This window comes from Ursus maritimus, unplaced genomic scaffold, assembly GCF_017311325.1.
Source record: "Ursus maritimus isolate PB19 unplaced genomic scaffold, ASM1731132v1 scaffold_11, whole genome shotgun sequence".
NCBI classification, from domain to species: Eukaryota; Metazoa; Chordata; class Mammalia; order Carnivora; family Ursidae; genus Ursus; species Ursus maritimus.
Genome location: NW_024423453.1, coordinates 50,402,473 through 50,474,561, shown reverse-complemented (window position 1 = coordinate 50,474,561; position 72,089 = coordinate 50,402,473). Strand labels below are relative to the sequence as shown.

General features: G+C 36.9%; 1 protein-coding gene across 1 annotated transcript; it reads right to left on the bottom strand.

Moving 5' to 3' along the window:
• Positions 1-57,263: 57,263 nt before the first annotated feature.
• NPY5R (neuropeptide Y receptor Y5) lies at positions 57,264-64,999 on the bottom strand. Its single transcript, XM_040626118.1, has 2 exons — positions 64,958-64,999; positions 57,264-58,923 (listed from the first exon to the last, which is right to left on the bottom strand). The coding sequence occupies exon 2, from the start codon at positions 58,912-58,914 to the stop codon at positions 57,574-57,576; it is 1,341 nt and encodes a 446-aa protein (XP_040482052.1). The 5' UTR covers positions 58,915-58,923; positions 64,958-64,999; the 3' UTR covers positions 57,264-57,573.
• Between the last annotated feature and the right edge of the window lie 7,090 nt (positions 65,000-72,089).

Below are 72,089 nucleotides of genomic sequence, written 5' to 3'. Positions count from 1 at the left end.
AATATTTTACTATTTTTTTACTTGAAGTATAATTGACATCCAACATAATATTAGTTTTGGGTGTACAACATAATGATTTGATATTTGTATATATTGTGAAATGATCACTGCAGCAAGTCTAGTTAACATCCATCATCACACATAGTTATAGGCTTTTTTTTTTCTTGTGATGAGAATTTTATCACAGCAACTTTCAAATATGCAATACGGTATTATTAATTGTAGTTGTCATGCTGTACATCACATCTCCTAGACTGATTTATTTTATAACTGAAAGTTGGTATCTTTGACTCCCTTCACCCATTTCACCCATTCACTTTCCCCCAGCAATCACCAATCTGTTCCCTATATCTACGAGGTTATTTTTTCTTTTTTAGATTCCACATGTAAGTGAGATCGTACAGTATTTGTCTTTCTTAGCCTAACTTCTTTTGCTTAGCATAATGTCCTCAAGGTCCATCCAAATCATTGTAAATGGCAAGATTTCATTCTTTTTTATGGCTGAATAGTATTCTATTGTACATATATACAACACATATTCTTAATCCATTTATCTACCTATGGACACTTAGATTATTTCCAGATCTTGGCTACTGTTAATGCTTCAGTGAACATGGGGGTGATAAATCTTTTTGAGTTAGTGTTTTTGTTTTCTTCAGATAAATACCCAGAAATGGAATTACTGGATCATATGGCAGTGCTATTTTTAATTTTTGAGGAACCTCCACCCTGGTTTCCATCCTGGCTGCACCAATTTACATTCCCACCAGCAGTGTACAAGGGTTCCCTTTTCTCCACATCCTCTCCAACACTTGTTATTTCCTGTCTTTTTGATAATAGCCAAGGAATTGATCGTTTTAACTTCATATTTTAATCAAGAAACAATTTTCTTTTTAAGTGTTCAGTGATTTCTCAAGTGCTAGAGGATATAAGCATGTCCATTTTGATTCCTGCCAAGAAGCACGGTCCTAAGTAATTAAAATGGCATTCCAAGCATCTAAAAACAAACCCAATGGCATAATGTGACAGAGGCTATTATTCTTCAGCTATATCCAGTTCTCTCCTTGAACACATGGGAGAAAACCATTTCCTAGTCACTTCAGTCACTCAGACCGTTGACTAATTCTAGCCAATGAAATCTGAGAGAAACGAAAGTGAGTTACTTTCAAGCTGAGCATGCAATTGCAGTCTTCAACCTTTACCCTCTCTCTTTTTCTGCAGAAGAGCCTTGGATGGCATGTCTTAAGATACCAGAGTTATCACAAGATGGAAAGATCCTGGATCCCCCAAAGTCTTTGTGCATGACTGAAAAAGAAACAGTATTGTTTCAAGCTACTGTAGCGTAACCAAACATTAATTATATTGACTAATACGTATAGTCAGAAAAAAACAAACATAAAGATAATACGACATATTGACTTTTCAGGGTAAAACGGTGCCCTAGAATCTTTTCAACCATATTTGTTTTCTGCCTCCTCTGAAATAGGACCTTCCTATACATAAAGACCTATGCTCACAACAAACCTTGAGTTGGGTATTACTAACCTCATTTCTTTATAGATGGGAACACTGTGACTTAGAGAGGTGCCGACTGACTCGTGTTTACACAGAGGCCAGAATCCAGCTTTCAAACTAAGCCCACTATCTTCACTTAGTCCACTTAGCTTGTTCTGAGAAAAAGAATTGAAGATTCTATCTACCTTTTATTACTTTTATGATTTTTCAGACAGGTAATTTGGTATCCAATTTCACATGAGAGACTATGAATTAATGTGTTGCTAGTTTTGATAATCCTTTATCTAAGAATTCAGATCACCTTTTGCAGGAGTATTTTCATTTAATAGCTTATTTTATCTGCCAATATTTTTCCAGGCTTAAGAATTTTCATCATTTTTCATACAGCAGTTATTAAGCTGGGTTGGTTTTTTGCTTTTCTTTCTTTCTTTCTTTCTTTCTTTCTTTCTTTCTTTCTTTCTTTCTTTCTTTCTTTCTTTCTTTTTTTTGCCTACCACATGTTCATTTCACGCCCTTTCAATATTTTGTGAAATCTATCTCCCTAAGTTGCATCATTCGGCTTCTTCCAGCATAACAGTACACAGCATTAAACTACAGGATTTTTCCTTCATGGTTTTTCAGCACTTGCTATACATCTCATGAAGCAGATGTGGCCTTTAAAGGAATATGGCCTTTAAATATGGCCTTTAAAGAAAACCAGCTTCAATGAGGTAGAATTGACATACAACAAGCTGTACATTTAAGTGCACCATTTGATAACTTTGACATACATATATACCCATGAAACCATCATCATATTGGATAAAAAACAATATATGGGTGGGGAAAGGAAAATGAAGAAATGTTGGCTAAAGGGTACAAGGCTTCAGCTATGCAAGATGAATAAGTTTTGGAGATCTAACATAAGGAATGTGACTATAGTTAGCAATACATTTGAGATCTGTATACTTGAGATTTGCCAAGAGGGTATATCTTAAGTATTCTTACCACACACACACACACACACACACACACACACACACACACACAAATTGAAAGAAAAAGGTACTATGTGAAGTGATGGATATGCCAATTATTTTGATTGTGGTGATTATTTCATAATGTACATGTCTATCAAAACATCAAGTTGTACACCTTAAATATATACAATTTTTATTTGTCAATTATATCTCAATAAAGATGGAAAACAAACAAGCAAAAAACCAAATATCTCTGAAAAAACTTCCCGTGTCCCTTTGTAATTCCACTACCCTAGCTGCTTCTCAATAGTCAACCAAAACCAAATCTGTTTTCTATGACTATAAATTCATTTTAGTTTTCTAAAGTTTTATATAAACGGAATCACACACTATATATGTATGTATGTAGACTTCCTTCTTTCATTTAGCATAATTAATTTAATATTACTTCATGTTATTATGTATATTGATAACTAATTGCTTTAAATGCTGAGTAGTAGTCCATTTTATGGATATACCATAATTTGCTTAACCATTTATATGGTCATTGATATTCGGGTTATTTCAAGCTTTTGGCTGTAAGAAATAAAAATGCTATGAATACACATGTAAGTGTTTATACAGACATATTTTCCCTTTGCCTTAAATAGGTACATAGAGTGAAATGGTTAGATTACATGCTAGGTGTATGTTTAACCTTTTAAGAAGCTGACAAACTGTTTTCCAAAGTGTTTGTAGTATTTTACATTTCCATCCGGAAGATATGCAAGTCTAGTTCCTCCAAATCCTCACCAACACTTGGTATGGTCACTCATTCTGAGTTTAACCATTTTAGTAAATGTGCAGTGATACATGTCATGAGAGTTTTATTTCCCCAGTGCTAATGATGTCTAACATTTTTATGTGCTTATTTGCCCTCCGTATATCTCTCATGAAATGCCTGTTCAGATTTTCTGCCCATTTTTTAGTTGTGTCCTTTGTTTTCTTATTATTGAGTTTCAGAGTTTTTGTGCACAATCTAGATACAAATACTCAGATATACACTTAGCAAAAAATTATTTTCCAGTCTGGGCTTGTTATTTCATTTTCTACAGTATCTTTTGAAGAGAAGAAATTTTAAAATTTAATGAAGCCCTATTTATTAATTTGCTTTTTATGCATTACACTTTTTTGGTGTTGTACCTAAGAAATATTTACCTAACTTGTGATCACAGATATTTTCTTCTAAAAGTTTTAGAACTTTAGATTTTAAATTTAGGTCTACAATCCATTTTCAATTATAAATATGGCATTTTCAATGTTTAAAATTATTAGCCATTCAAAGGCATGATATTTGGAAAATTTCACAGACATGATGAGACCTGTCTTAGGTCAGGTGTTCCAGGAAACAGACGACAATTCATATGTAGCAGATTTATTGGGGAGTGCTCTCAGAAACAACACCACAGAGGGTGGGACCGAGGCCAAAGAAATTAAACTGCAGTGCAGTGTCCATAAGGTCTTAATAAATCCCATAGGAAGTAATGATCCTTTAGATTTGTCTCTAGTTGAGGAAAGGGGGTGGGGATTTTGCACACTACATTACCTGACATTGAATGAGGGCTATCCTTGGGAAAGGGCATAAGCTTGGGTAAGGCAAGGGTAATTTCTGAGGAGGGACTCGGCTGTGAGCCCTCAGCAGTTAATATCCCCAGGGGCTGGGGACTGAGTGCCTTGGACCTGAGGAGGGGATATCTGGGGAGAAGGTGTATCAAAAAGTCTACTACAATGTCAAATTCTTCTGTCCTCAATATGACAGTGCATAAAATGAACCAAATAGCTTTAGTAAGTTGCTTAGAGTTACTCTTGCTTGTGATAGAGATGAAGGCAGAGCTTATTTTTGAAAAGTTTGTTAAGAGGAAACTTATTATAAATTGAGAGAGGCTTTCGCATTAGTATAATGAAAATCCATCAAGGTAAGTTTTTAAAATTACTCTTCACTCCTAAGACAGTGATTTATGCTTGACAGAACCAATTTATTTAATTTTTAAGTGAAAATCTGTGCTACTGAAAATTATTAAGCTGTGTATCTTAGTGGGAAAATATGTATTCATAGCCTTTTAAGAGAATCTTTATTCAAGCCAAAGTGAGTTTGATTAAGGTTACAGAGAGACTCTCAGGTTGACAATGATGGTTTCTAGAAGGAAGAAATCAGTGAGATAGACAAATTTAAAGAATGGCTAAATTAATCCAGCTAATTAAGGGTAGGATGGGGAAACAAATCCCTGTTGGTGAATATATTCAAAGCTGATGGTTGAACCTTGGAGACCCAATAAGCTACTTCCTGAGAGCAGATTTCAAAACTGGAAATAATACTCGTGTCTTTATCTAAGCTGAGCAAATGTTTGTATTAAATCGACTGTTAATAATTTGGCTATAAGAAATAGTCCTTATTTTCTGGGTTTAAAAATGATTTAAAAGTTAAATTTCCCCTACATAATTACTATTTGTGTTAAAACCTCAGAGACTAATTCTCAAAATTTTAAGTAGAATTAACTTGTGGCACTTTTAAAAAACACGTATTTTTTATTCTTCCTCTATCCCCAATCCCCCAGCTTGTGGAGTGGGACCCAAGAATATACATTTTTAAAATAACTATTTCTTGAAGTTTCTGAGAAAGGCATTGTAAGTGAAGAAATACTGTCAAAAGACTATTGTTCTCAGAATTACAAGCTAATCATTAACTACAAATAACCATCATCTGCTTAGAGTTGAAATTAATAAATCTTAGAGCTTAGGTAAAACACTTAACTTGAATCTTAGTGTGCTTTAGAGTTACTTCAACTGCCAATCACAATAATTACCAAATCCAGTGTTTTGGTTGTGACAACATAAAATTAACATTTTTTAAAAGAGAAATTCTTTCCTTGAAAAAATAATCCTCTCTCTCTCTCTCTCTCCATATATATGTATCTGTACATATACATTACCACCCCCTCCCAACCCAGGTATATTGTTCCTTCAGCCTCATTCTAGACTGTGCCTGAAGTTGGAGGAAATTTCACAGTGAGAACCTTATTTTCAGAGCATTAAAAGTGATCTATTTTTCCCTTCTCAAGACTGATTCTTCAGCTCCCTGCTGATGGTAAGACTGAGATCTTCTAAACTCCAGGTTACTGGCCAGATTAGTAAGAAGAAAACTGGAAAACTGACAAGAAAGGTTTCTACCAACGGAATCAAATTTGAATGGCTGTGAGAAAATGTGCTTTGATTCTATAAAACTCTCCTCTGTTCTCAGCTAGCAGCATTACGACTCACTGTGTAAAGTTGAGAGCAATCAAGTGTGCTACAAAATCTCACTCTTGAGCCCTAGCAAGGCCATTTCTCGTACTTAAAGTTGTTTTCATAATACCTCATACATGTTTTATGGAGGGGGGAGTGTATAAAAAGCAAATTTAACATTTGATAAAAATGCATTAGCATTGTTTGAAGCTTCACTTTGTTTTTGTTTTTTGTGTTTTTTGAAGCTTTACTCTGTTAGAAAATGATGATGTTTGCATTCTTTAGTATTTAGCAAGTGGCACAGAATGCCCTATCAGACTCATTAGTAAAAATTATATAAGGATGAAAATAATACAAGTGGCCAGATACACAGAGAGAGCAAATGAAATTATACAAATGGAATTCCAATAAAAGGAAATATCAGAGAGCTTACTCAAGATGTGAACACTCCAGAGCAGTATTTATAACTGAAGTAGAATAATATCATATAACAATGTCAAGTTAAAAATGAGTCATTCTTTCTTTATATAATGTGATATGAAGGAGGATTACTTTACTATATGGAATGGAAAACAGGCTTCTTTTCCTTTCAAAGGCTGAAACCCATAAAATTAGTTAACCAAGGGTCCAGCTGAATGTAAAAGAAATTGTTGCTAATGTTAAGTTTTAATTTTTTTCTTTTTTTAAAAGATTTATTTATTTTATTTTAGAGAGAGAGTGTGAACAGGAGGAGGGGCAAGGAGAAAGGGAGAGGGAGAAAGAAGCAGGCTCCCCACTGAGTAGGGAGCCCAAAGATGGGGCTCGATACCACAACTCTGAGATCATGACCTGAGCTAAAATCAAGAGTTGGCCGGCACTTAACTGACTCAGCCACCCAGGCACCCCTTGATTAAGTTTTTTAAAGAGAAATATCAAATATCAAAACTGTTGATTTAGAAATATAGAACATAAATGTTTATCAGTGATGTAATAAAAATATACTTAAAAATTTCCCAAGATGTACATGATATTAAATAGACTACCTTATTTAATTTGTTTCATGCACAGTTGAAGATAATCAGAGATGACCCATATATTATAGGGAAAGGAGTGGTTCAGGCCAAGTTGCAAAAGAGTAGCTATAGAAAAATCTGGTGTTTAGACAAGGACAAGTATGTATGTATAATGTCTACAATGGGAACTACATTATGGCATTATAGGAAGTTGTCCACAATAACACTGTTAAGGTATATTAAAGAAAAAATATAGCAAACTAGAAAAACTATGTTTGACCAAATAAAAGCATTTCTATTTCAGAATTACTTCTATATAGCACAATAATATTATATATGTGTGTGTGTAAAGTATTTACTTTGCAAATGAATTTTTAAAATTAGATTGCAAACATTAAGATGTCCATCTATGCACAATTTTCATAATTAAGTCCTAACGGTTAACAACTCATGTAATGTCATTAGCTGCAATCAACCTTAAAATAGTGATTTTTGTGCTTCTTTTGTTTATCATGTGGTGAATAAGAAAGAGCAAAAAAAGAAGGGGATAAAGAGTTGAGAATTGATGGGAAAGCAGGACAGAAAGATGTCCTACTTCCTTTGACAGTTGGAATGAGTAAGGCATAAAACACAATGGCTCCCATTGTAACAATGGAAGACATCAGACAAGGACAAAAATCATAATTAAAAAAAAATCTATGAGAGAATTTAGCTTCTGGAAATATGGAGTAGCAGTGACTGGATTTACCTTCCCATCTGAAATGACTAAAAAAAATCATACAAATTATATGAAATGATGATATTCATGATCAGGGACATCAGTCAAAGGAGGATAGTGTCCCAGAGAGACAGAAACAAATGAGACGAGTCCAATACTTGTGCCAGCTTGCTGTCTTGAGAGAGTATCTGGGCTGAGTCCCAGTGAAAGTGAAGCCAGGTGGAATATGTAAGACTCCCTGAGTTGAGAAGACAGAGTTGGGAATTCATGGACCCCAAGGAGGCTAGAGTTTGTAGGACAGAGTATGGGGGAGGAGACAACTGCACAGGGAGTGAAGTATAGCACTGTGCAGATTCCCCTCTCCTTGACTATTCAGCACAGTACTGATCACTGCCTGTATACGAGGAAATCAGCCATGACTGGGGAAAAGGACATCAGAAGACTGGAGGATGTTCAACACTCAGCATTCACATAGAAGTGGAAATGGCATCACCAGTCAGTTTAGTATCCTTCTAATTCATGGAACAGTGAGTAGATTATTCAGGAAGGTCTTGCCTCAATAGTGGGGAATAATTATCCCTCGATTAAATACTGCTCTGGGTCTCCCTAGTAGATAATAAAAGCAAGACCAAAACATGAAGAAAACTTCATCAGGACCCATTGTAAGTTACCCAAACATGGTGTAAAGAGAAAATGTTAAAGGCAGCCAGAGAAAAACAACATGCTACCTACAGAGAAACAAAGACAGGGATGAAAGCAGATTTGTCATCAGAAATTATGCCAGCAAGAAGACAATGGAGCAGCATTCTAAAGAACTAAAAGAAAAAAAATCCTGTCAATTTAGAATATTACACTCAAATATCTTTCAAAAATGAAAGTACAATAAAGATCTTTTCAGACATACAAAAATTAAAACAATCACCAGCAATAAGAAATGTTAAAGAAAATCTTTCAGGCAGAAAGAAAATGATATTAAGTGGAAATATGGATTTCCTGAAATGAATAAAGAACATAAAAAATGGTAACTTATAGAGATTTATCCTAAAAAAGCAATCAGAAATATTCAAACAGATTCACATATAAGGAGCACCACCATGGCATCATATTTTGAATATTAAAAAAAGGAAGAAACAATAAAATAACCTAAATGTCCAATGATAGATTAATCAGATAAATTAGGGAACTGTCATACAAAGTAATGTGTATGGCCATTAAAGATTTTGGGGGAAGTTTATTTCATGTTACAGAAAAATGTTCAGATTTATAAATGAAAAAGTTCATAAAGTAATTCTGCAGTACAATTCAAGTTCTTTTAAATTACAAATGTAAATTTATATACACTCAGAAAAAATTCTTATTCGTGATTTGTTTTACTGCATTTCAGTTATCTCAATCTATTTTTATATAATAAATTGGGGTTTAAATAATTAAATCATTAAAAAATATATTTTTTAAGTTAAAAATTGAGCTACTCTATGATTCAGCAATTGCACTACTGGGTATTTACCCCAGAGATACAGAGTCCAAGAAGTTTAGCTAACCCCATTCTTCTTGTCATATATCAAGCGCCCCCTGCCGTTCTAGTTTGCTATTACTCTGTCCCAGAGCACAACCCCCTGTGTGGTCCTGACTGGTAGTCTTTTTTCATTTCGAGGTGTAACAAAACATTCTGCCTTTTATCTATCCGAGTGTCATTGCGTCGTGTCACACCATCAGAAGAAACTTTAAATTTTATAAAACAGAAATATTACAATTACAGGGAATACAGTTCATGCCTTTTCTAGATCCCCCTTTTACCTTTGTTCACTTTGCTTAGTACCTAAGACACTGACTGATATGGATAGCATCAAGGGAATCTCTTGCCTTCTGGCTTCTAGTTGAATTCAGCCAATGGCACACACTGCAAAAGACTAGATTTGAAGCAATTAAAGTCTGTTCCTTGAGGCTCTTTCCCTGTAGGGCTGCTGCAGGTTGGTAGTGTTCTTCCACTGAAGGCTCCTTTTGGGTAGCTCTGTTCGTAATGGCATGCTCCCATTTCTACTCCCTCTCCTTGCATCTTTAAGCCTATAGTTGATAACAGCTCTTTGTTATTGCTAACTGTGGGATGTGGTATTATCCCTGATTCCTTTAAATCTTTTTCATGTCTTTGTAAAAACTCTACTTATTAAAATATCTTCATGTACCTTGTTTTAATCCACCATTCCTTTCCTTCCAAGAGTCTGTTACAATGATGCAGCAGGTGTGTAATTTAAATATGTATTAAGTGATTGAATATTTTTGTAATACTTGGCAAATAGAATTCCAGGTATTCTAAATTAAGTTTTCTGAAACTGTTTTTCTTGTTATTCTAACATTTCCATTGCTAAAAAGTGTTGCTTTTCAAATGGGGATTTTCTGGTGCACCTGGGTGGCTCAGTCGGTTGAGCATCTGACTCTTGGTTTTAGCTCAAGATATGATCTCAGAGTCATGATCTTAGGGTCGTGAGATTGAGCCCCCGCATTGGGCTCCGCACTTAGTAGAGAGTCTCCTTGAGTCCTCTCTCTCTCCCTCTGCCCCTTCCTGCCTGCACTTGCACTTTCATGCGCTCTCTCTCTTTCTCAAATAAATAAACACATACATACATATATACATACTTTTTAAAAATGAGGAATTTCTTTTGGAGATATACCTATTAATATTTCATAAAATGCTGTTAGCACACCTAACCAAAGAATTTGCACAAAAGGGCTCTAATTAATTTTCTGATGAGAGGTATACAATACTCCTCCCTCTTTGGCTTATTTTTTAAGTTTTTTGGAGTTTAGTTGCTTTAAAAATACCTAAAGCTTTCTCTCTATTAAAATACAGAAACATAATAGCTACCACATATGGTAGCAGCTAGCTTTAGAATGATGATATTAAGTAATTTTCTCCATATTAATCCACCCAACAATGAAATAAGGTATTAGCATCTCCTTTTGCAAATGAGATTCATTGAAAAGAAATAAATGTATAAATTTCCAGTGATTAAGTAGTGGAAAACGATGCAAATCTATTTCCATTTGATTCTAAAGCCTATGCTGTCGGTTTCAATTTTAAGAAAAATCTTTTGAATTTCCTTTGTGAATATGAAATTAACCCCTATTTCAAATATTGAAGTTCTTGGTAGATTTGTATCATCCCTAAGGTCTCTCCTTTTCACTAATTTCTTTTTTTTAATTGAAAATAAAAAAGAGAATGATATATTTAATAGAAAATATAAAAAACAAAACAATGAAATGTCCAAATTTGAACAACTGATTTTTATTAAATTGGTTCCCCAAGACTCATTGTTCAGGCTTCATTCTTTAGATAATTTAATTTTGGATGAAACTACCTATGATAAACAACTGTTTTAGTTTGTGATACTCATTTATTAATTGTTGATATTAGAGGCAGAAAAATTATTTTAAAAAGAATAATTTTAAAACACTAGTCTCAAACCAAATTTGTTAAAATTTACAATAGTCTATTTATCAAAATCAGGAAACGTGAAACTTTTTGCAGGTTCATCTGTTGGGGCAGTTGCTGATTCTGAAAGAGTTAAATGTCAGACAAGAGTCTGTCTTGCTTATGACTACTTAAGGTCCATAAATGTTTTGGTTTACTTCCATATCCGTTTGTCCTCTTGTAAGGTCATGGATAGCTTGCCATCACCTACTCCTATGAATGGAAAAGAACCAATGATCAAATTCACCACTACAGCTCTTCCAGACACCAGTGGTTGATTTATTTTCCCCCAGAAGTAATGTCCCAGCTTAAGCTCCTTACCTGCTACATCGGATATAACTCTCTCAGAAAATGTATTGTTTCTACTTTTCATTAAAGTTTATATTGAATCAATCCTAGCCTCATACATGCTCTTACCTACTTCTGTCTGTTTAAGGACCCTTTTCTACTACATTTGAGACAGAAGCCTACGATGCAACCCATTTCCAACACTCTTAATTAATTAACTTCCAGTTGACCTTCTCACTAAGCAGAAAAGATAAATTAAGATAAATTCAGTCTCCTGAGTGACCTGAATAAAGCATGTAGTCATGCTAATTCAATATTAGCCTGAATTAGGCTGCATTTGTCTTCAATAAAATTTGATGTAAGAGCAGTTCATGTCTAGAAGCATTGCTATAGTCACCATACACATACTGTATAATAGTTTTTGGAGTCGATGACAAAGTTTAGTATTTTTGCCAGCTTTATTGAAGAGATGAAGTAAGCTACTTAAAAATCGGTTGTGGATTTTAATTTCTGGATTTCACCATGTCCATATTTCCATTCAAGTTTTTAATAAGCTTAATTTGAAAATCGCCAAATCTGATTTCTCTTTTTTATTAAAGATTAGCGATTTTTTCCTCACCAGATGATTATTATACTGTCAAGGAATAAAAATTAAGAAAAAATTTCGTTGCTGATCATGCGATGTCATAAATGCTGGATTTAGAAGAGCACATTTAGAAGAACAATCCAAGATTGATCATTTTATTAAATTAAAGTGGAGATTCCATTAGAATTTTCCCAAGATTGTATTCAGAGATATAAATATGCCAAGAAAGGGTAGAACTCATTAATATATGCTTTCCACATGTTAGGATAAACCTACATGCATAGTGTTTTCATTCATTTATTCATTCATCAAGATTCTATTATATGCCTGGCATTTTTTTCACAAAATATTTATTATATACCCAAATGTTTGGGTATGATGTGTATGTTGTCACCTTTTTTTCTTGCCAAGTATTCACTTGTGCATTTTAGGTTCTGAAATACCAGAATGTGAGAAAAATTTAATGGGTAAAGGTAATTTCCATCTTACTATATTGGTAGACTTTTCACCTTTCTAATTATATTAACCTAGACTATCTCATTCTCCTTATTCTATTCTTATCTTGTTTAAAGCAAGAAACAAACCTAGGGATTTGGGGGGGAAATGATAAAGCCACATTTTGAAGAGGCTTAAGCTGGATATATAGGCCAGGGTAGAGTACTGTTGAGCCTCATCTGCAAAGTTTCATCCCTTCGTCTCTTGACTTGGGCTCCTCCTGCAACCAGACTCTCGTCTACTGTAAGAGAATCAATCTTTAAGGGGTCACTCTGATTCTGAACCTAGTTATGGGCTTTCACGTCATGAAATCATCAGGGAATTTTTTTATCATCAGGAGATACTATTTATCCACATTAAAAATTGTTAAACATGTTTTTGAAATAATCTTAAAAGCTCCCTGTGATATAAACCTAAAAGTATCCCATGTGCTGAAATACTGAGAAAAATGGAGAAACCAAAACTTATTACCTAAGAGAGTAATCTATTAAAAAATACTATTTTATACTAACCCTGTGTGGGCTCCACTTACAGCAGAATTTGTCATAGAATATGAAAACATTTTTCTTAAACATCCCAGAGTAGACCTTCATCATTTTCCTTTAAAGTATGCTTGTGAAGACACTGTTTTACATAATATTTTCTCAGAATCTTTTTTATTTGCATATAATTTTAGTCTTTTAAATGAAACCACCAACTCTTTCATTTTAAAATGTACAACTCTGCAGCTCAAGCAGAAAAGAATTTCAAGAAACCATCCTTGGTTCACCTGATGTAAAGTTATAAGTGGTCAGGATGATGCATTCCTAGTTGTACGCTCCCTAGTAAACCTCTTTGCAACAAAACTAAGCTGAGTATTAAGTAAATGATATTAGAGTCAATCTATCTTCTGGGGCTGGGAAGAGGCGCGTCAGCAGTATTTTGCAAACTAATTTTATTGACTACACATTCATCACAGTTCAGGTATATTGCCCCTTGTTTTTCTAATGTTGCCCCCTTTCAACAGGCCCAGTTGCCTGGGCCTCACCCACCCAAACTAATGCTTGGTACCCTCCAAAGACCTCAGGGTCATTTCTGTGCCAGCCTGCCCCTCATGCTCTGCTTTGTGACTTGTGGATTCAGTCATGGGGGTTAGGGGCCACTGTTCAAGGCCCTGGTTGGCCAGTTTTTTCCCTATCTTTATTGAGGTCTAATTAACACATAACAGTGTGTAAGTTTAAGATGTACAACATGATTGATACACGTACCTATTGTACATACACACAACATGTATATTATGAAATATGCATATTGTGAAATAATCACCACGATAAAGTTAGTTAACACGTCCATCATTTTATATAGTTACCATTTGGTGTGTGTAGTGGGAGGGGCCTGTCAGACTTAGGAGGGATGGTGGTCACATATATTACAGGGGCCAAGAGCAGAGGGTAGGGTTGAACACTGTGTGCAAGAGGAAAGTCTGTGTGCAGATGGGGTCATTCAGCAGCTTTCTGCCAAATGGAGCAGGAATAATTCCAACGAGTAGGTGTAGAGTGGAGGGGAGAGGACTACATAGACTCAAGTTCTGGGGCTGAGTGTGGGCTGCAGAAAGACCAGGAATAAAGTGGACGAAAAAAATTGTAATAATATAATTCATAACATCTGAGTCAAAAGCTCTTGGATTTGAGGATGACTCAGTCTACAAGAACCAGGAGTGACAACTGTGACTGGCTATTACTGAATGCTAGCACCTTGAATATAACTAGTACAACCTGTTGATAAGACAAGACTAAATTTATTGCTGCTGCTAGAAAGAACACCAGCTCTACCAAGCATTGGAAGTATTTTGGAGTGAGGAAAAGCATATTAGTTTTCTAGGGTAACAAAGTACCACAAACTGGGAGACTTAACAACAGAAATGTATTGTCTCACAGTTCTGGAGATGAAGTCCGAGATCAAGGTGTCAGCAGGTGTCAAGCCTCCTCCCTGCTAGCTTCTGGTGGTTTGCTGGCAATCTCTGGAGTTTGTTGGTTGTAGACATAGCTCTCTAATCTTTGTTTTCTTGTTCATGTGGCATTCTCCTTGTGTGTATCTGTTTCTAAATTTCATCTTTTAAGAAGGGTACCCATCATCTTGGAGGAGAGCCTACCCTAATGACCTCATTTTAACTCGACTACCTCTGTAGTCGAGACCCATCTCCACATACAGTTAAATTCCAAGGTACTAGAGGTTACAAACTCAACATATGAATTTGGGTGCTGGGGACACACATTTCAACCCATAACAAAAAGTAATGTCAAAATTAATTCAGAATTTGGAGGTTTTACTTAAGTTGAATATTTCAAAGCAGAAGACTAGATTAGAATTGGGTAGGGTCATGATACATCAGTTCAGGATTGAAAGAAAGATTGAAACAAAGACCCTGAGGTGTGAGTGTTGATGCTTTCCATTGAAGAGTGGATGGATCTTTCAGGGTCTTTCTTGTATAAACAATCGAGCTCTTTAGTTGTGCAAGAAACTCCAGGAAAACGAAAGAAATACTAAGGAAGACAGTGAAGTAGCAAAGTTCTGTCATTGTAGGTGCTTGTGGACCAGTAGTTTCAGTCCTCAGGTTCCATATTGGGGTAGGTGGTTTCATTTCTTATTCCAAAGACTAAACTTCTAGGGAAACAACTACCTCAGCACAAAGGGATTTTTTTTTTCTTTACTACTTAGCTTGGTAAAATGCTTGCATAACAGTAGATCTGATTAAAAATAATTCATTTAATTATAGAAGAGGATTATGTCAATTTTACTCCTCAAGAATTAATATGAAATCCATTAGGGTAGGCACAATCCGAAAACTCAAGCAAGGCCTTTTAAAGCTACTTCTACAGATTACTCTTTCTGAATGATTAATAGAGGTTTCCAGCTGTGTTTGTTAATCCTCATTAACCAAAAACCTTGAATTGCAGCTGTTGCCATATGCTAAACTCTGAAGCAAACTGCTTTATTGCATCACTTTGTGATTGATCAAATGCGTGCCTTTTTTCTCTGCTCAAATAATTAAATGGGAATGGGAAATCTGAATTTTCAGTGCTGGCCTTAAAGCAGCACTTCCCAAAATGTGTTCCACTAGTGTAGTCAGTTTCAGTATCTAAAAAAAAAAAATCCTCCGTGACTCCTCACAGGCTCGAGCTTTGGTCTGTGGAGCGGTAGCATTAATGGTGATATTAAGTAGTTTATAAATTTTTCTGAAAGGTCAAGTAAATTGAGAGAAAATTAGATCAAAGAAAATGAGACAAACTTCTTGGTTGCAAGATATCTCAGACTTTTGAATACGCTAATGGGCTGTTGTGAACCTATAAAATATAGTATGCAGTCTCTAAAACTTTCCTTCCTCCCTGTTTTTTAAACAGAACACCCTATGAGCTGGGATTCAAGAGAATGAACGTTGGTGAACACTGTCACTTTTCTATCCTGTTTTGCATTTAAATATGTAACTCCTCATATTCTCCTAACCAAGACATCCATTAATGCAATTCAGATCTTTTGTAGAAAAATTAGACCAACTGGTATTCTTCTGAATGGGCACAAAGCACACCTCTTCAATACCAAAAAGAATAATTCATTATAGATTTTTCTTACCAGTCACGTACATTCTTCAAATGTCCGCTGATGTAATGTTCATTGCTTATTGTCCTTGTGTTTTTCATTTTCTGACTGTGCTCGAGACTCAAGTTTATAAGGTCTTCTGATTCTCTGAAGACATAGTTTCCATTGTTAGGAGTAATAATGAAAATAAAAATCTCCTTCCACTGCCCCCTCCCCCAATTCAGGAAACCTCTCCATAAAGGTAGAAGAGAAAGAAAATAATTTTATTATTGGATAAGCGTTAAACAAAAATGTGACACATATCATAGACAATCAGCTAAGAGATTACAAAGATGGAAAGTAGTACCACCCTTTTGTAGAGCCAAGCAGATACTAGACATTATATCCGTATTCTCAAAATAAATAATAACTAGTCTTCAAGTAAGGGGACTTGACGGCACTATTTGTCATACATAGTTCATCCTAAATTCACTTTGTAATTGGGGTGACCATCTATGCTAGCTAATTAGCTTTATCCAAAGAAAAAGTCTCCTATCTTTATGATGGGAGGTAGTTTTAAAACTCAGAGCAAGGAGCTGAACTTTAGCAGCCTTACATCCCATGGAAAGGAAGAGAGGGGGCTCTCTCTTCCTTGATGATTACATTTCAAGATGTTTCCTAGGTCCTTAAGAAAGATATTTCTGGGTCATAAACTGGAAGAGGCTTAGTTAGCTTTTTTTTTTTTTTTTAAGATTTTATTTATTTATTTGTCAGAGAGAGAGAGAGAACACAAGCAGGGGGAGCAGCAAGCAGAGGGAGAAGCAGGCTCCCCACTGAGCAAGGAGCCTGATTGCAGGACTCAGTTCCAGGACCCTGGGATCATGACCAGAGCCAAAGGCAGATGCTTAAACGACTGAGCCACCCAGGCGTCCCAAGGCTTATTTAGCTTTTAAAAGATTTACATCTTTTACGGAGAAAGAACTCACAGTTACCGATATTCTAAAGTAAATGCTTGAAGAAGGGGGAGGTCTTTTTCTGTATTTTCAACTGGGAACATTCAGCCTCTTATTTTTCCTTTGTATTTACCGTTACACTCAGGAGATGACCTCATGTTTCTTACCATATAAATACGGTCTTTTAAATAGTATTTCTTGGCATTGAACAAAGGATACGGCTACACGCTTTTCTGAAGTATTTTTAAATTTGGAAAGCAAATTTTTTGTTGTTCTGTTATTGAAACAATCATGACCTTAGTTTGTCTACTACCTTGAAATTTGTGAAACACTTTTATGCTGATTATTTCAACTGACCTGACTACTCAGAGGCAGATATTGAGATATGCTTTTTTACTTAGGGTAAAAAGAAAACTACAAAATACAACGATTTTAATGTAACTAAGGTCACAAATGTAGGTGGCAACATGATGCCATGGAGGGAGCCCCAGCGAGAATCAGAGGCAGCTTTAAGGCCCAAAGACAAGCTCTGGGTTTGTTTGAAATTGACATGACAGGAAAAAGGAATCCTTCATATTTTGGATTATTTGAGAAGAAATGAGACTTAACCTATTGAGAAGAGCATGGGGCTTTTAGAGTGCAATGAATCTGAGTGCTCGTTCTGGTGTTTGGCCCTCATGAGCTCCTGCACGCTTTGGGAAGCCCCGCATTCCTCCTTGACTGTTGTAATGTGAACACAAAGATACTCTTTCTGGATTATTGTGAGAACTGAACGAAGTGTATGAATGAAGGGTCTGACTGCCTGACACAGAGTAAGTCCTCAATGAAGGATATTCTCTTTCTTTTTCTTTTCACAAATTCTAAGCAGTGGCACCGGCAGGACTAGACTTTGGATCTTCCCATCGCTCTCTTGTTCCAAAGATACCTTCCTCTGTACATTGGTGCTAATCAAGAGAGTTCCAAAATTTAATACATTTGGCTAAACAAAGGCTTTCACTTATTTTAGTTTAACTTAATTTTTATTTTCAAAAATGAGCACACTATTCAGTGTATCTATTGCCTCCAAATTTTAGATTTTTCTGTTGCTGCTTCATGTGTATGCGCTTCGGCTGATATTTAACAGTTTAATCCAAGATGCCTTTTATTCTTCAGTTCTGGGAAAATATAAGCATTAAAAGGATTATCTAAGTAGAGCTCACTTATTTGGGTTCATGTTTTATTACGTGTGATGCAGGGTAAGGATATTTACTATGAAAAACGACTTTACTCTGTATTAAATGAGTGAACCTGAGGTCTTGTGCTTTTTCTAGTTGCTGAGTAGTAGCTGGATGGTTGAGGCTGTTTTTATTATCCTTTCACTGGTGATTTGGTGCTTTGCTGCACTGATCCAGCCTTGTTTATCCATTTACGCAACCATCAACTGGCACAACTCATTTCCAGGCCTCTCAAACTATAGCACTGAGCCACAAAACTCATTAGGTGAAATATGTGACCTCCATCATCAAATCGCAATTGGAAATTGTTTTGTATGTAATCTTTTCCAAGGCTGCACATCCAAATACACATTCAAAATCAAGCAAAATAGACGTGACTGTTTCAGTAAAACCATGACAAGTGGTGTATCTCTGTAAATGTCAGAAGTCGAATTATGTGAATATATTTTAGCTAGAGAAAAAAAAAAAACATTGCTTTTGCTCCATTTTATGAAAGGTAAACAAAAAAAGTAAACAAAAAGAAATTATAGTTTCTCTCTCTCTCTGGAGTTTATTTATAGTCCTTTGACAGCAGGAAATGAGAAATAAACCGCATTCGAGCGGTGACCATGAAGATGAAAAATATTCAGAGTGTGATACAAATGTGTGTTCGACTCCTAAGAAAGTATGAATAGAATATTATTTTCTAATAGACAATATTGTCTATTTAATTATATAATATTAAAAAATCAAGATCATTTTTCTCTACGTCATAGAAATAAATACATTTTTCTACTGTTCTCTAAATAAATATTAGTGGAACACTTGTGCAATGATAGCTGGGATTCTAACACATTTTTATGTTATTTAAATACTTTCTTCTTTTATATTATCTTTCTTATGGAACAAGGGTCTCAGCTGGGGCAGTGTTTACCACTGTGAATATAGTCATGACTTGAAATGTTTAGAGAGCTGTTGAAATCAGTCCTATCAGAATTGATTCTATGTACACAGGAGCTGAAGTGTTGCCTGGAAAAATAATTTAAATGATATGTCCTTCCACATTTCAGGCATATTCCGTTATGCCCACCAAAACAGTGGAATCACCCAATGAAACTATTTTTTGCAGAAGGGCTGAGAAGCATTACTGGTGCTTAGTCACTAAAGAGGAATGTGAGTTCTGAGTTTGATGGCCAATATGTAAACCATGCCGGGACCATCCTCCCATGCATGATGAGTCCTATGAAGAGACTAGGCTATAATCTATACCAGCAGTCGTAGTGCAAGACCATAAAACAAACAAACACGTCAAGCTGACACCATGCAAGGAATTCTTAAAAATTAATAGTAAAAACTACAATTGTTCTGTCATCTGTAAAAAATTTTTGTTAAAACATTAACCAGATTTTTTTCATCATTTGCTCTAAATGTGTTGGGAAATGAAAAATAGTAAAACTAATATTTATTTATTTATTTGATGCACCTTAATGTAAAACATCAGAAACATTGAGATTTAATGTATTTTATTTCTTTGGAAAAAACTTACCAAGAGTAGTTTGCTAGAAAGGAGGTGGGTGGGGGGATGAATGAAATAAATAGAAGGAATTAAGAGGTACAAACTTAGAGCTATAAAATCAATTAAATTAGAGATATGAAAAGTACAGCATAGGGAACATAGTCAATAATATTGTAATAACATTGTACGGTGACAGATGGTGACCACACTTATCGTGTTGAGTACTAAGTGATGCATAAAATTGCCAAGTCAATATGTTGTACACCTAAAACTAATATAACATTGTATGTTAATTAGACTTTAATAAGAAATTGTTTTAAATACATGGAAAAAAGTCATAAAAATAGTGGTTTGGAAAGTGCTTGCTGTCTTATTGGAAAACTTACTGTGTAATGACACAAAGTGTACATCTTTTCTATGCCTTTGTAAGTCTTCATACTTCCTTCCCAATTTGGATCAGCTCCCAAAATTTTATCCTTAGTGCTTCCAGTGTCATGAAATATCTCTGAGAGTTTCCTTAATGTGAAGTTTATTGCTAGTGTCACTTCCTCCGGGAATATTCCTCACAACCACTTTCCTCATTTATGTTGATGAGTTCACCTTGATAAGTCCAGCTGGCTACATATCTAGAGTCTCTCAAACAGCAGGAGTGTTAACATTCCCATAATTAGCTATTTCTTTTGTAAGTCCATTTAGGATTGGTTTGAACTTCACTTCCAGCGTTATCATTTTTTCCTTTCTTTGCTGTACTTGCACTTTCATTGGCCAATTTCCTCTTTCAGTTATCCACTTCTGTAAAATGTCAGGTGGGTTTGTCACTGGGAGACAGAGAGGCAATGCAGCTACAGGCTCTGATGTCGGGGGCACGAAGCGAAAAACAAGGGTACAGTGACCAATCACCAGCAGACTTTGAAAGATGTGATGTGATCAGTAATCATGAGGCACCTCTGTTATTTACATAGTGATTTGCGGACTAAAGAACTAGCAATGACGTTTGGATTTTATACAATAACTCAAAGTTAATACACCGTGGTAATTAAAATTTGAACTGTGCTGTTGGGGAATTAGTATTACTTAACTAATCCATGATAAGTGCAAGAGAAGATTATCTGTACTGAAATATTTGCTTAACTTGCATAATCCTTTGGGGCCCGAGTGACACTACTTGGGGAACCATGTAGCAAAGAGAAATGCAAAGAACAGAACAGAGATTGTTCTTTATGCCTTGTGGTTAAGATTTAGCATCTCAAGTGCTCAGGGCAGTTTCTAGAAGAGAGACTCACCATGGTCAGCAAGGCAAGAGTTGTTTCATGTCTATAATTCATTAGGAAAAAAAAAGCTCCAGGAAAGCAGGAATCAGGTCAGTCTTATACTTTGTATCCCTAATGCCTACCAGAGTGTTTTCTATGTAGTAGACATTAAATAAATGTTTGTTGATAGAATGCAAGAATAAATTCATTAATAAATATCAATATGGCTAAATTTTGATAAAAAGACTGAAGCATTATAAGATTTTGAATTTAATAAAATGATACATCGTAGATTGTAAAATGATATATCATAGATTGGAAATGACATTTTTAGAAAGATTTGAGACAAAGATCTAAGGTTAAACTAAATGGTCAAGTAGCTTCAAAGCATCCCGCTGATTTAAGAAAGGAAATGATACGGTTCTTTCAAGATTTCATATTTAGAGTTTATTGCAAGACTTGTTTCTCTTTCCTCCTTACATCAAAGGAAGGAACTCTCAGCTCTAGAAAGCTGCTTGCATGTGCCTAGGCCATAGTAACATATGCCATGTCTTTAAATCGGGAGTTTCCCAATCCCTTTTCAGAATGGTCAAAAGAGTAAACTCAGAAAGGAGGAGGCTGGCAAAATGGAGGACAATACATAGAAGATGAAGCTAGGCCAGAATGGAAGCCATTATATCTGTCTAAGAATTTTCACCATCTCCTTAGTATGGAGAGCGTTAAACCAATGTCCACCCCGCTGTGTATTGTTCAACATCCGATTGTGTTTTGTGAATTATATTATACATAGCATAGGATTCTCATTTCACAAGTACAGAGAGGGGGAGAAGTCCAAATAAATGGCTAGTGTAGTCAATACTGAATTGTGTCAACTGGGCCGAGTGATTAAATATCACCCTTTACAGAATGCTGCATTGGTGAGATTTATTTCTGCCTGGAAAAATGATATACTACCTTAGTAAAGATTGGTAATATTGACAAAAATATTTAATTTGAAATCATTTTTGCTTAGAAACTTCCATATCTTAGTATTAATTTATGAAAAATGATATACATGGCTATTTTTAAATGTTCTATGGTTTTGTTTATCAGCATTGTTGAGTGGGAAGCATGTAAAATTTTTACGGGAAGTGCCGTCAGCCAATTATAGGGAAGGCACAGCCTGAGTCCTCCTGGTGGCAGCGTGTCTTCATTACAGGCAAAGCTAAGTGCTTGTTTTTGCAAACCCTAATTCATAAAGTAAAATCAATATCATGGTAAAACCCCTGTCAAAGGAAACTATGCAGTTTCATTATTTATTTTCTTTTGAAATTACACTGTAGAAAGGAAAAAGACATTCTTTTTTTTAATTTATTTATTTGACAGAGAGAAAGACAGCCAGTGAGAGAGGGAACATAGGCAGGGGGAGTGGGAGAGGAAGAAGCAGGCTCCCAGCACAGGAGCCCGATGTGGAGCTCAATCCCAGGACTCTGGGATCATGCCCTGAGCCGAAGGCAGACGCTTAATGACTGAGCCACCCAGGCGCCCCAAGACATATTCTTTTAAAGACTCAAACAGTATCTTTATGCAATATTTATCTTTCAAATTTGCGTTCCTCAGGTCTGTTCATATTTAATAACACTTAAATGTTGTTTCATCACTTTTAAAATTCCTAGCCTTAAATGAAAACTTTTGGGAAAAGATTCATGTCAATAGGAAAAAAACAAAACAAAGATATTCTTTGGTTGTGATAAACATTGAACATTTCCAAAAAGCCTCCTTTTCATATTTAAATTCTGTGAAAGAGTAGTGAAACACACAGTATTTTTAATTCGAATGAATCTTCCATATTAAAAAAATAAGTATGTCTAGTCTTTTAGGCCATTTTTGTAAAATATCATAAACTCGTTTGTTGAGAAAAACATATGTAAGGATAAAATGCTAAAATTATGTTTGTTCATATAAAAAGAGTGATTAGGGAATACAAGTCGATAATTGTTATAAATTTATTTTTTTCAGATTTATTTATTTGGGTAAGGGTAAAATGCTAAAATTATGTTTGTTCATATAAAAACAGTGATTAGGGAATACAAGTCAATGAATTGTTACAAATTTCTTCTTTTAAGATTTATTTATTTATTTTCCAGAGAGAGAAGAGCAAGTGGGGAAAGGGACAGAGAGAGAGGGAGAGAGCCTCTTCAAGCAGACTCCCTGCTGAGCACAGAGTCTGACATGGACCTGGATCCCAAGACCCTGAGATCATGACCTGAGCCAAAACCAAGTGTTGGGTGTTTTACCAACTGAGCCATCCAGGCGCCCCAATTGTTATAAATTTCTAATAGCCTCAAATAAAACTGAAATCATGTATTGTCCTATGTAATTTGTTATTTTGAACCAAAGTAAGGTAATCAGAGGAAGACATGAGGACAACAGCAAAGTATGGAAAATATGTGTGGCCTTCTGAGAAAAGACAGCGATTATGTAGACTACTAGTGATTGAGCGGCAATCAGAATAGTTCATGGTTGAGAAAAGCAAGAATCAACTGTCTATCAAAATAAGCAAATATAAGTTTTGTAAATTATTTTATTGTCCCCAAATAGAAAAACCCAGTTGATTGTACCTCATTCTTTTTAGTTGTACAGACTGTTACTGCTTTGATCATTGTCAGTAGCGTCCTTTTATAATAAAATGGAAATGCTGAAGGTTTACAAAAATGATTTACGTCTTAGTGATTTGCATTAAGCAAAACATGCCACTTGCTAAACAACCACATTTATGCTCTTTCACACATCACCCACTTATCATTCAGACAAAATACAGTATACTGAACAACAGCAGGTCTCTATCCAAATGCCAATTCTATCAAAGCTATTGAGCTATTATTCAGGAACCTTTGTATCATTTTTTTCCCTATCATTTCAATTTTTTGAAAAGATGAATACTAACAGGTAGATGTATGAAATTTGCCTCAAAGCTATTATCATGTCTAAGTGTAAAAGAACACTATTATTTGAAGATTCCTCATTACTTGGATCTCAGTGTATCTGGCAAAAGCTTGAAAACCTCAGCTGTACTTTTTTCTCTGTGATTCTGCATTCTGTGTATTTCTATGCCAAGGCGAAATGCACAGCTGCTTATCTTTAAGAGCATCAATACAAGCCAACTGTCCATCTCTTTCCTGCTCAAGCTTTCTTGTCCAGTCCAGCAATCTGACCCACTAGTGGTGAGACAACTGCCCTTCTGCAGTGACTGGAAATGAATTCATTCAAATGCATCTAATGTGTGGCATTTTCAAAAAAAATAGAAAAAGTAATATATGTGCAATTATGAAAAGTAGTACATGCATATGGTTAATTAAAAAAAAAAGATTTCAATAGCACCAGAGGATAAAAGATAAAGGAAAATGTTCTTTCCTAAGGTTCTTCCAAGTCTTACCAACCAATTGGGAGTCCTTGCAGAAATGATTCCAGGCATAAACAGAATTATCTCTGTATGTATGATAAGAGATTTCTTCCCATTGTTTCAAGTCTTGTAAAATCTGTATTGGTTTCCTATTGTTGTTGCAACAAATTACTGAAGACATAGTGGATTAAAGCAATGCATATTTATTATCCTATAGTTCTTGAGGTCATAAATCCAAAATGGATCGGCAAGGCTGTGTTCCTTGTGAAAGTTTAGAAGAGAAACCATTTCCTTGCCCTTTCCATCCCTTGCTTCTGGTCCCACATCGCTCTGATCTCTGCTTCCGTCAGCACATCTCCTTCTGTCTCTGACCCTTCTGCCTCCATCTCATAAGAATCCTGTGACTACATTGGGCCCACCTGCATAATCCAGGATAATCTGCCCATCTCAAGATTCTTGACATAATCATTTCGGCAAAGTCCCTCTTACCATGTAAAAGAATTTGTTCACAGGCTTCCGGAATAGGACAGAGACATCTTTGGACGGCCCTTATTCTTCTTCTATAATATCTCTCAGTAAAGTTTTTAAGCTGTTTTCAATCAGGTCCTGTACTGTTCTTGTTTAATTTATTTCTAATTATGTTATCTTTTGTTGTTGTTGTCGTTAATTATTATTTATAGTTAGATTCTCATTTAAGATGTGTTTTTTTGCTAACTGGAAAAATATGACTTTCTTCAACAGCAGGGCTCTCTAAAGAGCCTCAATTAAATGCAGGAAATGAGTTGTCCCCACTAAAAATTCCTCAAATCCAAAGACATATTTCCTGGAAATGTCTGTTACTACATCTTCATATTGCTCTATCAGCATTAATTGATCATTTCCTCCTGCTTGAAAAGTTTCTTTTTTTTTTTTCCTGCTAAAAATCCCGTTCTCTCTTGGTTTTCCTATTTCACTAACTACTTTTTCTCAGTCTTTTATTATCTTACCACATCCCTTCTATATGTGTATCTATGGTTCTTACATTGCTGTATCTTCATCTTTAGTCTCATGGCTTTTTAGCACCGATGAGCAGAAAAGTCCTAAATTTACAGCTTCAACCCCTGTCTTTAATTTCAGATTTGAAAATTCAGCTGCTTTCTTAACACCTCTACATGAATGGCTAATTGGCATTTCAAAACTAAATGTCCAAATCAAAACTTCTGAATTTGTATACAACACCCCTACCAAACAATCCTCCCCTTCCCCACCCTTTCCCATCTCGATAAATGACATTGTCTTTTGCCCAGCTAATTGTGGAGACACACACACATACACACACACACACACACACACACACACACACACACACACCTTGGAGAAATATTTGACTCCTCTTAAATCCCATCCAATTCAAAATCTGTACTGACGGCTCTGCTTTTGAAAAATATTCAGCGTCTTGTCACTTTCATCACCTCTATCATTAACATTCTAGTCCGAGACACTGTTGTCAATCAATTGAATCATTGCAATGTATTCTTGCTCCCTTACAACATCCAGCATGTTCTTTCCCAAATGTTTAACAGATCATATCACTTCTCTGTCCAAAAACTCTGGCTTCCAATTTTACTCAGACTAAAAATTTCCCACTCCTTGGAATTGGGGTATATTTGGTGTATTAACTCTGAAAGGATGAACAGCCTCCATCTGACACGGTTACAGAAGAAGTGGTGTTCTTGAAGAGGGCCATTTTCTTTCTTTTCTTGTTTTTTAAAGATTTTATTTATTTGAGAGAGAGAGTGAGAGAGAGAGAGCACAAGCATGGGGGGGGTGCTGCAGAGGGAGAGGGAGATGCAGATGCAGGCTCTGTTCTCTGATGAGCAGAGAGCCTGATGCGGGGCTCGATCCCAGGACCCTGAGATCATGACCTGAGCCGAAAGCAGATACTTAGCCAACTGAGCTACCCCGGCGCCCTGGAGAGGGACATATTCTGGATAGTAAAAGAAGCATTCTGTGTCGAGATTTAGGATGTAAATGAATATCTGTCAGGCAGAGTAGAAATGATAGGTCAAGGAAGACATTGGGAGCTTGTCCTTAGATTGTGACTAAGGATGTCAAGAATGCGAAATGTGGTAGAAGTAGCTATTAGGAGAGTCCATATTTAATTCAAGTGTTAGTTTAGACCAAAGGCCCACAGATTTAGATTCAGGCTGAAAGAATCAAGGCAAGGCTGTTTGCATGCCAAAAGAAAGTCCCGGGAACCGGCATATTCATGGTCATAGGACTGTAAAGAACCCAAGAAAGAAGGCAAAAATCAAGGGAACAGAACTGCTGCCACTTGATTCAACTGCCCTTTTCTATCTGCTGATTCTTTAGTCAATGCCAGCTGCTGGAAGGTCTGGGTTTCATTTTATTTGAAGGGGTCATTTCACTTCTAAGATCAACTATTTATTTTCTTTAACTTGTCATATCCATGACATTCTAAATTTCTTTCTTCCCATCAATTTTTCATTGTAGTTTTTTACATTTTAGAAGTAATTTTAGAAATTTAGAAGTTAAAGAGGACGCCAATAAATGGGGAAAAGAGACAACAGGACTTTCTTCCAGTTTGATGGTTTTTCAAGATAGCTATGGCCTCAGGAGGTTACAAGGCTGTAATGTTCTTTCCCATGGGAAAGTGTGTATTTTGGTCAATCCATAAGTTTTTAAGCCATTAGTACATTTGGGCAGTTGCATTTCTTGTAACTCACAGTCACAAAAAGATCAATTCCTGTGAATATCTTCAACCCTGACCCCTAGACAGGAAGTTTTCCAGGGCAAAATATTTTTTTCTGATGTGTGACACTGTTACATTTAAATATTCTGTAATACTATCTTCATACAGAGATTTCACTTCACTTGAACCCTTTTCTGACCTATCTTATTATAATCTTAAATGTATTGTAAAGAATCAACCAGTAAAACTTTCTATATAATAAATAATGCCTTAGGTCTATCAAGTGTTTTTCTGATGTACAAATCATTTTTACATATTCTCTCTTTGCTGTTCAGAAGAGCCTATAAACTACACCCAGATCACCACTGCCTGTTTACAAAGAAGAACTAAGGATCAGCAATGTTTCATAGCTTGCTAATAAGTACCAGTGATAGAACTAGCACCCAGATATTCTGATTCTTATTATTTTTTACACTATGTGATACAATGGCCATTAAATGGTTAGCCAGAAAAATCCATGAGAAGGTATAATTTAGGATATAGACTATATTACATCGCAATTGTTACAGCCTTCATGTTTTTATCCAATGGGGATTCCTTTTCAATTCATACCCAATCAGAAAATTATTCTTTATGCCAAACTTTGATATAATGTAATGGAGAATAAAATGACTTCTCATGGCAGAAGTCACAGAGTCATAGCAGCTTGTAAACGGAGAGCTCACAGGTAAAACTATCCTACAGAGCAGAGTGAAGGAAATGAAAGCTTCGCAGACCAGACAATAGGTAATGACTCTCTATGTGAACTTTGTGGAGTTGTAGAAGGATCAGTCATTTTCTACAGAGAATTACACCTGATTTCTCCAGTGTTCTCTAGATCAAAGATTCTCAATAGAATAGTTTATATTGGCTGTCTCCAGTTCTCCCCTTAGTCTAGAATTAACTGACTGGCATTGTTGTTTTTTTGTTTGTTTGTTTGTTTTGTTCTTGTTTTTGTTTTTTAAGCTATTCTGCTGGTCTCTAAAGTATTAGAAGGGTCCTATAGCAACTCTCACTCCACCCAGTGCCGGTGATAATCCCTTGAACTTGCCTGCTGACTCTGCACATGCAGCCAGGGGCGGCAAGTAAAAACAGAGGGCATACCACGACACTGAATGTTTCTATAAATACCAACTGTATAGGGAGCACATTGACGGGCAGGTAACAGATATGATCCCTAGCCACGCTTGCAGCATGCATTATCTACATATCTTATAGGGGGATCTGGCAACTTCTCTGAAGTAGTCAAGAACGTCAAATCTTCATTTTCTTTATTTCCTGAGGCAAAGGAGAAATAAGTGTGTTATTTCTATAGCCGTAATGAATAGCAACTACCAGAGTCTCTGTTCAACTGGTATTTCGGGGCTTTCTAAAAAGAATAGCCTGTTAAATGAATTTGTCTTTCCATTGAGGCAAATACAGGGAGCAGTAGCAAATATTCTCCTACCAGAAAAACTAATATTTGCACTTTTGTCTCTAAAGATAATGTAGTTTTTCTTTCTTTTTTTTCCCCCTCTGTGTGTTTGGTGACCTAAAACCGTAATTGATTTTAGACCGAAGGTTTTTTAATGAGTGTTTTACAATGAGGCATTTATTGTGGAGAGCCATAGGCCCCAAATCTTCATGTCTCAGAATTAGTATTTACCATTTCTTTTATACTGGAGAATAGAGACAACAAAAGTACAAAGAAGTCAGACAAGTCAAGCTAAAAGCAGAATGAATACATGGAAAACTACAAGAGAGCATGAAAGAAGATGAGGAGATGAGCAAGAAGTGATTCAGCAACATAAAATCCACTGACCACAATAAAGCACATGACCTCACAGGGCAACTAAGTATTTGATAACAATCAGTTGTGAAAACATCCATCTTTTAGGGAAAAATTCCTGCTCCTTTCTTTCTTCCCAATCTCTCTGTATCTAAAGCCTTTCCCTCTTTCTGATTATGTTGTTTTCTTTCAATTTGATGACTTAACATTTTATTCTCAACATTTTATAACACTATATTTATAACTACATGCAATATATATTTTATTTTATATATATACATATATATTATTTTTATATATGTATATACACATATATACGTGTATATATATACATATATATGTATATACACATATATAAAATATATATACACACATATATTCCCTTTTAAAGAGAATTTATCTCATTAATAGATTTTCATACGTTAAAGCATCTTTGCATCCTGGGGATAAAACTCATATGGTTATGGTGTATAATCCTTTTAATGTGTTGTTAAATTCAATTTTCTAGTATTTTGTTGAGAATTTTTACATTTTTATACACCAAGGATATTACCCTATAGTTTTCTTTTCTTGTAGTGTCCTTGTCTGGCTTTGGTATCAGGGTAATGCTGGGCTCATAAAATCAATTTGGAAGAAATTCTGAATTTTTTAAAGAGTTTGAGAAGGCTTGGTATTAATTCTTCAAATTCACCAGTGATGTCATCTAATCTTGGTTTTTTCTTTGTTGGTATGTTTTTGATTACTGATTCAATCTCCTTACTAGTTAACTACTAACTAGTTCTATTTCTGCATGATTTGGTCTAGTTAGGTCATATGTTTCTAGGAATTTATGCATCATTTCTAAGGTTGTGCAAGTTGTTGATGTATAATTGTTTATAGTAGTCCTTATGGTCCTTTTTATATTTGTGGCATCAGTTGTAATGTCTCTTCCTTCATTTCTGATTTTATTTGAGTCTACTCTCTTTGTTTCTAAGTCTAGTTAAAGGTTTTTACATTTTTTTCAATTTTTTCAAGAAATCAGCTTTGTTTTCTTGATTTTAAAAATTGTTTTTCTATTCTCAATTTTATCAAAATTTTGTCAAATGCCTGATCTGTATCTGTTAAGAAGATCATAAGATTTTTATCCCTCATTTTGTTACGGTCTTATATCACATTTATTGATTTGTAAATGATGAACCATTTTTGCAGGTGATAAATTCTACTTGTTCATGGTGGATGGTCCTTTTACTATGCTGTTGAATTCAGTTTGCTAGTGTTTTGTTGAGAATTGTTGCAATCTATGTTGCAACGGATATTGGCCTCTAGTTTTCTTTTCTTGTAGTGTCCTTGTCTGGTTTTGCTATCAGAATAAAGCTGGCCTCATAAAACGAGTTTGAAAGTGTTCCTTCCTCTTCAAATTTTTGAAACGTTTGAGAACAATTGGCATTAATTCTTTGAATGTTTGGCAGAATTCACCAGTGAAACCATCTGGTCCTGGGTTTTCCTTTGTTGGGATGTTTTTAATTACTGAATCAATGTTCAGATTTTCTATTTCTTCATGTTTCAGTCTTGGTAGGTTGTATGTTTCTAGGAATTTTCCCCTTTCTTCTAAGTTATTTAATTTGTTGGCATATAATTGTTCATAGTAGTTTTTAGGATTCTTACTATTTTTGTGTCATCATGTCATAATGCCTCCTCTTTCATTTCTGATGTTTATTTGAATCTTCTCTCTTTTTTCCTTAGGGATTTTTTCAGTTCAGTTATTGTGTTATTCAGTTTCAACATTTCTATTTGATCCTTTGCATGTTTCTTATCTGTTGAAATTCTTACATTCTTCACCTTTTTTTCCTCCTGAATATTGAGTATCTTTATAGTGGTTATTTTGAATTCTCTGTAAAGCAATTGATATATCATTGTTTCATTAGGGTTAGTTACTGGAACTTTTTATCTTATTCCTTTGTTCAGGGCATGTTTCCCTGTTTCTTTCTTCATTTTCTTTCCTTCGTTTTCCTCTGTGTTAGTATCTGTGCAGTAGAAAAAACAGACACCTCTCCCAGTATTCACAGACTGGTCTTATTCAGGATATAGCTGTCTCTGATCAGTCTGGCAAGAGATTCAGGATGCCTCTCAAATCTTTTCTGTGTGTATGTCATCTCTGGACTGGTGCATATAAATTCCCAATTAGAGGGATTTTCTGGTTCCTCCCCCCCTTCTCCCCCAAGAGTTTGTAATCTCTTACTTCCTTCTGTGTCTATCTGCTATATTCTGGGTCATCTAGATCAGCAGCACTCAGAAGTTCTTTTTCTGTTCTTACATGCCCCAGACATCTAGAGTATGCTGGGGACTGGAAAGGCTGAAGCCATTGCCTTGGGTTTTCACCCCAAAAATTTGAACATTGAGCATATGCTTCAGTCTCCTCTTTTCTTCCCCAGAGATAATTCAGAAGCTTGGAGTCTTGCTTAGGGAGGGGCTCCAATAGATGACTGCATGCTAGTCCAACCCACCTTTGTTCTCAGTGGTCCCCAGTCATCTAGAGTGTGCCTTGTTCCATCTGTGCTCTGAGACATGCAAGACACAAGAAGGTCCCTTGGGTAGCCCCTGGAAAAGATGGATGTTGAACATATGGCCCCACTCTCCTTTTCCAAGGAGAAGCTGGGACCTGGGGTCTTTAGAAACTTGCTGTGTGCTGAGCCAGGGAGAGGGGTGATGGTGAATGCTCGCTTGCTGGTCCAAACTGTCATCTTTGTTTTCGGTAGCTCTCAGGCATCTAGAGTGAACTGGATCCTGGCAATGATCTGAAACAGGCAAGACAGAAGCCGGTCCCTTGGGCAGAACTTGGAAAAGGAAGTTTTGATGCCTAGTCTAACACTTTTTCTCTCCATGGTGAAGCCAGGATTTAAGGCTTATCATCTGCTCATTCTACACTGAGCTGTGGGGAGGACCTATGGTAAGTGCTTGCACACTAGTCCAGATCACCATCTTTGTTCTCAGCAGCTCCCAGCCTTAGAGCTCCTGAGACTGAGATTCAGGTGAGATAGAAATGAGTTCCTTGGGAAGCCACCTGAGAAATCCAAATGTTGAATGTAATGTGCAGTCCTTTCCTTCTCTCTCCAGGGAGAAGATAGGAGCTGGGTGTTTCTTATGGCTTATGTGCCTGAGTGAAATTATGGTGAGAAGGTGTCTCAAGGTTTTGTTTGTTTCTTTGTTTTTACCAGCTCTGGTGTGGCTGGTTTCACACTTACCTGATGTTCAGGAGTCTCTGAACTGGTTTCTAGATTTCTCACAAAGGGAATTGGTGCAAGTATTGTTGAATTGGTGTGTCTGTGGAGGGGAAGAAAAGTCTAAGGCTTTCTATCCTGCCATCTTGCTAATGTCTTCTCCTCAAAATTAATTTTAAAATCCCTTCTTAATGGACATTTTGATTATTTATATTTTTTTATTACATACAAATTTTCATGAGTATCCTATAACTAATTTTGTGTAAATTCCTGATTATTGTCTACTAGAAAATTTATTGAATACAATTTCTGGGTCAAAAAGTACATTTTTAAGTGTTTTGAAATGTATTTTTAAATTACACTCCGGAAAGGGTGCATGAATTTATAGACCTTTGAGAAGTACATGAGAGTTATTAGACACTGTTTAAACCATCACTGTCTTTAAGGGATTAATAGGGTTAGACACAGAAGAGACACTAACGTATGAGAGAGGAAAAAAAAAAACCTGAGTTGGAGGGAAGATGGGCAGTGAGTACCAAGTCGTACACTAATAAGACATGTAATTAGTCTCCACTATAGAGAACACAGGCCAGGGATACTCTTTATGAATTTATTGTGTTCTTGAATTCCTGTGAAAATCTTTTTCTCTTAACATTCCTACCTTGTAACATCATAATAATCAAAATGTAATTATCCAGGAAGCAAGGACATGAGCACTCACTCTTAATTTTTACTCTTAATAAATCAAACTCAGTATCTCTTTTATTCCTCTTTTTCTGATCTATTTCATCAGTACTGAAGCTATTTAGATAAGATGGTGGTTAAGAGTCCATTTAGCTTTTGGCCAAAAGTAATTTGCTGTTGGAATTTGGTGGAGATTTTGCTATAACATAATCCTTTCCTTAGTGTAGGGAAAATTGGACAATTATCACTTCAGGATGATTTATATGGAAAGCTACCAGAGAGCTGGTGCCTGCTAGCTTTGCAATAATACAGCTGTCACAAGGCCCAAAATGTCCCTTTCATCTAGTTGGAATTTTCTTTGTTTGTTTATCTTTTTCTTTCTCTTGGAAAGGTTGAAATCTTATGATAAAGAGAAAAAGAAAGGACTGGAAAGGAATGATATACAACATTGAGAAACGTTTCTGCCTTTTCATTAATAGCTCTTTTTAGTTTTTCTGATTTTTGGATACATGCTTGGTGCAGACGTGTGTATACATTTTTGGCTCCAGCCTTAATCGGAAATTGCAGAACATCAAATAAAGGGAAAAAGTATTAATCCATGATTGGAAACCCTTCGCTGATGGAAAAACTCGTACATGTCTGGGACATAGTATCACATATGAAGCGCAGGAGTGAGGAGAACGTGATGTCTTTGTATTATTTGTGAGTGGGCCTGTGTGTAGCCCCTTATACGAGCTTCTGCTTTCTTTAATGATAATGAACAAAAGGAAGCAACGTGTAAACTGAGATTGCAACACCATCCTTTAATTTAAACTTCTTACTGGGTAGCATCTATAGTTTTATGAGTCCTCAGGCTATTTCTAATCATACTCAGCCTAAATATTTTGACAATTAATTTTTTTTTTTTGTAAAAAGATAGCTCAAGCTAACTTGGTAGTTTCTTGCCAATCTACTCTTCCGAGAATAATTAGCTGCTCTTGCCACGGCACCATAGTACCTTTAGGAAGTACTTCTCACACCTTTATTTAAGACCTGGCGTTGTTTACTTTTCACCAGAAAACATAACATCGGCGAAGTGGCTAGGAATAATAAATCTTCCAGATGTTGGTTTTGCCTTATTACATTGCAAGATTCATCAATTCCCTCAAACCAGGTTGCTAGGGGACATGAGACCTCTTTCTTTAGAAACTCCCCTTAAGCTGGAAAGTCGAAGAAGTGAACTAAAGCCAGCTGGACTGTTTTTAGAAGAGTGAACACACAACAACAATTTGAAATGAAAGATGAAAGAACAACAAGAAAACTCTAATAGAGTAATAGGTGATGCTTTCTTTTTCCAAATAGACAAAAGCTTCCACACTGAACAAGAAGCCTTGTGGCAAACAACTGATTTATGTCCTGAACTTTTGAACTACATAGTTAATTTTCAGCTAATATATATTTAATTGAAATGTTAGACATATTAGTCATTTGTGGGTATGCACATTCCAAACCCTACCAATTTCCTCAAAAGAAAAATATTGAAAGCAATGTAATAAGGGTGATAAAACATTTATTTTATGAAACATTAAAATGAAGTTGATTTCTGGGAAAGTCATCTGTTAACAATAGTAAAGGAACTAAGAAACTATTTTTTTTAATGAAAAGTGCACATTTTCCAAGTCTAGTTTTTGTAAAAGTAATAGAATTCAATACATCTGTATCCTCTATGTTTCTTACAGAGAGAACCATCTATTAAGATGAATATGTTTATTCTACTATAAATAAACAAATAAACATGACATTGTCCATGTGAACATGAAAATTGGACTCTAAGTCAAAAATTTCCACATGACCATCTGTATTTAGAAATCATTGGAGAGAAAAAATCATGACTCTACAGAAACAAGCATTCAAAGTACTTACTTCTAGAAAGACCAGGAAGTAAATAATTTATATCTGTTTATTCACTTCCATTTTCAATGGACATTGGGGAAGCCTTGTTCTGGTATCTCTGTGCTCATATGGGATTAGCCAGCATGTTTTGATAGTGTAGTGCTTTTAAAGTCTCAGGTGATAATCACTGACATCCCCAGTCACCTCCAGGCTGCTGTCCTTCTCTTTAAAGCTGATAGGGCTCCTTGGTCTTTGAACCAGTCAGTGTGGCAGCAAACTATGAGCAATAATTAGAGTGATAGAAGGGCAGCTGATAAATACTCTCAACTATGAGAGGAACAGAGAAATTTCAGAGCCCCTGGAATTGGTCAAAAATTCTAATAAAGGAAATGACTCTCTTGATGAAGAACTGTCAGCATCATCACATTGTAGCAAAGCAGAGGAATAAATAAGAAGATCCGAAGGAAACCAGTATAGCAATATTTCCTAGTTATCCACTCCAACCATGTCACCATTTCTCTTCTAAATAAGGGCTATTGCTAATACCACAAAAGTACTTTTACTGTTACTGAATTTCAAATTGAATATGAGCTTGGAGTCCACAAGACTCGGGTTTGGCACTGAGTAAGCTTCAAAGACACATCGTCCAGAAATCCAGAGGTAATAAGAAGGAAATACTAGCATTTACTGAAGTTCTTTAAAGAACAGTAAAGGCAATTAATCAATACCAACAATACCTTTCAGATTAATTTGTTTCTGGTCTGGGTGTATGTGTGTACATAGTGTATACTATATCTATTATAAATTATATATTATGTAAATTATATAAGTAATATATTGCATTTTATATACACACATACACACACACACGTATATGGTACTTTGGAACTTCTCAGATATTAAACTCCCTAAATGTTCATCTAAACACACCTACATGTTTTGTTTTGTTTTGTTTTTTAAGATTTTATTTATTTATTGAGAGGGAGAGAGAGAGCGTGGGGGAGGGACAGAGGGAGAGAGAGAGAATCTCAAGCAGACTCTGTGCTGAGGGCAGAGCCCCACACAGGGCTCAGCCTCACGACCCTGAGATCACGACCTGAGCCAAAATCAAGACTTAGAGGCTTAACTGAGCCACCCAAGTGTATGCCCCCCCGCCCCCACATGGTTTTGTCTCTCATTCTCCTTCTCCCTCTTTGTTGTGTAGGTCAGCTTAGCCTATTTGACTTTCATCTTCACTATTTCTTAGCTCTATTTATTCTATGGCTTCTACGCCACACACAAGAAATGGGCAAATACATAATATTACTTGAGGTAGAGATTAGGGCACACATTGTGAGTTACCAAAGATATGCTCTTTTGGGTGGGGAGTCTCTAAATTAAATTAACATGTATCATTTATCCTAGTTATGTAAAAATTATTATTTTAGCATATTAAATACAGTGCAACAGCTCAGTAGCATACTTGCCGTAATGCAAGTTTGGGTATTATGTGACTATGATTTGGCTCACATCATTTACCCAGTACCCATGGTCGAATGGAGAAGGGCTACCTGTGATCATTTGGGATGAGACGTCCTCCATTCAATGTGAGGTCATCTGTGTACACTAGACCTGTGTAGACTAGACCTTTTACCATTTTTACGTTTGTACGTTTGTACAATGTAGTCTACATGAAAAATAGCACTTTTTACTTCTCATTTCAGTAACATGACACACATTTTAAGAAATTGAATTTTGTGGAACACTTTCATATCGTTACCATAGGAGTTACCTTTATAATGGTTATGTAAATAATACATGCTTGTAATAAAGAAATCAAGTAGTACAGAAAGGCAATAGAAGAGAGTAAAAACTTCACCCTAGATCTTATCACCCAGATACATCTGGTATGGACACTGAACACTATTGCCTACTTCTCTCTATCAAATACATACGGCTTTGTATTTCAAATAATAAAAAGATTTTTTTAAAAGATTTTATTTATTTATGTGACAGAGAGACAGCCAGCGAGAGAGGGAACACAGCAGGGGTGTGGGAGAGGAAGAAGCAGGCTCCCAGCGGAGAAGCCCGATGTGGGACTCGATCCCGGGACACCGGGATCACGCCCTGAGCCGAAGGCAGCCGCTTAACGACTGCGCTACCCAGGCGCCCCTCAAATAATAAAAAGATTTCTTAAGGAGCACTCTCACATATAAAAAAGAGTTACCTGAAACAGACATATCCTAGTGAGTCTCACTAGCCCACAATGTGATAAACTTCCATCACAGACCGTCATCCTAAGAAAGGCCATTCTTTCTGTGTGAGCATCCTGCAAAACATCTACAGTCACAGTCTGCTGCCCAGTTCGAGAAATCTTTTATGTTGTTAGTATAAAACTTAAAGAGCCCTTCCAGGTTTAATACCTTGTTACAAGAACTTCTTTTTTTTAAAGATTTTATTTTATTTATTTGAGAGAGAGAGAGTGCGGGCATGAGTGCGGAGGGTCGGGTGAGGGGGTAGGGGGAGAGGGAGAAGCAAGCTCTCCCCTGATCAGGGAACCCAAAGATGTAGGGCTCAATGCCAGGACCCTGAGATCATGACCCAAGCCAAAATCAAATGCTTAACCGACGGAGACACCCAGGTGCCCCAAAAGTACTTATACTTTTAACAGGCCTCAACTGAGCAATAATAGCAATCAAAATTCTCATTCCCAGGAATCACCATCCTGATGTTAAACTACAGCCCTTACAAAGCAGAGCTTGAGTTGGGCATCTTTGGCCTGGGCAGTAAACTCCCCAAATGTTCATCTAAACACACATGTAGAGGCACCTGAGTGGCTCAGTCAGTTCAGCATCTGCCTTCGGCTCAGGTCATGATCCCAGGGTTCTGGGATTGAGCCCTGAGTCAGGCTCTCCGCTCCGCGGGGAGCCTGCTTCTCCCACTGCCTCTGCCTACAGCCCCCTCTGCTTGTGCTCTCTCTCTGTGTCAAATAAATAAATAAAATCTTTAAAAAAATAAAATAAATAAAAATAAACACACCTGTATGGTTTTCTCTCCATTTGTTCCAGCATATTCTTCCTGGCATGTGGAGTGGAGTTGAGTGGGATAGGGTAATCATAGATTATTCACCTCCTGCGTATAATCCTTAAAGAATTAATTATCACCTGTAGAGGCAATGGTGGATAAAGTCAGTTGTTTATTTAGACAAGGAGATGCCAGGTTTAAAAAAAGAAAGACAAGGGGCACCTGGGTGGCTCAGTGGGTTAAGCACCTGCCTGCCTTCGGCTCAGGTCATGATCCCAGGGTCCTGGGATGGAGGCCCATGTCTGCTTGTACTCTCTCTGTCAAATAAATAAATAAAAATCTTAAAAAAAAAATAAAAAGGAAAAGAAAAAAAGAAAGGCAATATAGGATGGAACCAAGAGATAACAGTGACCTTGAACTCAGCCAACTAAGTCTTAAATCCTGGTTCCGCTACTTTCCAGCTGTTGACATGTGTAAATAATTGTTTTAACCTCAGTTTCTTCAGCTCTAAAATGAAGATAACACCACATAAAGTTGTAGTAATGATTAATAAGAGCAACGGCTGTTAAAATTTTTATAAATGTTAAACAATGTTAAACATGTTTAACAAATGTCAAAATTCCTAGTTCATCTTAATCTGCTTCTTAATCTCTGTCCCTTTCTTCAGATTTCCAGTTAATCCCATTATACTAGTAAGAAAATAATATGACATATCACCAGTGGGAAACTTAATCAGATTACCCAGATGATCAGGTAGGATCCAAAAAAATAAATTGTATCTCTGACCTCCCAGTCCATTTCTGGGCCCACGGCACATGTTTCCTTTAAGGACCAGTGATTCTCCTTTAGTCGCTCTTAAGAGTAAGCCCTCTTCTAATTCACTGGTTAAAAAAAAAAAAAAAAAAAAAGTCTGCATTTAGTTTCACAGCATGAAAGACAAAGAAATCTTTTGTGGTTCTCTCCAATACTGAACCTAGCTGTTTCCTAGGACAATAATTCAATGTGTCTTAATGGGCAAAATTCATTCATGTGTGCCTATTCCTGTCCAGGTAATGAAGGTCCTAGATCATTAAGTAAGAGGCAGGGAAGCTTACTGGAGTCCAGAAAATAGGATTACCAGCAGGTTAAAGATGCTGAAGAGAAGAAAACGCAGGGGCTTTCCAATTTCCAACAAGTAACAGTCATTGTCTTGCTGGGTTTTGGTGAGTACACCTAGGTAGCCAGTTTTGAACAGGTTTTGTAGAAAGCCCAAGTAGTATTTTTGAGATGACAAACACATGAGATCTTGTTTCTATATAAGGGCTTAAAGACAAAAACAAAGGCAAAAGAAATGCATTTTGAGAAGATAAGTTTATCAATGAAAACTCAATCCACAGGCTAAAGAGTTTTGCAGAGACTCTGAAAAATTTCAGAAATTTTTTTATCCCATTCACAGCCCCCACTCATTATACTCATATATTCAGTTCTGACCTTTAGAAGTTTGGAATTGCGGAGTCGATCTTTAGCGGCAGTGGTGGTGGAGGTAGGAATGGTGGAGGAGGTAGGAATGGTGGTAATTGCAGTGGGGAGTAATTTTAACACTTCCTAGCTCAGGCACCCTGTTAGGGGCTTTCCATACCTTGGCTTAATCCTCACGGTGTTTAGCAGCACTGATAATTCAACAGCTGCCTTGGATTCCAGGCTTCTCATGTACAAAAGCTGTGCTGTTTCTTTTTCTTTCTTTCTTTCCTCTTTTTTTAGAGAGGGAGAGAAGTTGGGGAAGGGGCAGAGGAAGAGGGAGAGAGAGAGATTCTCAAGCAGGTTCCACCCCAACCCTTAACCCATCACAGGGCTCAATCTTAGGGCCCTGAGATCATGACCTGAGCTGAAATCAAGATCCTGAAGTTTAACTGACTGAGCCGCCCAGGTTCCCCTGTGCTGTTTCTTATATACACAATCTCCTTTAATGTTCAACTTTAATCCTATAGAGTTAGTATTATTTTTTACTGTGGGAACTTATTTTCAGAGGCGTTAACTCAAGTAACTTACCAGAGGTGTGAATGTTTTCTGTGTATTTATGTAGATAATAATTGGTGCAGCTGGTTTTTATCATATTATATTGCATTAATTCCGACATATTAATTAATTGCCATTAATAATAAATAGTTTTTATTTGGGACCTAGTCATTGTCTCAAACATTATACTAGATGCTTTATTTTCTTATCTTGATTAACACTGACATTTACCTGTATGATTACTCTTCTCCCTATTTAATAGATGAAGATATTGAGGTTTAGAGAAGTGGGTCCCTCAAGCTAAGGCTACACATGAATGAGTATGGTGAGATACTGATCCAGGCCTGTATTGGTCCAAAGTCTATGGTTTCCACTAACTTGGCTACTGAATCGACCCAGGGAAAAATAAGCAAACTAAAATAATAGTGACCGCATCATTTTTAGGTGTACTGATATCTAGTACCATAGTTAAAATAAGCGTGAGATTAATCTCTAAGACTGATTGAGATCAGTAAGCTGCACTGACATACAAAGAAAAAGAAAATACCAAAATGCTGACACTAACACTTTAACCTGGTTAGTAGTCTGAGTATGTTTGATATACCCCTCAAATTTCATCTCATAATTTAGGTGAAGGGAATAGGACATGAGTTGTATTTTATCAGAATGATACCTAGGACACTAGGATGTAACAACAGAAGTATCATGGCAAATTTTCACTTTTTCATCCAATTTTAAGTTTTGTACACCCAGCATAGAGTTTGCCATGTGCATAGAAATTAATTATGAATTCTTTCCCCCTGAGATTGGCAGCAAGATGAGGGTACTTGCAAACACTAGATCTATTAATATTATAGTGGAGGACTTAGTTAATAAGTGAAGGACAATTGGGGCGCCTGGGTGGCTCAGTCGTTAAGCGTCTGCCTTCGGCTCAGGGCGTGATCCCGGCGTTCTGGGATTGAGCCCCACATCAGGCTCCTCCGCTGGGAGCCTGCTTCTTCCTCTCCCACTCCCCCTGCTTGTGTTCCCTCTCTCGCTGGCTGTCTCTCTCTGTCAAATAAATAAATAAAAATCTTTAAAAAAAATAAGTGAAGGACAATAAACAAGATGTATGAAGATGGGAAAGAAAGAAAGAAAACTATCAATATTTGCAGATCACATAATGGTATCTGTAGGAAATCCAAAATAATTCACATATAAATCATTAGAATTTATACACAAAATTGAATGCTTACTGGTAAGAAAGTCAATATAAAAAGAAAATCTTTGTATACTAGCAATGAACACTTCAAAAATGAAATGTTCACAATGTTATAATTAACATTTAAAATCACATTGAAAAGCACCAAATACTTAGAAATAAATCTAAAAGATGTGCAAAACTGCTATTCTTTATTTATTTATTTATTTATTTATTTATTTGACAGAGAGAGACAGCCAGCAAGAGAGGGAACACAAGCAGAGGGAGTGGGAGAGGAAGAAGCAGGCTCCCAGCAGAGAAGCCCGATGTGGGGCTCGATCCCAGGACTCCTGGATCACGCCCTGAGCCAAAGGCAGACGCTTAACGACTGAGCCACCCAGGCGCCCCAAAACTGCTATTCTGAAAACTATAGCATATAGCTGAGAAAATACAAAAATTACTCAAGTAAATATTTATGAATTTGAAAATTTAATACTGTAATGGTGTCAATTCTGACTAAAACTGATTTATAGATTGATTGCAATCCTATTCATTATTCAAAATGGCAAAATAAAATGTTATTATTGAATTCTAGTGTGGAAATTCTAAAATGTATTATAGAAGTGCAAAGGGGAGGGTCACCTGGGTGGCTCAGTCAGTTAAGCATCTACCTTTGGCTCAAGTCATGATCCCAGTGTCCTGCGATCAAGCCCTGCATCAGGCAACCTGCTCAGCGGGGAGCCTGTTTCTCCCTCTGCCCCTCCCTCCCGCTCATGGTCCCTCTCTCTCTCAAAAATAAATAAATAAAATCTTTAAAAAAAATGCAAAGGGGAAAGACTAATCAAGGAAAAGAACAAATCTGAAGAACTTATGTTCTAAACATCAATTCTTATCAGAGCTATGGGGAAAGCGTATAAGATCTTTGTGACCTTAAGGAAAAATTTCTCAGATTTTTCTCACAAAAAGTGATTTAACATAAAGGTGATTAATTGATTCAAATTAAGTAAATTAGGAACCTCTATTAAATAAAAGAGTGAAAAGACAAGCCAAAGTGAGAGAACAAAAAAGGTATATATTAATATAAGGAATATATAAAAAACAACCAATCAATAAATAAAGATAAGACAGCCACTATAAAAATGGAAAAAACTTGGGCAAGCTTTCACAAAGAAGCATATCCAAATAACTAATAAATATATTTTAAAATGTGCTACTTTATTAATCATCGGAGAAAGGTCAATTAAAAACCATAATGTGATATCACTATCCTTAGGAATAACTAAAATTTTTTTATTTTTATTTTTTAGATTATGGGTTTTTTTAAAGATTTATTTATTGATTTTTTGAAAGTGAGAGAGTGAACATGAGCGGGAAGGGCAGAGGAAGAGAGAGAGGAAGAATCTCAAACAGACTCTGTGCTGAGTGAGGAGCCCAATGCAGGCTCAGTGTCACTACCCTGAGATCATGACCTGAGCCAAAACCGAGAGTTGGGCGCTTAACCAACTGAGCCACCCAGGTGCCCCAGGAATGGCTAAAATTAAAAAATAAAAACATAAAAATAAAAAGCTTGACAATATCCCATGCAGACAAGGATCTGGAGCAAATAGAATCCTCCTACACCTCTGGGCTGATGGGAATGTACACGTGTATAATCACGTCTCTTCAGCAGTATCAGCTAAAGCTTATCATGTGTACAGCGTATGATCCAGCGACTCTATCCCTAGGTATACACTCAACCAAAATGTGTACAATATGTTCATCAGAAAACAAGTGTAAAAATGTTCATAGCAGCACTATTTGGAATAACTCAAACCAGAAACAACCCACATGTCCATCAATTCTAGAATGAATAAAGAAATTCCTCTATACTCATCGAATGGAATACAATGGTGATGAAAAATTATGTACACAGTGAAGTAAATGAATCTTACATATATAATGTGAGATGATGGAGGTAGACACACAAGAGTCATAGTATATGATTCTATTTATATAAAGATAAAAAACTGCTAAAATAAATTTATAATATTAGGAGCCAGAATAGTAATGACCTTACAAGACAGGACAGGTGTAGTGACTAGAACAAGGTAAGCTTCTGCACTCTGGAAACTTACTCCACCTTGATCTGAGCGGTGATTATGCGGATGTGCTCCTCTAGTGAAAATTAACTAAACACCCATGATTTGTGTATGAATGTTAGACTTCAGCAACAAAGAAGTCTATTTAAATAAACAGAATGAAGAGTTTAGTCCTTTAAGATGGAAAATCCCCTGGAACGTTCAACATAGAATAAACTAGATAAGATACATATACAACATTAGGTAAGGAGACGGTATAACCAGATACAGAAAAAATTTTATTGTAAGAAAAGAATACATTAACTCATTTGAATCTGTTTTTAAAAAACTGACATTTTTATAAAATGCTTTTGGGTGGTGCCTGGGTGGCTCAGTCAGTTGAGCATCTGCCTTCAGCTCAGGTCATGATCCCGGGGTCCTGGGATTGAGCCTCCGCATTATTGCATCATATCATCATCATCATCATCATCATCATCATCATCATCATCATCATCATCATCATCTGCTCCCTGCTCAGCAGGGAGTCTGCTTCTCCCTCTTCCGCTGCCTCTCCTCCCGCAGGTGCTCTCTATTTTGCACTCTCTCTCACTAATAAATCAATAAAATCCTTAAAAAAATGTTTTGGGGACAAAATCTGAATCATATGAGACCAGAAAAAAATATGAAAGTTTGTAAAAAAAACCAGCCTCTTTAAGGATGCTTATTCTAGATGCATGTATGGTTGTATACAACCGAAAGGAGCACATTGTAGAAAATTATGGAAAGTATAATAACTAATTGATCAATACATTAATAATATAGTTTATATTACCATACAAATATTTTTATCTTCTAAATATTTTTCACAGTTCTTTTTGTCGAACATCATGTTTATTGAAACTAAAATAAAATTAAAATGAAACTAACATAAATGTGACAAGTCTAATGAAATGTTAGCAATCACGTTCGGCAATATTAGTATACCACGGTAATGCTGGGCTTGTCTTATGAGGAAATTAGGAAGTGGCCACAACTTTATACAGACTGTAAAGATTTTTTTCCAGATAATGTGAAATTTGGATCCTGCCACTGGGACTTTCTCACATGCCAGCTTTTTCTCTGGACTTAGTTTGGACCCCGGGGCAGGATGCACAGAGATCTATGGAGCCTAAATTCCTGCTTTTGAGGAAAACTTTTTCATTTCACTGATAGAGTATAGTTCAACAACTACGCTGCGCTTTGAACAATTAAATTAGTGAATTCTCCTCAATCTAGGGGGAACAAGGGAGAATGGGAAGGAACTGGGGTGCAGGGTGCTTGGTGTGAGAAAAAGCGAAAACAAGCGCTCACTCTTTGTATTTATTTTACATACCCCGAGAGCTCAGAAGTGAATTCTTATTTCCAGTTGTCATACAATAAGCTGTAGAGGTGGGCTGGAGTCAGCCTGTACCGTCTCAGGAAAGCTTATTGTCTATTTGCCTGGGAATCTGCAGGTCAGTTGTTAAAAGACATCCATTAGTAAGAAATACATGAACATAATTAAATAAATCACATTAAAAACAAAGGTGTTAGATATTCCAAATTTATCGCTTTCTAACAACTTTACTATTTGTTCTTGAGGTTATTTACGTCTTTTGTGTTTGTACAGTGAAAACACCACGTAGTGGTGCGCCCTGTGCCTTCCTCCCGAGTCCACATTTAGTGAGGTCATGTTGACAGTCTGACACTGACCCGGTTCGTGGTGTTTACACTACCCAAATCACAGACACTACAAACCAGGGCACTCCTACTCCCTTGCAGGGAGTCAACTGTTACATATTTACCAGCATATTCTGAAAGACTCTGTCAATGATTCAAGTGTTCTGAGCATAATTCTTGACAGTCCAATCATTGGCAACCAGTTTATAGACAACGTGACTATAAGTCATACATATATATACACGTAGACACCATGTATATACGTATCTGCTGTCCCAGCCTCATTATTAATGATGCCATCTTCTCATTACAAAGCGCTGCAGTGTAAAGAATAAAGTATGTGGTTACTCTCCTTACGGGAGAGCAGGGTTGCCCAACCTCAGCACTACTGATGTACTGGGCCGGATACTTCCTTGCTGTGGGGACTGTCCTGTGCTCTAAGGATGTTCAGCAGCACCCCTGGCCTTCATGCCCTAGAGGCCTACCCTTGTTATGACAACCAAAATGCCTCCAGGTATTTTTAAATAACCCAGGGGGGTGGGGGAGATTTCCCTCTTCTGAGAACCACTGTCATACATTGTAAGGGTTAAAACAATTCTAAAAAAACCCTGAATTTTCTCTGATGCCCAAAAAAAGAGATCTCCTTTTCTTTTCTTAGATCTTTTTCTTTAAAAATATTGTTGCAAATTCTTTCTCTGTCACTTTAATTTGTAATGCTTAAAAAAAAAAAAAACTAAGAAAGAAAACCCCTCTTGCCAATTTTACCACCCAGGAAAGTTTTTCAGAAAGGCCTCAGAGCCCACTCTTTGAATTGAAACCATCAAGGAGGATAGCGTCCTGTCTCCCGTCTCTGCCAGAGCTTACGCTGGGTTCGTGGCTCCAAGTACAGTGCCTGCTTGTAGAGGTACATGGCATTCTCTTTTCTGTTGGTTAAAGACAACTAGCCGACGCAGATGTCACACCAATATCGACTGAATTTAAGAACTATGCAGAGCAAAATGGTTCTGTCGAGTCCTCTCAGCTATGGGCAAGTTGTCATTTATCTTGAGATTGTGAAGGTAATGGCTTGCATCTGCCTGCCTGTTTTTATAAAAGGATGAGATTTCCTTTCATCTTCATCATCTGTAGCAAATTGCCTGTGATGGACATCGAATCTAGTTTAATGCTTATTCAGTAATAAAACCACTAAATTCTTTTCTGCCTCGTAGAAAGGATTCGGTGGGTTGGCAAGAGATTCTATCTTTATTTTGCCCAATAAGAACAACATCGAGACTGAAGCAGAACGGAGAAACCTGAAGCAAACTAGGACAAAAGAGTGACGAAAATTGTGTCAACCACCAGAGAGAAACACAAGAAGCATATGGTCGTACGCATAACCTTTTCAAGAGCCAACTTCGTCTAATATTTTGGGAGGAAATGTTTTCTTTCCCTCACTCATATCTGCTCCCCAGTTAATACGTGCTGAAGATTGCTTCCCCTTATTATTTGTCTTCTCACCAGTGTTCTTTGTTCACGTAGCTTCTACTTTCTTTCTACAGGTGGAACTCCCCTGACATGGAGTATCATTTCACTTCATTTATTCCCTCTGTGAGCTCTTAAGCAAGACTAGTGTTTTGTAGATTTTCCTCAGGAAATGAGGTGATAATGAGGAGGTGATAATGAGTGCAGCTGGCAATAAGAGACTGAGCATGGTGATCATTAGCCTCCAGAACCTCATTACCCTTGCCACAGGGACTGTCCCACTGGCCAATTTTTTCACTCATCATCTCTGGACTTACCACTTTGGACTTCCCATTTCTAGTGCAAGGGTAATAAAGGATGTCCCAAATACTGTTTTTTGTGGGTAAAGTTGGTCCCCAGAGTGTCTAAAAATACCATGTAGGTAGGCAGGTAGGAAACCTGGCCCCAATTATGAAAAAAATAAAGCAATTAGCAACATTACTAAGTAATGTTAACAGAGTGCAATTGAGAGATGCTAGATATCGCATTTGAGATTATCAGGTGAAATTGGGGTTGAGAAGAGGGGAGAGTCATAGCAAGTTGAATTTGGAGAAAGCAGGAAGGGAATAGAAGAGAATGATATATGGAGACTGAATGCACAAAGAACTTATAGTTATACAGAAAGAAGCAGACACATGGAAAATAGTTGAATCACCTCGGTTGGCAGAACCCTAGATTTAAGATTCATAGTGTCTTGTGATGAGACCCTCCTTCCCCCACCCCAGGGGTTCATGGAACTCTAAACTCCCAAAATATATTTAATTCTTTGGGAAAACTTGCAATATGTCTGTTCATAGATTTGGTCTTACAACACTTATTTATCACCTGTTCTATGTCAGGCACTGTTAATAGACTGTGGATATACTGATGAATAATTTATACTGATATAATTTAGACAAATCTCTACCTTCATGGAGCTTATACTCTAAGGGAATGTTCTCAAGATTCCATAGCTCCAGGGGCGCCTGGGTGGCTCAGTCAGTTAAGTGTCTGCCTCTTGATTTCGGCTCAGGTCATGATCTCAGTGTCTTGAGATCAATCCCTGTGATGGACTCCATGATCAGTGGGGAGTCTTCTGGAAATTCTCTCTTTCCTTCTCCCTCTGCTTCTCCCACTGCTCACTCTCTCTCTCTAAAGTAAATAAAATCTAAAAAAAAAAAAAAAAAAAAAAAAAAAGATTCCCTAGCTCCCTCTTGTTATATGTATCTTTACACCCAACCCCATATAGCTTAACATAACTGAGATTTTTTATAGCTAATAAACCTAATTAAAACATCAAACAAAAAAAGAAGTTGAAGAAAATAAATCTCCTTTTTGAAGATTTGGTCTCAAATCTCTATACCTTGCTGATGTTGGATGGCTTCTGGGTTTTACTTATAAGTTAAATCTTATGGTATCCATTTTTTATAGATCAAAATAGCTGCTGGTAATTTCATATGGTTAACCAATATATTTTTCTTTATACCTGAAGTTACTATAAGAAGAAACTTCCTCTTTAAAATTTTGTTAACATTGAAGTTGACTTTATATATATGTGTTTCCAGCTAAACAGTGAAATACTTGAATGAAAGTCAAAATTATCTGAGATAAAATAATTTTGAAAAGAAAGAGTATTCCTAGCACTGAAGAATAAGATGATGTGAATAAAAATTCACACTATGACATATAAATAAATTCAAATAACATTTTAAAATATAAATTTGATCTTAGGTTCCCAACAAAAAAATTACAAGGACAGTGAAAACTTAGAGCAGTGTAATAATCCAGTGGTTTCTATATATTAATGAAAACAAACATCTGGCTCTTTGGATATATGGTTTCCTCACACTTATAAGAAAATCAACTGGCATTAGACATTCTACTGCTCCCTATATTTAATGGCATTAATTATAAACTGTGGCTTTATAAATCCAAATGTGAGCAACTGAAATAGGTGGCACTGTTAAAAGTAAATCCAAGCATGTTTTTCCAGGTCCTGGAGAATTCTTCCTTCTCTTGGGCTTTCTGGTTGGTTCAAGGAAGTTCCAGCAACTATACCTGTTCATGATGTAGTTGACACTGATGCTTGGCGGGAACTGTGGTGTGGAAAAAGGCAGGGGCTTATTCTCGTGTTACTCTAGCCAGATAGCTAGGGTGGGGAGTCTGTTATTTAGCTTGCTCTTCCTGCCCTTGTCATCACACCAGAAAGGTGGGCTTACTGAGCGGAAAATGATCGTGAAAATTATTTGCGATAGGGGCGCCTGGGTGGCTCAGTCATTAAGCTTTTGCCTTCGGCTCAGGGTGTGATCCCAGGGTCCTGGGATCGAGCCCCCCTTGGGCTCCCTGCTCAGCGGGAAGCCTGCTTCTTCCTCTCCCACTCCCCCTGCTTGTGTTCCCTCTCTCACTGGCTATCTCTCTGTCAAATAAAGAAATAAAATCTTAAAAAAATTATTTGCAATAACCAGAAAAGAGAAAATGATATGCTTCTGCAACACCTACTTTATCGAAAGCATAAATCAAAGGAAATACACAAAAGATTTTAAAAAATAACAATACTTAAAAGCGTTAAGAATTAATCAATAATTATGTTTCATAATAAAATGAAATAAAAAGTGCCCAGGGGCCCCTGAGTGGCACAGTTGCTTAGGCACCTGCCTTCTGCTCAGGTCATGATCAGAGGGTCCTGGGATCGAGCCCCGTGTGTGGCTCCCTGCTCAGCGGGGATTCTGTTTCTCTCTCTGCCCCTCCCCCCACTCTTGCTCTCTTTCTCTCTCTCTTTCTCAAATAAAGACATAAAGTCTTTAATAGAAAAACATGTCTTAATCTTGTTGTTGGAAACGGAGTAGAATGAGTATACTGCAGGTGAGTTGGCTTTTTTCTTAGGTAGTTAAAATTTTCTGTAGCTACCTGAAAATGACATGGTGGAAATATCAGTGTCTGGTATTAACCACTGCAAACCTTTCATCATCCACCTAAGTAGTAAGAGGGCTTTTCTCTACCACTCCTTACTGTTACCTGGCATAGCGTACTCAAGTTAATAAACATTCCTACTTTATCAAGAGTCTAAGTAAGTGTGTTTTTAAAAACAGTAAGTTTTCCAAAGTGAAAAAGGGATAACGAAGTCAGGTGGACATTATCTTTGGATGACCTGTGTCTCTATGTCACCCTTCCCCCATCTCTATTACTTTTGATTACACATCAAATTACTGCAGCTTTTAAAATATTTGCAAATAGAATGAGAACATTCTAGCTATTTATGCATGCCTGAAGTGATCTGTCTTGTTGGAGGACAGGAAGCAAAGACACTTCGGTTTGGTAAAGTATAGACAGAGTAGACATATATTCCTTTAAGCATTTAGAAATGGAAGGGAGAGTCTAAATTCAAGCATCAGCTGTCTAAACCCTGAGATCATCAGTATGGTGTTACTGTTTCTGACAAAATCTCTTAGGAAAACAGAGTTAGATTCCATTTAAACCAAATCTTTTCATTATCATGTTCTAATAAGTCAAAGAAGGAAACGCTTTCTGGTAAGAATCCTATTCTTTAAGGAAAATCATCAAAATGAGGGCAGGGAGCAATCTGTCACAGCTTTAATCAGGGTGCACAATAGAACAGGAGAAAAAGGTGTAGGAAAAGTGTAACAGAAAACAATGAAACAAAAGATGCTTGGTTAACTCTAGGAGAAAAGAGGTGAGACGGATCAATTGGAGGAAGAGGACTTCAAATCAGTTATTATTGAGTGTGGGAAGCCTGACTCAGTGGATTTGAATGGAGAAAAAAGCAAATAATCAAAAAGCACAAGATTATAGTGAGCAGCTTTGCCCCTTTCTCTCCTAACGCCTTGAATTGCCACCAAAACTCTTTTAGCTCAGCACTCTGTACATATACACAACAGAAGTATTTATAGATCTGCCAAAGCTACTGCTCAATGTGACCTTTTATTTTATTTTATTTTATTCTATTTTATTTTGTTTTATTTTATTTTATTTTATGGGAAAGAGGAGTATTATTTTTAATGAGCTTTAACAATATTCACTGTATCTCTAGAGAGATTTAGATTTTTTTTTTTACATCTAACACATATCTTAACTTACTTTAAAATAAGTTAGAGTAACTTTACAAATTCACAAATGAAAATTATACTTTTAATGGTAGGTAAATATTAACCTATAGATTAAGATGCAACTAAATATTTGTGAAGTCAATCATATACCAAAAAACAAAAACAAACAAACAAACAAACAAACAAAAACCCTGCTTTCATAACCTGATGTTTCAGATTATTTCAGTTTGCGCTTCATATGTTAAACTTTTTAATAAATATTTTTGCATTTTGATTCTAGAGATTCTATTTAGAGCACTTCACTCCAACGGTTTTTTCATGGATTTAGATAATCTTTATTTCCAATAAACCAAACACCAAATAAGCCCAACTATTTTCCATTTTAACAATGTTTTTGTTAGTTGTAGAGACATCTTAATTGGCTATATAAAATTTTAAATTAGATAATGCAACTTTTAAAGCTGTTAAATAGCATCTTGAGACAAATTTGCAGAACTTATGTTCATCCTTCTCACTAACTTCTGGTTTAATACAGTGTTCCTTATGCTTCTATGAAACAATAGCCCATGTGAAACAACTTGAGCAAAAGACTAAAAACAGTTACAAACTTTATAATGGTAAAAAGTACCACTGTGGTTTCAAGTTTTCAGCTGACTTACTGTGTTACCAGCATGCTCTTCTGGCTTACACCCCTACCATGATCTTTGACTCAGTATGCATGTAGGCTCTTTCAAAACTGTGCTGTTAAAAGAAAAGAGATTGATTACATAATAAATATTATTTTAATAAACACTTGAACAGCACCTGTTAGTATCTTTAATGATTTCAATGTCCCAAAACCCTTCCATGAATTCCATGAATGTCTATAGACCACAATAAGGATACACTGGGTCGAAGCAGTACCAGACAACCCTGTCTTTGAAGGTGAGGTTGCAAAGGAAACCATTCACGTAAAGTGCCTTCTGTGTGTTGTTGATGATGACGAAGATGATGATCAATGACTACTCTATCATGCTAAATACTAGCTTTGTGCTGTTAAGTGCTGTTTCAATTCAGTTTGTTTGAAGACATACTAGAGAGTGTGCCTCGTTTAGAGAATCAACTGGAGCGTGATCAACAATAATGCTGCTCTGTTCTGCCTTCTCGTCCTCCAGGGAAGACGCTGATCACCAGTCATCGCACCCCTCCCTCCAGAGACCAGAGGAGCCTTTACAAACCCTCCTACGTGGGGTCCAAGCAGCCAAGACTAATTTTGACTATGCCTGACAAAAGTGATTGCCATTCTTGAGGTCTTATCTAAGGATTAGGGAGTTTAAATGACAGTTTATTCACTGAACTAAAATCCAAGAAAAGGATGTGAAGTTTAGAGCTAGGAGAGAATTAGGACATTTAGAAGTGCGTGACACACCTACTATGACTCTTTTTAAATACATACATGTATACACAAGGGATAAAGAGATTATTCAAAGAAATTATTTACTAAAATATGGTTGATGGGGAGTAAGTAAGTAGTAGGTATATAGATTATATAACTTCAAGCCTTTATTCAAAACTCTGAAGTCAGGTGTGTTTAGAAAAAAATTAATATCAGGATATCATACCTTCTATTATTTACTACTTTCAGTATGGCCTGGAATAGCATTCTATAATAAAAAATATTAATATTTCTGCAACAAAATGCATTAATATATCTACGAAGGGTTATAAATAAATCTTACACGTAGCTTTGTGTAAGTTTAGATCCTATCAGGTCAGTAATTGTAGGTAAGAATTTGTTGACATGTATTTAGGATGGAATACTATGAATAAGAAGATTTTAATGTATGATGTGTAAGAAGAGTACAGTCATAATATGTTGGCATTCTTTTATCACAGATAAGATGAAATATGTTTTTGGTCTCTGCCCCTGTTCCTGACACAAAGCTACTAAAACCCTTGTAGTTTCCTGAGTGATCGCGTTGTTAAGAGGTTCTTACACGGAGCTCCTAAATCCCTTGGAATTTCCTGGATGAGAGAAATGTCTTATGTTCTAATGAGGCAACTCTTGGTAGGCTCCTGGATAGCTTCAGGATAGGGGCTAGTCACCAGAAACAACACGCCATGATTATTAGAAGCTTGGAACTTTCAGAGGCCCCTGGGTGGCTCAATTGATTAAGTGGCAGACTCTTGATTTCGCTTAGGTGATGATCTCCCGGTTATGAGAACTTTGGGCTCCACAGGCTCCAGCCTCAGCACCTAGCCTGCCTGAGATTCTCTCTCTTCCTCTAACTGTGCTGCTCCCCCCCACCCCACCACGCATACTCCCTCCCTCTTTTTAAAAAAAGAAAAAAGAAGCTTGGAATGTTCAGACTCACCTCCCATCCTCAGGGGAGGTGAGAGGGGCTAGGAATTGAGGGAATAATTGGTCATGCATGCATGAGGAAACCTCCATAAAAATCTCTATTGGTTTGCAGAGTTTCTGCATTGGTGAATGCATTCACCTGTCGGGAGAGTGGCACACCCCAACTCCATGGGACAGAAGCTCCTAGGCTTGGGACCCTTCTAGACCTCTTCTCATGTACATCTTCATCTGGGTGTTTATCTGTATACTATATAATATCCTTTATAATAAACCAATAAATGTAAATAAAGAATTTCCCTGAGTTCTGTGAGCCATTATAGCAAATTATCAAACTTGAAGAGGGATTGTGGGAACCCCAAGTTTATAGTCAATTGGTTGACAGCATGAGATTTACAAGTGTCTGAAGTGGGAGCAGTTTTGTGGGATTGAGCCCTTGCCTGTGAGATCTGTGCTAATTCCAGGTAGTTAGTGTCAGAATTGAAATAAATTGTAGAACACCCAACTAATATCCCAAGAGTTGGAGAATTGGTGGTTGGTGTGAGGGAAAACCCCACACATTTGGTGTCAAAATGTTCTGTGGGTAGAGAAACAGTTTTCCTTAAATCACTATCCTCAAAAGCATTTCTGTGGTAAATTTAAGAGTCGTGCAGGACTCTGGCCGCCTTACTCCATGAAAAAGTTACTTCTTAAATTATTTAGGTTCTATATTATACTATTTAGCTCTTGAAATTCAATGCCTAGTGTACCTTCTGAGGGAAAGGAAGAGAGATTTGAAATCTATAGTTGAGAAACTCTCATTCTCTCAAATTTTCTCTTTATCGTTTATGATTTAGAATGTGCATAATGGAGTTCCACATCTGATGTAGGTAAGTAGCTTCTATTGGACCTGATCTCCCCACAGATAACAATCATAAATACTAGGCTAGGAAAAAAATAATAATGACCCAGAACCAACTTGCAGAAGCTTCCACTGGCCAAAGATGAAACTATTCGAGCTTCTTCAATAATGACAATAAAGACAATGGATCCAAACCCTACAAGTGTGTTTAAATCCATGAGCTGGTCACTTTCTGACGTCCAGAAAATACACAGATGATATTAAGCATTCATCTTCTCTTTCCTGAAAGAACTACTCGATTGAATAGCCAAATAATGGATAAAGGAGAGTATCTTTTCATTTATGTAGTTAATGTAAGAAATGTAAAAGAAATTATGGAATTAAAACGTACATACACACACATATGTGTGCTTCATGTTTTATTTGTGTATCTAGATAGATAGACAGATAGATGATATATATTAAGCACTCATGTTTGCTGGCATCATAGAAAAAGACAGAGGAACATAGTCTCTTCTCATAGCTAGAGTGATCCTTTTAAATGGAAGTCATATTTTATCCTATCTCTGGTCAAAATCCACAATAGCTCTCAATTTTCTGAAGAGTAAAAATCAACGTCCTTCCGAATGCCTGAAAGAACCTATGAGAGCTGTCCTTGAATTAGCTCCTTATCTAATTTCTCTCTCTTGACTGTATTCCTGCTACAGTGATTTCATTCCTGTTCTTTAACGCTTGAAGTATGCTCCAACTTCAAGCCCTCTGCATTGGCTGTATTTTCTGCTTGGAGTGCTCCTTTTCCTTACTGCCACAGAGCTAACTCCTTGCCTTTTTCAAATCTTTGCACAAAAGTTATCTTCTCAATGAAGATTATGCATGCATCTCGTTAGAAATTACCTCCAACTCTCCTGCTTCTCCTGCCAAATGCTAACCCTTTCTGACTCTCCTCTTTATTATCCTAAGGCTCTTATCATTACTCATATTCAGTACTATATTGTTATGAGTTGAACTGCGCCCCCCATCTCCCACAAAAGACATGCTGAAATCCTAACCCCAGGACCTCAGAATGTGACCTTACTTGGAAATAGGGTCTTGCAAATGTTATTAGTTAAATTAGGATGAGGTCTTACTGGAATAGAGACAAGGGTGGGGGCTACTCCAACATGATTGGTGTCCTTATAAGGAAGAGGAAAACGTGAACATAGAGACACAGGGAAAACGATGAAGGCAAAGATGAGTTATGCACCTGCAAAAACCACCAAAGATCACTGGTTAACCCTGAAGCTAGGAAGGCAAGGAAGGATTCCTCTGTGAGTTTTCACTGGAGTGTTGCCCTGTGGACACATTGATTTCAGATTTTTAGCCTTCAGAACTGTCAGACAATAATTTCTGTTGTTTTAAGCCACCCAGCTTGTGGCACTTTGTTAAGGCTGCCTTAGGAAATGAATACATCTATCTGTATACTATGTAGTTACTGCCTAATTCAGTTTTTATTGTTCTTATTGCTTATTGCTTGTCCACCTCCTGCCACTGACTCCCCTCTTCCCATAAGGCAAACATAAAATAGCAGGGATCCTTCTCATTGCTATTTCGAAAGCACCTACAAGAGTTCCTGGCCCACAGCAGGCACTCGATACTATCCAAATGAAGTAATCCTTGTATACATTTCTTCATCATTTAATCATTTTAGTTGCTCTTTGTGCATTTCCCAGTTGTTGTTTTCATTTAGTGTTTTATTGCCCACAGTAACGGGCGACATAGCCAGCAGGAATAATTTAAATAAGCACCAAAACTCAATTTAACATCTCTTCTGAAATAAATATTTTACAATAATTGTTAAAAATAATGAGGTTGACTGCTTATAATTTCATCTCTATTTATTTCCCCTAGCCATGCTTTGTGAAGGAGCTATGGAACAATAATCAAGTCAGATACCAGAAGAGAATAGGGGAGTTAAGATAATCAGCTCTTGGACAATGGAGAGTTGATTGAGCATACATTGTTCAACTCCCTAACCAAGTCTCCATAGAAATGATCATTCATAACAAACTTCCAAAACCATTATCCCCCCGTCCCTCCTCCCACCACCCTTAATGACTTCTATCCTCCAATCTGTTTAGACTTCTCAACTTTCAATTATTAAGAACACCTAGCCCCTTCTGGTTAGGGTAGAGAAATTGCTTCCTTTGAGTTCAATAGTTGAAAAGCTCCAAATTAGTTTATCCATTTTAAGTAAACTCATCTCTCAGCAAGCATAAAATCTGTGAAGTTTGACAGGTATTTTACATTAACTAATGTAAGTTACTGTACCAGGATAAACTACCCCTCTACATGTTTATATTTGCACTTACCAGGGAGTTCACTTCCACAGACACTAAAATTAAACCTTGAAAACTGACTGCCCCAGTGAAAGTGAAAATACCTATTGCTTTTAAAAATAAGAGGTCCTTCTTCAACTTAGACTTTTTTGGTCTTGGTCTGGAGTACAACAACAGTCTTGAAGCTAAGCACTGTGAGGGGCAAAGGTTTTAAATCACAAAAGCTTCCTCTTCCAAAAGCAAACCTTGATGTCCTGAACATAGTTCTACTGCAAGCCACAGTGAAGAAAAAAACGAAGATCTAGGGGACATTCTTGGTAGGGAGTACAGGCCCTTAGAATAAAAAGGAGAGAAAGAGAAAGAGAAAAGTAAAAGAGAAAAACAAGAGTGAACCAGTTCTTTCACTTTTTCTACCTGTTGTCCCAAAAACTTGGAGTGGACACTCATATAGACCAGACAGATCGGAGAAGCCGAAAGTAGAGGGGAATGTACTGAGTTCCATATTTAAAAATCTAGAAAGAGAGTGAAAAACAGAACACTTTTGTAGCAATATAGGGTGAACACAACAGCAGATATGTCAGCATATAGTGTTTGGGCAGAGAAGGCCTCAGTACTCCCATGCTGCCTGCCTCAGATCTTAGTGATCGATGTGAGGAGTAGAATTTCATAAGCTCCTGCAGAGTTCTTGGTTGTGAATTTAAAGTTTCTCAATAGTTGCCAGACTTGGCAGGTACAAAACCAATAGAGCAGACAGTTTAGGCTCGGAATAAAATGGAGGACATGGCTGAGTCTCCATGCAACCACACAGTCAATGAAATGTCAGCAGGGGTGGACTGGGGCTGGACTCTCAGCTCCTGACCTTGCTGAGAACAGGCCATACATTATACAGGCAGACATAACATGGAGACCATGTTAGCAAGAGAATTACTCCTCAGCTGGGGTTCAGTGGGGCCAGCATAGGGCACCATGTTGACCAGCACCATTTCAGGTTTCCCCATGTGTAGACAACATCAAGGAAAGGAGGAGGGTGTGTGAAGGAAAGCCCCCATAGAGATTCTGGATTTTCAATAGATTAGATAAGTACCAGAATTATCTATTTGCAAACCTAAAATGTTCCTTGTTTTGTTTTGTTTTGTTTTATTGCTTTTCTTTGTGGACAGGAAATAATACAAGGGAGGGTTAAACCAGTTATAGGAACTGAAGACAGCAATGCTGTTTTGTACATATGAGCCGTTTGTGAAAATATTAAACGGTTTTCAGGGACTCAGTTTTTCAAAAAGCTGTCTGAAATGAAAAAAATTTTAATTGAAAGATTTAGTAAGATAGCATATGAGACCTTGGTACTGAAATAGCACAAAGTCTATCAATAATTCTATATCTTGACCAAAAAAATTAACCTTTCTTTCCCCCTGTGGACACTTGAAGTATTTTTAAATTATTTAATATTTGAAAATACAGATACTTATTTATACTTCACATTTTAGATTATAAAAGATGCATATGAAAACAATTTTTCTTTGATAGTGTTAATGTGGTATAAGACTAGAAAAGATTTAAAACCTACTTTTATTTGGTAAATTAATTGTGTGTTACTATATAGTGGGGGCAAATGAACAATTTCACCAATTATCAATAACAGGAAATCAGCATTTTCCTGCCAAAACTGTACCCAATGCTTACAATTATAATCATGACTTGGGCATACATCTGTCACTTGTTATGATTTGCTAAGCATACTGAATGTTTTCTGTATTTTCACAAGCTAACTATTAAGAAGCCTGTGAAGTAGAAATGAAGATAAATAGGTAATATATATTCCTCATATTTGAAATGAAATGATCCTCAGGAAAAATATTTTTGTTTATAATTTTGAACAAAAAAATACCGAGCTGGTTAGATACAACTTTTATTTTAAACAAAAATTACAATTCATTTGTTTAAGAGACAAGATGAAATGAAAGTTAATATAACTACTTCTTCAAGTGAAATTACAGATTGCGTTGACACAGTCTTTATACAACTAAATGAATTCATCATACTATATATAATCACACATTGAAGTTATCTTCCACATATTATGAATTGACATTCAAATTCAGAACTCTGATACATAAATGAAATTTTACGTTACTAAAATTTGTTTATTATACATACAGAGTTATTGTGACTGTGTTTTAGATGATCCCAACATTTGTTCTTTCCTTGGTAAACATTCAGAATTATGACATGTGAAGACACTGTATAAGGGAAATTAAATCAGCTTTGATCCCATTATTAAGAAAACCATACAGAATAGGATTAAGGCAACAGGACATCATGCCTAACAAATGACAAATGCAATACACCAACTTGAAATGCCTGTTTGAAATAAGGTTATCATTAAAATCAGTTACCACATGGAAAAGGTGCAGCGGCATCCAGCTAACAGCAAACACTAATATCAATATGGTCAGTCTATAGAAAACGCTTCGAGATCTCTTTTTGATTCTCATGATAGAACGGTTTACTCTCATTTCATGAACATCTGAGTTTTCTTCAGGTTTCATCTCAAAGCAGGTGGGGACCCTTGGTATGAACTTACTGGATGAAGAGGGTTGACTTTTTACAGAACCAAAGTTTTCTGGAAGCATTCTTGAATGGTTCTCTTGAGGAGGTCTTGCTGGAGCAGGTAACACACATGCTGTCTTCTTGCTGTATCTTCTTCTGTGTTTTCTGATGAATGAATAGCTCCATTTATGGCTGCTGGAAAGTTTCACCTGAGGCCCACTCTTTTTGAATGGATGAAGAGTTAAGTTGATCATCTCATTTTCTTCTAGTTTGTTTTCTTTGTTGGACAACCCACAGCTTATACTCCTGCAGACACTGGTATGACTTACAGTGAGACACACCAAGGGCAGAATATACTGAACTAGCAATAAAGAGATAGTAAAAGCAATTCTGTATGAATCAGATGGCCACGACTCCACACATAAATACCTGCTGCTCAGCAATGCTGAGCCAAATGTTTCCTGAAGTTCCACCAGACTGTGAAACACTGGAAGGGGAGAGCAAATTGCAAAACCTAGTGTCCACACGGTAGCAATCAGGAAGTAGCCATGGTTTGCTGTTAAATTATTAGATATAGGATGTTTTATCATATGATACCTGACAATGGCAATTGATATTAGAATTAAAGTTGAAACCAGAACAGACACACATTGAAGAAAAGGCATAATATGACACATGACTTTGCCAAACATCCACTGATCCAGTAAGACAGAGGTCAGTGTGAAAGGGGAGCAAAAGAGCACAACCAAAATATCAGAGAAGGCCAAATTTCCTATAAGGAAGTTGACTGTCGTTTTCTGATTACGCTTTCTCATGAGAGCCATTAAAATAAGTAGATTGCCCATAAAACCAAGAAGACTTACAAATGTGTAAAGTCCAATCAGAAAATACTGCAAGTCATCCACACTGCTTTTATAGTCATCCCAGACTGGAAAATCAGAATTTCGAGTGGCAGCAGTATTGTTCTCAGTGGCAAGGGTTTTGTTGTAAAAATCCTGGAGTTCTAAATCCATATTAAAGCCCTGCTTGGAATAAAAAGACATTAGTTAACAACTTAAAAAAAATTACATGACTACTATAAATTAATCCACTGAGAGGGAAACTAAATTTAAAAATTTGTTCCCATACCTTATTAATCTCCTAAACAAAGTTCCACAAGGTCTTTAATTGGTTCCAAGTGCAGAGCAAATACCAGCCAATAACAATTACAGTAAGTCTAAGTCTATCATCATTTCTATGGTGTGTTAACTTGTGTTAAAACAGCAGACTTTGTTTTTTAGATTTACATAGACATAATGAAAGGGAAGGAAAAGGCAAATGTATATAAGAACTTTAAGATATCTAATTTACAATAGCGCATTACTATTAATTGTCTAGTCAATGTACTTATTCATGGTGTGGTCACATAATCCTATCTTAAACATTCATTCTTTTCCAACTTCAATCAAGGTCAAACTTAAAAGTCACCTATCCTGAAGTATTCCTTGGTCTAGACACTCAATTGGAATCGATGTCCTCTTTGGAGCCCCCATACTGCTCTGTTTATAGCCGTGTGATGCTATATGTCGCAATTTGCTTTGCAATATAATTAAAATACATAGCAGCCTACCTCATCTATTTGTAAGCAATGGAAAAGCAGAAAACTGTCCTTTATTCTTCGTGGTATCTACCACAATACATGGCCCAGTAACTTCACCACTGTAGGTGCTAAATAAATATTTATGGAAAAATGAAAAATTCAAACAAATGTCTAGTATCTTAAATATTATCTAGCTCATGCATGTTCAAATGTAAGCTTTCAAGCATAGAAACACTATCCCAGGACTTAGGTCTATACAGTAGGCACTTACTATGTGTTTATCAAGCTGTACTGTTGACTATGTGTGCACAATGCTAGATGGCAAAATCATTCCATAATCAATTCTTAGTCCTTTGAGATGTGCCAGATTATCATGAATCAAGATAGCCACTGACCAGCAGTCTGACAGTGTTTTTAAAACCAAAATTTACCTGTTTATTTTTTAATTTAAAAATTGAAAATAACTTTCAGCTTTAAAAGGAATGAATAAATTCATATTGTCTGAGGAAATCTTACATCTAAAGTTAAATGTAGAAGTAATACTAATATCATACCCCATAATAAGTTTTTTTTTCATTTCAAACAAAATTAACAATGCAATATTATTAATAGCACAATGGTATTTCTCATTTACTGCTACATATTGAGATTTGACAGGATTACAAAAAAGTAAGCACCACTATTTTTTTAACAAGAGTTTCCTATAGAATACTCAGGATAGCAATAGTTAATTAATTCTGATGAATATAGATGTTGTAATAGAGATCCTTATATAATGCAACTTTAAAAAGCATTTACACTACATATCAATTTATATTTATGTATGTATTTCTAGATCTACAGTTGGATAACTATGGTTAAAATTATAAAAATACATATATATTTAATTAATAGTGAATACTACTATCTTTAATTTATAAGAGACTTTTAGGTCCTGATCCAAAATATTTCAAAATAGAAAATCCTTTGTGTACATACATTCATTATCAGTAATTTTAACTTCAGGTTTATATACAGTAGGTCTCAGTAGGATGATACAGGCATCATTGTTCTATGAGAAAATTTGAAAGTTTAAGTTTTTCACAACTTCTACAACTGATTCTATGTTGATTAAATTACTTTCCAGGAACAAATTACATCCCTTTAAAGATAAACTAATTCATGAGCTCAGGGTCTTATTCATTCATTCTCAGACACCAGCCAACAATTTATATTGATATTGCCCCACGTTAAAAGGGGTAAGAGGTGCAAAAGTTACTCACATAATCTACTGAACCATCTTATTTTTCATATTACCAGTTAGTTAATGGCATCCCAGTAACTGCTCTGTATAGGTTCGTAAGCGTCTAATCAAAGTAGCTTTGGCTGGTTTTCCTGCCTAATTTCCTGGGTTCCATCTCCCTTGTTGAAATCCTATGTATACCGATAATGTGTACAGGTTATTTGTTACTGTGATCCTGCTCAGTTATTCTTCTTCTGACTCACTTTCTAGAGACAATCGGGTTTTTTTTTTTTGCTGTAGATCAGTGGCTATTGAGTACCTTTTCTACGACCAAGGTTAAGGAAGGACAAAAGAGAAATTGGGTAGTTGATTCTACAGTGGCTTTGTGCTTTCTTGGGACACATGACTAGAGGATGACACTCTTTTAAAGTAAAATATTACTGTCCAAAATTTTCTGAAGGAAGAGGAAATGCAGTATAATTTGTGGTAAGAGAAACAATGTGGTTTTGAATCTAAAATTCAGATTGACTCCAATGTAGTGGTTGGTCTTCTCAATTAGACTCTAATGGACACAAAGGAAAATGTCTTAATTCTTTTCATGCTGGAAATGGTGCTTAATAGAGTTATGTTGTACATAGTGGATGCTAAGTAAACACTTGTGACTCATCATTTTAAAAGTTAATTTAATTTTTCCCAGCTTTAAAATAACAGAAATGAATCATCCGGAGAATATAAGAAAGTTCAGAATAGTGTATGACTGTGTGTATATTAGGTATATATTGTATATGTCTGTTTATGTACACATATATATTGGAACCACTGAAATTAGACAGGTTTTCAAATGGCCCTAAAATGGAATAAGGTGATAAATCCATAGACAATGGGGATTGCTTAGCATTTTAAAATTTTAAATGAGATATTTTCAGTGATAAAGCAACATGAAACTAAAATAGCAAAAAATACTGACAACATTTGTTTTTAATTAAATGTAAAAGAAGTACATCAGATTGTGGTGTGTCACTAAAAATTTTCTATGATAATACATGCACAGAAAATACTGAATTTATTAAATTATAAAAACCACCACCTTGTTACTAAGCAGATCAAGGAAATGTCATCCTGAGTATTCACTGGACACTGGAAAAACTGAGGCCAACACTTCTTTGCCTCCCTAAAAAAACACTACTTAAATACAATTTTAAAGGGGAGGCTCCTTTTATTAATGAATAGCCAAGACAGATTAGTTGTTCCCTCCTTTGCTCATTCAACTAGCATTTATTGAACAATTAATGTGTGAGGTGCTCTGGTAGGCTCTGGCATAAAGATAACAAATACAAGATACTATGTGAGTAATGTTCTGAGGAGTTAATTCAAGGTTACACAATGAGTAATTACAAGTGCCTGAGGTATAAAAGGCCCTAAATGGATGATGAATGAATGAATGAGTGAGTGAATGAATGAATGAATGAATGACATTCTCCTGATTGCCAGCGATGGATTTTTTTCACCACAGCGTGAACACTTAACATTGTTGCTGAATATCATGGATGTTTATTTGCACCCATTGATAGATTGATAAATTATCATTTTTTCTTATGTTTTTTCCCCTCTTCTAACATTCATTCACTCATTCAACATTCATTTATTCATTTTATTTTGGTGTGACTGTAATCAACCTTGTGCTGCTCTCCCTCTAGCCCCAGGCCAACCCATCCCATCTACACGCAAACATACACATAATACCTAATGTACTCCACACTACATGAACATTTTGTGAATCTTTGCTCCAATAACTTCTTACAACTGGAGATATTGCAAATGGGGCGAGAGGGAAGGAATGGAATGCTTAGCTGTTTCTTTAACATGCCATCTTGTAGTGTGGGGGCCAAAGGCAGGATACCCAAAGTGGGCCACACAATAGCAGGTAGATTATTTTGAGCTGAAAATAATCAAGACCCAAAAAACTCAGGTAGAAACTTTGACCTCCCCACTAACTGCCTAAAAAAATTTTAGATAGTGGACCTGTACCAGGAAAAGAGCTATTTATAGGGATTCCTCTTTGCCTAAGAAACATCTGCACAACAGGGTAACCTTCATTTTCCAAACATCTCGTCTCACCTTCCTGCTAATGGTTTTCCTCCCTTACCCCTCTCCTTAGCTCAGGATGACATATATACCTCATTTTGCCTGTCTTTGGAATTTCCATGTCTGTGTAGATTCCCTGTAGGTAGGAACTAAATTTGATTTTCTTCTGTTAATCTGTCTCATGGAAATTTAATTCTTAGTCCAACTAGAAGAACTTTGGACAAAGAAAAATGCCCTCCTTCCTGACAGTAGCCAGGGGATATTTCAAGCAGTAGGAAATGTTGTCCAATAAGATTTGTCTTTTTTTTTAAATTGAAAATCAAAGGTAGAGAAACTACTTTAAAATGAAAGGGAAAAAAGCACAAAGGATTTCTTTTCTTAAATTTACCCCTTCACTTCCCTGAAAAGCATAATAAGCAAACCTATAATGAAATGTAGATCTGTTTAATAATTATCTGCTTTTCAACAAGTGTTATAATGAATACCGTACAATTTTATAAAACATGAATATTTTATACATAAGAGTAATGTAATATGTGTACTTTTCTTCATTTCAGAGTGCTAGAGAAATTATGAACTATAACCAGAAAGAATGTTTCAAAAATGAAATATTATTTTAGAAGAAATTTGATATTGACTATGTGAAACCTTTGTTCTGTTTACTTATGACATTTTCTTCTTTTATATCTAGTTTTAGCTCCCACCATCAGAATTCCCAGGCTGCAACATCAAACTTTAATCCTCAGAGTAAAAAGTGAAAAAAGTAAAAGTTTTTGTCAAACTGTGGTGACTTTTAAAAAGCAATGTCTTTGTAGACTTACTGTAATTTTCTGATATTGTAATTTTCTTATAAAAATTGATCTATAGCTGACACCAAGACAAATGAAATCTTCTGAATAGATCTTAGGTATGTTAAGTAGATAGTTTTAAAAAAGAATAATAAGAGGAACTACAGGGAACTCAAAGGATACTAAGAGACAGCTAATATAGTTAAAATAACTGTCCTTTGTTAGGATAATTTCCTGTCTTATGAAAATGCACATCTTTTCACAAAGAATGCCAATCACACACAAAAGAACAAAATACATGAATTTTTTCCCCTCTAGCTATGATAAAATATCAACTATTGCCTATTTTGCTATGATCCTGGAACAACGGCGAGGTTCCATGCTCTCAAATATTCCCATGATTTATTTTTAAAGCTAGAATCTGGCAAAATTTGAGTTGGAAAGATAAATACAGCTTTGCTCAGCTGACAAACACGCAGGCACGCGCCACCCTCTCTTAATTCTAACAGCAGAGTTTCTTTTCCCTTGAGAAATCTGAAATCTAAAATTGCATTCCGGCTCAAAATTCTGCTGAGAGCCTCAGGCTATTCCATGGTCTCGGCAAAGTCTTTCGACTTTAATCCAACACGCTGGTTCAGTTCCTTTAAAAGCTAAACTAAAGGTCTGTGAACTTGGGGATAAAAAATTCCTTGTTTCTGGAATTCAAGGTATATGGATGTATGGTACTGCTCGCATTTGTCCTAGGAGGCCACCTTGCAAACAGGAGCGCAAATCCGGGCGCGCGGCTGCCTCCGGGTCTGCGGCCAGCTGCGGGACTGCGCGGCAGGTGGACTGACCGAGTGGCGCCCGGTGGACCGCGCCCCGGGACCGCGCCAGAGCCCGCCTACGGCTGTGCACTAGCTGAGCACCCCGTGGGCTGCGGTTCCCCTGCCTTGGATGCCAGCCGGGCTGCCCCGGGGCTCGCCCCCCGGGGAAGCGCTAGGTCCCCGCAGAAACCCCTCCCGCTCGCTCCGGATCCAGCTCCAGCTCCAGCGCGGATTCCGGACACTCCTCCTAGATTCAGCCAGTGCCTGCCCCACCCCGGGTGAGTACTTGCCCCGCACGAAAGAATTCAGCTTCGTCCCTTCCCAGCTCTCCCTTCACGCCTAACAATTGCCTGTTCCTCCATCCCAAACCCCCCAGTTTTCCAGCCGCTCTACCTTTGGCTTCCCCACTCGCCCTCTCGCGAGTCCCGACTACCCCCGGGACCGGGGACCGGGGACAGGGGTGCGGCTCCCCGGCCCCGCGCGGACTCTCTGCCCCAGCCAGGAACGGCCTCGGCCCCTCCCTGCAGGCCCACCCTCGCGCGGAAGGGAGCGGCGGGGAGAGGCTGAATCCGGTACCTCGGGGCGCCCGGGCCGGTGCTGGTGCCTCGGCTCCCGGGAACTCGGTCGCTTCTGCGCCCGGGCGGCGGCGACTGCAGGGGGAGGACCTGGAGGTGGCGGTGGGGAAGAGGCGGGGGTAAGGAGGAAGGAGCGGGGAGCAGCGGGGGTTTTAGAGGCGCCTCGGGAACACGTGACTGCTCCCGGGACCCCGGAGACCCTGCTCTAGGGCGCCTGCTCCGCGACAGCCTCTCCCAAGCCCGGGTTCGGGGCATCCCAGCCCCTACCTTGCTGTTTGGGGCCCCGGGGAGAAGCTGCAGCCCTCGAGATGGCACCCCGTCACTCTGGCCTCTGGTTCCCGGCCGAGGCCAAGTTAACTTGCCGAGCAGGAAGATTTTTGCCAGTTCTGTCCCCAGCCTGGTGAAGGGAACTCGGAGTCTTGAGCTGATGTGGGAGCGAGCGCAGGGGGACCTCTAAGAGCTTAGGCTACATGAGAAAAAGCTTCAAGGCCCAGGTTTTCTCTTTGTTTGAAAAAATAAAAACCAAAACAGAGCGCTGCTCTTTTCGCACCTTTTTGGAATGAGGAAGGGAGAAGTCTAAGCAGGGAGGTTGATCCGAGGGAGCGGGGGACACAAAGGGTCAGAGATTTGATGCACCTCGAAGAACAGGAAAAAGGATTTATTCCCATTGCTAAAGAGAAGTAGTTGTGGGCGTGGGCAAGCGGCGTGGAGCTGAGGAGTGAGGTTGAAATGGAATTCACGTTTCCCAGGACTGTTGAGTAACAAACATAAAGAAGATTGGGGGGTAAAAAGAGTTGTCATAGGTTAAAAAAAAAAAAAAAAAGACAACAATCAAAAAAGCACTACAAAATTTGGCCCTCTCTTTCTCCTGAACGTGATTTCTATCCCCAGTGTTTCCAAATCTGAATTGCAGGTTTGCCTTATTTTTGTTAGGTAGGTATTTTGTTAGGCAGGTATTTTAGGTTTCTCTGTGCTCTGTGTCTGTGTATGTGTGTGTGTGTGTGTGTGTGTGTGTGTGTGTGTGTGTGTGTGTGTAGGAGGCAGGGAGTGGGGAGAGACAGAGAGAGAAAGAGACTGGAGAGATTGGGTAGAGGTCCAGATGTTTTTGACCATGGCCTTGCAGGCAAAAGATTGTATTTGTTGTGTATTTCAAAGCTGAAAACAATCATGGGACAATCATAGCATCAAGTGTTCAGTGATGAGTGTAATCCAATGGGACTGGCACTCTGAACTGGAGAGGACTGTATCCCTTGGCAGCAATGCAACTTGCAAATCTAGTTTCTGGGGGCAGCAAACCCTACCTGTTACCTCAGAAATGGACAAAATTTCTTGTGTCTCCTCTCTGCTGAATTTTAATATTTGATACTCAGGGAATCTGTAGAGACTGTCATTGTATTGGCTAAAGAGTCATCCAAGAGCTTTTAAATACCTCAAGTAAGTCCAGTTCCTACTTCATGTTTTTCTGTCTTATTTCTGGAATATTAGTACATTCTCCCCCAAATGCTTGACAGAAAAGGCAGTCTGAGCAGGCCCATTGGATCGTGCAGTCGGTGAGCTGAAGGATAATATGTCAAGAAGGGGTGACTGATAAGAAAACAAAGTTTGGTTCTTAGACTTTCTTCACTCCAACATCAGCATGATCAATCCACTCCACATTGCCACATAAATTTCTATTCTTCCATCCCTTGCACAGTTATAATACATACTTACTTCAAATACGCTTTGTTGTTAAAACAGCTTCCAAATGAACCCCATGTGACTATCTTCCAAAATACTCATCTATGCTACAAGCTTTTGTATGTTAAAAATACAAGATGGATTTTATTTCTTTTCCACAAATTTGTTTTTTCTTTTGATGATATCGACCCTTAGATTTAAGTGACTGTTATTATTAGAGTATTAAAAATAAAAGGCCAACATGTCATTGAGATGAAGATTTCGATTAACCCACCATTTTCTTCCACTGCACACACAAACATGCAAGCCTCAGAAAGCATTCTTTAAATACACACTTAATATATATGGAGTAAACGACTTATTTTAAAAAATCCTTCTTTTGAAGATTTGGTCCACTTGAAAATTCCAACAATATGCTACATAAAGAGGAAGATATGAAGATCAGTGTGCTTTTATCTTCAAATTTCCCGGGAGAGATTCAAGACTAATCATCATCACTCTTTGTAGAATATAATAAATGATTTTGTTCCTATTTTATGGAGTAAATTCAAGCACGTGGAGTACTACCTTTGGGAACACGAATAGTAATGTCCACCTCTGCTCTGTGTATTTCTCCTACTCACTATTTATAAAATGCTCATTTGGGAAATTAAGCTGGATTTTATGTGTGCTACAAAATTAAACCGGCTATTTTCCAGTTCTCATGGCTCTTCATCAGTTATGAAAGAAAGCATTTCTATAAAGGTGAAAGTTAAAACCACTCGGGACTCCTAAGACGAATTATTGAATAATAGGACATTCCAAACAATGCCTGGGGTAACATTTCTCTGAGGAACATGTCTGTTGTCTTTGACAAAGTTATTCCTGCATTTTAATAACAGTTTAACCATTTGTGAAGGACAGTTACTAAAGGGCATTGACATAATTTCAAATGATATGTGATATCGATATATTAGTTATAGGAATAGTGGTGATAAAGTAGAAAAAATAGTATTATCTTATTTGATGCATTTTTTTCAGTGAGGTTATTTGTTATATTCATTAAGAGTAAACATTTCTTTATCCACTGTTTCTATCATGGTAAATTTAAATCTTTAATTCTTAAAAGACGTGGTGAGGGCCATTTCCACGTATTATCAAAATATTTTTAGGATGTGCATTGCTGCATTGATTTCTTTGGAACTGTAATAGTTTGTGATATAATCAATATTTAGGACTTAAAACAAGGAACTAACATAATTGTGAAATACATGCAGTTTTTTTAAGAAACAAAGGCAATTAAAAAAAAGCTGACCCAAAGACTTGGGTGCATAGAGCCATTTTCCCAGAGAATTCAAAGATAATTTTGAGGTCCTAAGGGGGCAGGATAAACATATAATTGTCTTCTTCTGACAAGCACTTTGCTACTTTCTTTTTTATAATTTTTATTTTGTTATATTAGTCACCATGCAGTACATCCCCAGTTAGCACTTTGCTACTTAAGCAATACTTTATCTTTCCTTTTGATTCCCTAATAATTAAATCATTAACTATAACTCAGTGACTAATTGCCAGACAGATTGTACAGTTCTTTTTTCTTTCAATAAATTTTCCATGTTGAAAATACATGCACACATACGTGTTGTATGCATCTATATAGTTATGCAATCACATATCACAGATGTATTTGTATAATGGATACTTGTCAGAAGACCCGGATTTCATTCGGGTTTTATTCCAGATTAATGGTGTGGCTTTAGACAAAACACTTGACCTTTGTAGTTTTCACTTTCTTTGTAAAATGAAATGTTTTGACTGGTAGATATGGAACGTCCTTTAAGCTCTGACTACCTATGACTTTATGCCATTAACAAGCATGCATCATAGATATATGTGTAGAAAGAGAAACTTTCTGGATCTTGAGAAAAATTTGATGGTCGCAGAAACTGTTTCTCTCCATATTAGAAAAAAAGAAATACTGTTGATAGCTTTCCATTTTTATTGGCACATTCTCTTCCCTGCAGCTATAATAACTACATAATGATACTTGATTCATTCTTTTAAAAAGTTGTGGATGTCTTACATATCAACAGATGATTCTTCATCTAATTATATTATTTTAAAAATCACAGCACAAAAAATATAGAAGAAGAGAACGTAGATTCTTTTGGAGATATAATATTGCTATCATGTAAATCCATAGGTAGGCCATACATTCTTCCCTTTTGTAAATCAAAACAAAAAGTGGTGTTGTTGATAAGTATCCCCCAATATGCTTTTTAAAAATAAATTTTCATTTCTTAGCTAAGTTTTCATGGTTAGTATTTTAAATCTACTTATAAGTCTAAATATAGCTTTACTATATTTAAGTGGAAGTGAAAGAGAAATAGTTTATTTGTTTTTGATATGTTGGTTTGTTTTGAATAGTCTTTAAAAAGAATGTTTAGAGAACTGTTCAAAGCATAAGCCCAGAATAAAAAGTTGATGTGGTTAAATGATAGGCTCTTCAAAAAGGAATCTGTTACCGTATTCTTACTCTTTTCGTGCTCACAGGTAATTCAGCTTTTAAAAGTGGGTAGGTAGAAAAACTTATAAAACATTTTTCTGCTGGACATTATATACATTTTTAAAGGCAGTAGGATTCATTTTTCAAGTTTATACTTACCAGGGAAAGCAGAATTAACACATAAAGAAAATTTTAAAAATGAGAAGAATCATCAAGAGAAGAATATAATAAGCATATATATGTATAAAGTATATGTAGAATTTACATATATGTAAATGCACACACACACACACACACACACACACACACGTATTATGTGCATGTATAAAAGAGCAGTAATCCACCATAACTAAAATGCCCAAGACAGTTTTAAATGTTTCAGATGAACAAATGGGCTTGATTTATGATGTTCATAATTTATGTTATCCTACCTTATTCTTTGTTCTTCAATCCTTCAACAGAACTTTTTTCAATATCATGTGGTATAACAGATAGAATTCTAAGCTGTGAGTTCAAAGAAGTGAAAAAAGTAGTCACTGCCTTCCAGAGACCACAGTGTGGTTCTGTGCAAATAAACAATTAATTATATCTAGTGTATTAATTCTATGTTGGAAATAAACTTAGAGTGCTTCAGGAACATGAATAAGGCACATTCAGCCTATGGGGGCATTTGGAGAGATGGAGAGAATAAAAGAGGGCTTCATAGTTGAGAAGCTACTTGAATTGAGGTTTGAGGAATTGGTGAGAGTTGAATCCCCAGATGGCAGGGAAGGGTAAGTAAGAAGTGGGGAAATAGCATGAAGGTGAGAGTGGATGTAACAGAGAAGCGCAGATAGTTTGGTATGACTGAGTGTGTGGGAAGTGGAGAGGAAGACACTGAAAATATTGGTTAAAAGGACATTGTACTTGAAGGGTCTGGAAAGCAACTAGACTAAGCTGGGGAGGGATATACCTGGACCATTGTGAAAACCACTGAGGCAGAAGGTCCATTTAGCAGAGAAATAAGTAGAGTTCGATGGTGTGAAAAAACACATTTGAGAGATGTTTAAGGGGTAAAATCAATGGGAATGTGTGAGCAATTGCATTTGAGAGTGTGAGAGACAAACACAGGATAGTTTTTAGATTCTGGTTTGAGGGATGGAGATGATGACAAGACTGAGATTCCTGTCCACCAGCTGGGAAGCACATTTGCCAAGGAAGCCTGAGAGGGATCTGTCCTTTAGATAGAAATAAGGGTTGTGAGCATATAGGCATATAATTGGTGACAGAGGGTATGATTATGCATTAAGGTTTAAAAAAAAGGAGAAGATTAAGAATGAGATCTATGGTAAATTTGGGGATTTCAGGTCAATCAAGGGAATGAAAGGACCACGAAAGGCAGTAACACACGAGCTTTTTGGGAGTGGTCTTGGACAGTGTCGCACGACAGGGGTAGGTTCTCCAGGCAAGAGATTTTCCAAAGACAACAGCATGGTGCTACCATCCAGAAGGGGAGATAGGACAGAGGACTCTTGGGGAGAGGGGGAAAATAGAGAGTAGGCTCACTTGTCTAGGTGATATCACTCAGTAGCTAAGTGGAGAGACTTGGTTCACAGAGCTCTAAAGGGCAACAGCAGTTTGGTGTCTTTCATGGCTACAGGATTTCTTTTATCTATGGTTAACAGATGATGGGTGCAGTTTGTCAGGGTATGAAAAGTAAATGGGCTCTAACTGGTTAAAAATATATTTATTTGGATTACATTTAAAGCAATTAGATGTGTGAGAATTTGAGTTTGGGGCTGTCTGGCTTTGGGCCACTTGTCCTAGCCTGCTGTGTGAAGGAGAAAACAATATGGGGGGGGGCATTTAGGCTAATACGCAGGTGCCATCTCGGGCCCATTTATATAGCATGAGCCACTTAAGAAGTAGAGGGAGACAGCTGATCTTGAGAGAGAAAACTGAGGAACATGCGGTAAGGAATGAGAAAAGCCTGAAGTGTGGAGTTCATGAAGTCAAAGGAAAAGAAAATTCCAAGAGCATAGGAAGGTCAAGAGAGTCAAACCAACATAAAGAATAAATATAATAATGTCTGAATTGTTTCCACTGGCTTTGATCATTGGTGTTATGGGCAGAGGTGGATTCAGGTGGGCCATATCTAAAGAGCAAATAAGGGGACAGTAAATGTTCAGTTTTGGAAAAGTTACCAGGAAAGAGAAGACAGCTACAGAAGCTTTGACGTGGGTGAGGGAGTTACAATGCAAGAGTGAGCAATTTTATTTTTGTTTTCATTTTAGTGTTGCGCCAAGAAAACTGAATTGTTGAATAAACAGGTGTTACAGTTATATTATTGTGTAACAAGCTTCCCAAATTTAGTGGAGTAAAACAACAACTCGCTCATGGATTTTATGCTCATGGATTGAGTGGGAGAGCACAGTGGTGGTGGCTTGTCTCTGTCACACGGTGTTTGGGGCGTCAGCTGGGAAATCTGGACTAGGCTGACTCAAAGCCTGGGGGCTGAAACAGCTGGGGCAGAGGAGTCACTGCTGAAATGAGGAATGCAGAAGTGAGGGAGTAAATGTCCTATGGTTTTTACTTAATTCAGATGGAAGGAGGAGTCTAGAAACTGAGAGTTTCTCGGTAGAAGGTAGAAGACTGGGGGAGAAGGGTGACAATTTGAAAAACCTTCTCAAAGAAGAGAAACTGGAAGTCACTCAAGCCCAAGAATTTCTGGATAATATTTATGTCTCAGCTAAGGTTTTTTTGGTGTTTTTTTTTTAAGATTTTATTTATTAATTTGTCTGAGAGAGAGAGAGAGAGAGAGAGAGAGAGAGAACATAAGCAGGGGGAGTGGCAGGCAGAGGGAGAGGGAGAAGCAAGCTCCCTGCCAGGTAGGGAGCCAGATGTAGGGCTCGATCCCAGGACCCTGGGATGATGACCTGAGCTGAAGGCAGACACTTAACGGATTGAACCACCTAGGTGTCCCTCAGCTAAA

Excerpts from the sequence above, each read along its gene's own strand:
- NPY5R (XM_040626118.1), bottom strand. The coding sequence starts at position 58,914 with ATGGATTTAGAACTCCAGGATTTTTACAACAAAACCCTTGCCACTGAG.